Raw genomic sequence first — 67,388 nt, 5'->3', positions numbered from 1 at the left:
CTACTTCAAGCTACTCGATCCTACACCAAGGCGTCGAATTTCACATCTGGGGAGCGACCGCGAAAGACGAAAAGTGTGGTAACTCTGTAATTTAATCATTCACTTATTGTACTTGCATTTTGTACGGATTTTTCGATACACTTGCTGCCGTAAAGGGGCAAGTGCCTTAGTGGATTGCCCAACGTAAACGGTCAAGGACCGTGGGCCTTGGAGTAGCAGCGTTGCGTTGTGAACCAAGTAAAAAACAACCGAGTCTTCTTTTTATTTACTTTACATTTCCGCTGTATTTCTATTAATTACGCTTCTGCATCGTTCGAATATTTATGAAAATTGAAAAAGCGTGTGACGCGCTATTCACCCCCCCCCTAGCGCGTTCTATCGATCCTACAAAACCCTTAACTTAAGTATTCACCACCTCGCTCTTTCGATCTCTACAAGTTGTTTCTCTACTTCAATTCTGAATTCTTTGAACCATTTAAAGACCTTATATTTGTATTTTATTAAATAATATACCCCAATCATGAACGATTATCGATAAAGGGTAATGAAGTAGTTATAACCTCCTCGTGTTTGAGTTAACATTGGACCCGATACATTGGTATGTGTAAGTCCAAATAAATCTCCCACTAGTTTCCCTTTGTGATAAAAGGCAACTTAATTATCTTGCTATTAAAGCATGATTTACATGTATCAAATGAATGTAATTCAAATGATTTCAAACTACTAACCATTTGGTGTTCGGTCATGCGTTTCTTGCTTATATAGTTAAGATGATAATTCAACGAGTAGGAGGTTAATTGATTATCTTTTCGAGCACGCTTGTTGTTTGTTTCGATATTGAATGTCTTATTGAAAATATCTAACACGTAGACACAATTACTTAATGGTTTGGTCTTATAAAAAACTCTATTCCAAATTAGGTAACAACAATTGATGCCTAAAATCAAATAGAACCCGTTTCTATTTAAACAAGAAATAGAAATGGATATTCTTTATTAAAATCAAACATAGTAATAATTTACAAACAAGTCTTTTACTGTTCCTTAGGCCCTATATATCATATATATAAGAGTCACACTCAGTATCCAATACTCGAGTATCTAAAGAAATAGTATGACATTCAATTATGAAACTACCTTAAGCGGAAGAGACATCACATGTCTACTTTCCTTTTATGGACTCAAGATAAAATTTACAATTTTGGATTTGAGAACAATTCTCAAGTTTCTATACCAGTCCTAAAGGTTAGGGCAATCAATTTATTGGTATCCTAAATTATATACAATAAACGACAACGTGCTTAATCAATTAAATCTAAAAATACATTCGAGTAAATAAGAGAGATGATTTTATAATGTAGTTTCATACATTAATTAATCTCATTTATTTTACGAATTCAAAAGCCCTTACTTTGAATTTGGGAGATTGTAGGTATTCTCCAAATGGGTTGATATCCATTAATAGATAAAAACAACCTTGGAGAGAGTCCAATAAGTCATTTTTAGCTATAATGGTAGATATTAAATACCGATTATGTATCACGTATACATAACTATCACATTATGTTATCAACTAATTGAATAGTCGGGTTGTTAACACATTAACACGTATACATCAAATGTATAACACCCAACTTCACCTCTATCCACGTTGACATTGGAGAGAATCCAACAAATCAACGCTTTAAGTTAAAGCCAACCGACGAATCGTGAGATCATATCTCAATGGTTCTAACATGTTTAATTTCAGGACGGGCTTGGAGAGAGTCCAACAACCCAAATAAGAAATTAAACTCTAGTTCTAACCATATTAACGGAAGGTGTTAGATTTAATTATTTATAAGAGATTTTCACACGTCTCATCCTCTTTTCATGCAAACAATAAATTATCTACATGACATGACAATAAATGACATGACATAATTAATGCAACTAATCATGGCAAATGACATGACATGACATAATTAATGCAACTAATCATGGCAAATGACATGACATACATAATTAATGCAACTAATTATGACTATTTCCAACCAAAGTTATCATAAATCTTATTTTAATAAAATATGGTAAAGAATCTGATTTCACAAATCAAAAATCTTTAATTAGATTAGGAGATAAATTTTCATATCTAATCATATATTTTATTTTAAAAAATACAACCTTTAATTAAGAAAATCTAATCAATTAGGAAACAAATTTTCTAATCTAAATTTTCAAACAAATTAAGAAATTCTATAATTAGAAATTCTAAATTAAATCTAAATATTTTCTTTTAGAAATAAATTCTAATTAAAAAAATCTAATTATTTAGGAAATAAATTTCCTAATACGAAATCTCCTAACAAATTAGAAAATTTCTATAGTTAAAAATTCTAAATTAAATCTAAAAATTTCTTAAATTAGATTCATGACTAACTACTACGTGTAAAATTATTTTATGCATAAGCCTTGCACAACCTAGCTCTGATACCACTGTTGGGATCGTCTCGGTGCAATGCGCGTGTTTACACGTTTCAGAAATGTGCACAGCGGAAATAAACAAATAATTACAGCTAATTATTACAACAACATACGCATGCAAAATAGGAAATAACATGTACAAGGCATGGAAGGAAATTAAAATTTGCAGAATAGTAAATTATTCTAAACGCATACCTTACGATGACATTGAGCGGTGTTGGTATCAATCGAGCGGTCCTCGTCAAAGTCCCGCCTCTACTGGTGATCCACGCTAAGCTCTCGTCTGGACGGCTTCGAAAGCCAAGAGTCGCGTCATCATATTCGGTACTAGCCGATGATCGATGACGATCGAATCGAGAGAAGCCTAATTCTGAAAACCACGCAACAACATTTGTTATGATTGTTCCGGAGCTTTTAACTATCACCGAAAATCATATTCTCGATGTAATTTTTAGTGGTCAACCGTTGACTGCCGATTAGGACAAACAATTAGAAATTCTTTCCAATAATGATGGTGGAATAATATTTTGGTAGCGATATCATAAATCACTTCGAGAAAAGAAAACAAAACAGGGTTTCTTCTCTCCTCTCCCATACAATCACAGTCGAAAACAGAGAATACAATCTTCTCTCCTCTCCCATGTGGCCAAAAACTAGAGGAACTAGCAGATCTCTGGTTTCTCAGGCCACCTTCTCCTCCTCTCCCGCATGGCTGAAACAGAGCCTCTCTTCTCCTTTGCAAGAAGCAGAGCCTCTCTTCTCCATCCTACTCTCCCTCTTGTCTGGCACAGAGAATCGGGTAGGAGAAAAGAAGAAACAGGGAATCCTCAGCAGGGAAAATCATGATCGTGCAGGGACGCGCAACCGCCGACGCTCAGAGGCACGGTCGGCCGAAGGCAAGATCGCGGTCGGACAGGCGACGTCACAGCTTGGGGGTGCGTCGCAACTGCGGGTGGTCGGCGTCGCAGATGCGGGTGGTTAGTGTCACCATTGCGGACGGTCGGTGTCGCCATTGCGGGCGATCGGCATCGCAACTGAGGGTGGTCGGCGTCGCGACTGAGGGCGGTTGGCGTCGCGAAGACGATGCAGGGTAGAAGCGGGTGCTCGGCGGGGAGGACAAACTGGAAACACAAAATCACGATCAGCCATCTTCACCATGTGAAGCAGGCGGCGCTAGGGTTTCACCTTCGTTGCGGGTGGTCGGCATCATGGAGATGATGCAGGGCAGAAGCGGGTGCTCGGCGGGGAGGATGAATCGGAAACCTAAAATCGCGATCAGTCGTCTTCACCGTGTGAAGCAGGGTTTCACCTTCACCACCTTTGCCGCCGGCTAGGGTTCCATGCGCCTTCGGAAGCCGCCATCTGCGGCGGTTGGGAAGAAGTAGAGGAAGCACGGCGCTAGGGGTGTGAACAGAACTCGCGATCCTTTTATTTTGAGGAGCTATAGTAACTCCTCAAAAATTAGGTTTAACCGGGCTTTAGGAATAAATCGAAAACCAAAACTTAATTCAAATTAAATTGAACCGGGTTACTGTAGCGAACCGGTTCAGCTTTGGTTTGCTTGGTTCAAAAACCAAATGACCTCCGATTTGATCCAAACCAGTTTTGTTCAATTCGTCTTCGCAAGATGAATCTACTCATCTTTTCCGTTTTACCAAAATCTCTTCCATCATTAACCAAACCAAGTTGGTTCAATTTTGGTTCAAAATCGAATCATTTGGTTCACTAACCAAACGACCTCTGATTTGAATGAAATCAGTTTCATTCATTTCATCTTCGTAAGATGAATTCCATCATATTGTCCTTTGTCCGGTCCAATCGGACTTTATTTCTCTCATTCTGGAGAATCCAATTCTTAAACTCTTTTTAAGTCCTTCGGAGAATTTGTAGTGTGTGACCCAATAGGTTCCTGGTTATGTTGGTCGTTCATAATTAACCATTAATTATGGAACGATCATGAGTGACACCTAGTAGTACATCATGATCCCCAATTGATCGAAAAATCAATGATTGATTCTAGAACATCTTCTAAATCTTTTAGCAGCTCAAATTAAACGTGCCTCGTTTCTTTCACCGTCTTATACCCGCTTGGTTCAGGATATGGTCTATGTGTCAGTCCCCACTAGACTAACTACGTCACACCTAGCCCAAGTTGCTTTTTTATCCTGTGGATTCAAGTTACTTGTACATCTATCCAAGAGTACCGTACTCTTGACATGTAATGCTTTGGCCAAAGACTTTTAGTAACAATCCTGACAAGCGGTCGCAGGGTATACGTCTCCTTTTTCAAGGAGTTGTGAATCCTTTATGGGCTATTCGAACACCTTTGAGCACTTCGACTTATATCCAATCATCCCAGGTCCACACCTCCTCGGAGATGCTTGCTTAAAGATGTCAAAGTATAAGCCTCCATGACCAAGGTGACTTGAATACCTCAAGTCAAAGGAAACTCGCACTTAAGCTACACTGAGATCTTCATTGACATATGTATAAAACCATATGAAGTCTCACGGCAGGTCACTCCAATGAGCTGGTTACTTTTAATGAGCATCCACGTTTAACTCTCAACATCCAATGTCTCCAGCAGTGAGATCAGCTGCTTGGTTAACCAAAGAGTCTAAACGTGCTAGTCTCGACAGAATCGATGACGTTCGTACTCATCAATTCCTCGACTAGTGAAAATTTCAATACATTTATAATTGCACATGTAGAGATGCTCATGAGTTGTAATCCAATCATAAATTCTCTCATGCTATGAATTATATTGCGGATATTCAGTATTTGAGTTTAAGATCCAATCAAACACATATGGAATGTGCACTCAAACAGTGAATTGCTATTTATCCAATAAATAGTATGACCGTAAGGCGATTGCCTTAGGACACCCCTGAAATTAACACTTGACACTCAACCAACTTGACAACTATACACTAAGTCGACTCGACTGACTTGGCACTCAGCACTTGGCTAACTTATCACTTTGTCTCAACACTTGGCTGACTCGGCACTCTACCTCAACACTCGACCTCGAAACTCGACTGACTTGGCACTCGACCGATTCAATAGTCTCCCTCGGCACTTGTCCTCAAAACTCAGCTAACTCAGCCACTTGACATTGGGCCAAGTTAGCTCAGGCCATACAGCCATACAAGGTGGCTTAGTCTTTTAGGCAACGCAACCATCCTAAGTAGCTCATCATTCTCTTCTCAACTTGAGATTATTCGCTCAAGCCATCTCGATAGATAAGCCTGAAATTGATCTTTGAGTAATTTCAATTCAAAAAAATTCTATTCCATCTTTGGCAAAGATTGTCCAACAATCTTAAAACAGAGTCGTTCTATTGAGATTACCACAGAAGCAGTTGAGGTATAACAGACTCAATATGTGACGACCCCCTCCACCTCAATTGGAAATGTTCCAATTAACCATGGGAAAAGTCCAGAGAAGTTCATTGGGTTGAAGTTCAAGCGGTGGTAGAAAAAGATGCTCTTCTACCTGATCACGCTGAATCTGACTCAATTCTTGATTGAGAAACTTCTTGAGCCGACTGAGGATGTGACTGATGTCCAGACCATCAGTGTAGTAGAGGCATGGACTCATTTTGAGTTTCTATACTAAAACTACATCTTCAACTGCCTTGCCGACTCGCTATATGTTGTGTATAGCATGAAGATAATGATTAAGGAGTTGTTGGTGTCCTTGGACAAGAAGTACAAAACGGAGGATGTGGGGGCCTGATGATCAAATTTTGGACATGTTATTTGAGAGTTATATCTTGATATTTTTATCCTCTTTTGTATCCAAAATTATGTTTTTAGTGTATTTCATTAGTTTGAATCTTTTGTGGTCTTCATCTTAATTCCTATGGATTTAAAGGATATCATGACTATTAATTGAATATATTTTATGTTGCAGGAATTTAGGGTGATGATAATAAATTGAGGAGGAGAACATCAATCCTCTTTTGATTAGACCCAAGGATTGAAAGATCAAAAATTAAAAAATTAATTTTATACATATTTGAAAAGCCCAATTACAAGGATCTCCAATCAAGCCAAAGCCCAATTCAAAAAGCCTAATAGAAACATCAAATTCAATTGAACCAACCGGACTAGTTCAATGGTCCGGTTCACTGGTGGTTCGGTTCAATTGATGTTAAAATCAGTTCAGTTCAAAGGATTTAAAAAGGAAATCCAGCCTGAAATCTGGCCAGCTTGCGTTGTTACGGCTCGCGTGATTTTAGGGTTCTTCATCGTGATTCTTCTTCCGCAGCCCCGTCTCTCGATCAAAGCTAATGGAGCGATGATGGCTCTTCGACGGTGGTTCGAGCATCGACGACTTCGAGAGAGCCTTCGCCGGAGTGGTCCAGCTTTGGTGGGTTCTTCCACCTCCCCTTCTGGCTATGATTTGGCCTGTCATCGAGGTTAGGGTAGCAGGTCAGAGGTTCCAAGTGACGATTCCGTTTCTTCCAGGAGCTTCACTGGAGTGGTCCAACTTTAGTGAGCTTCCTTCCTTTTTCGCAATCCACTGGAGCACAACAGCTTGATTCCTTCGCTGAGTTGGTTCGCGAACGCAAGGGCTCCTTACCGGCTCCGACCATCATCATCTCGTCACTGGTGAAGCTCCAAGGTAAGCGATTTCCAATTTTATTTGTCTATTATGTCAGCGTGGTTTGCGGAAGTAGATCTTGTGGCATCTTCGGTTGGTCTTCTCCGAAGTGGTCCAGCTTTGGGGAGGATACCTCCATTCCTTCATTGGCATGAGCATTCCAGCAGAAGCCCGTTCTCGCAATCTCACCGAAGTAGGAGTTTTGTCTCCAGGCCGATGGTGTACTGTTTGGGTTTGATTTGGAGAATGTTTAAACTTAATTTAGTTTTGTGAATTGGGTTAATATTTGGATTAAATTGTGAATATGTTAATGTTTGGATTAATTTGTGAATATGGTAATATTTGGATTAATTTGTGAATATATTAATATTTGGATGAATTTGTGAATATGTTAATGTTTGGATGAATTTATTAACTATGGTTAATATTTGGATTAATTTGTTAATTTGGTTAATGTTTAGGATTAATATGTGAATTTGATTAATGTTGTTATTGAATTATGATTTTGGTTGGTAATAATGTGGATATGTGTAGTTGATAGTTCATAATTGCATCTTCTTTAGCTTTATTATGTTAGAATATTGGATTTGTTTGTATGCGTGGTTGGGTGCTTAGTTTCATTTCTGTATAGTTAAATTATTTCTAGATTGATAGTTGTTGTATAAATATTTCTTCTTGATTGCTCTCTGTTAGAATAAATTTATATCATAAGACCCTAATTGTTGTTAGTCAGGGTTTTTTCTTTGATTGAATAAGGTTAGAGAATAAAACCCCCTTTGTTAATGTTATCTAAGGTAAACTTCCTATCATTGGTTCCACGAGAGAGATGACTTGGACCCTCTACTATACTATTTTAATGTATATTAGGGATTTTGGTTAATTATAAAATATAAAATTTGAATGTTGTGTGTGATAAATAAATAAAATAAAAAATAAAAAGAAAATAAAAATACCATCAAAATTTTAGCGTCGTTGTTTGGGAACTAAAATAATGTTCATTTTTTAAGACTATTTATTGGTTATGTTTGATTCTTGTATGTTTATTTTCTTGATTTATTTATTTATTTATGTATGATTCTTAATTTGTTATTTTGAAAGTGAGATGTATGACTAGGTCTTCTTGTGATAAACTACTTGAGCTCGACCTTGAAATAGATAAAACATTTCATGCTTTGCAGAGGATTCAGAAGAAGTCATCTAGTATTCTAGGTAGTAGCTCTTCAGCTTTGGAATTAAAAATGACAGATAACAATAGCACCTTGAAGGAGCTTGTAGCACCTGATGTGACCTATCAATACTCTTACATTAGCTATCTTGTACTGGAGGGTGATTTTGAGCTTAAGTTTGGATTATACACTTGCTTCCCAAATTTCATGGATCATCCCAACAAACATCTACATGAGTTCCATGTGGTTTGTTCTACGATGAAACCACATGGAATTTCAGAGGAGGATATCAAGTTCCAAGCCTTTCCCTTTTCATTAGTAGGAGTAGCTAAAGATTAGTTATATTCATTTCACTTGGATGTATTATATGTTGGCTTGATATGAAAAGAATATTCTTGGAGAAATTCTTTCCAACTTCCAGAACTACAACTATCAAGAAAAGTATCTGTGGTATTTAGCAGATTGTGGGGGAGACTTTGTTCGATTATTGGGAGAGATTTAAAAAATTATGTCCGAGTTGTCCCCAGCATTAGATCAATGGTCAACTACTTCTATGAGGGATTGCTTCCCATGGATAGGAGTATGATAGATGTATCCAGTGGAGGTGCTTTGGTGAATAAGACTCCAAGTCAAGCTAGAGAGCTCATTGCAAATATGACAGATAATTCACAGCAGTTCGGGAGCAGAACAATTGTGACTTAAGGTGTTAGTAAAGCTTAATTAACGTCTACAAAGCCACAGGGGATGAAGAACACTCTACAAGAGCTGACATCTCTAGTGAGACAAATGGTAGTAAATCAGACAGTCCACTCTTCTACTATTCCTGCGTTAATGATGAAGGTTTATAACATTTATTATAGTTCGGAGCATTACATAGATGTATGCCCATCTCTTCATCAAGACTAAGTATATACGGTGGCAAATCAGTTTCCTTCCTGTTCCTAGTACTAGTAGCAGTACAAGTATGATCCTATGCCAGCTATAAAAAATTCAGGTTGGAGAGATCACCCAAATCTAAGATATGGGAATTCATTTCAGCAACCATATCATCCACCACTTGTATTTCAGCGGCCAAATGTATTTCACAACAACCCAGTTGCAACCAGTTTGCAGCCACAGCAGCTTCCAAATCAAAATTCTGCAGGACCCCAAATTGAAGACCTTATGTAGCAATTGATATCACAACAATAACAACATTAGCAGAGGACACATGCAGCTATATAGAACATAGAGAGATAGATAAGTCAACTCGCTTCCAATATAAATCAGCTGTAGTCACAGGGGTCTAATCAGTTACTTTCACAGTCCATTCCAAACCTGAAGGAAAATGTAAGTGTAGTCATGCTTTGGATTGGAAAATTCACTACTACCCTTTTGCATCAGTTCTAGCCCCAGACCATATCAGCACAAATTAGATCATAGAGATGGATTTACAGTCATGATGATCAGGGTCTGTTGTATCGCTACCCTTCCCTCGGAGGCCAGTGCAACCTAGGAAGAGTGTTGAAGAAGAGAAGGTTAGGGAATTTCAGGAGCTTGTGGATTTATTCAACAAAGTGGAGGTGAATGTTCCTTTGTTAACAATGATCAAGCACATTCCCAAGTATGCCAAGTTTCTCAAGGATATGTGTGTTCACAAGAAGAAGTTGAAAGGGAATGAGTTGGTCAGCATGGGGAAGAATGTATTTGCACTCATTTAGTCACTACCCTGGAAGTGTGAGGATCCAAGAGTTTTCACTGTATAATGTGTCATTGGGAGTTGTATTTTTGAGGATGCTATGCTAGATTTAGGTGCCTCGATTAATGTCATACTAAGATCAGTCTTCCAGTCACTTGGTATTGAACCAACATTGGCTTTTATATTGTTTGATGATTATCTGTGTTTCTAATCCTGGCAAGCTGATTAGACTAGTTCAATCAGTTGAACCAACAACCCTGTAGCCTCGCTGAATCGATCTTTGGTCCAGTTTTCAAGACATTGGCCTCAACTATATTGACGCTGATGTATCTTGTGGTTGGTAAAATTGTATCTTTCTAGATCACCAAATTATTCAAGCTAAAATATTTGATGCTGTAGATCACTAAATCAATTTGATCGGCAAAATCTCCAACTTGTGTTAACTTGTCCTTGAACTGGATCAGCGAAACCTATCTGTAGGTGTAGTATATGATACTAAATTTAAGGTTATAATTAGTGCTACCATGAACACAGAAAACTTATTATCTCCCGTGTGCTGTTGTGTAGGGGAGGAGATTGCGGTTGGACTGTATTTTAGGTGAAGAGCTGGTATAAACCCAGCACAGCTTAGATCCAGGCATTGATGTGTCAGAGTGATCACTGCTGAAACCTTAACTGACATGGAATGATTCTATTTTATCTCAAATCAGAGTAAAAAAATTGTTAGTGTTATATGAAAAACATATAGTTTGTCAGTTATGTAAACCAAAGTATGCAAGTTGAAATTTATATTTTTGTTAAGCTTTTCTAGTGGCTATTGGCTCATTGCTAAATTCTCGCTGGCAATAGTTCTTGATTCTAGACCAAACTTGTAAGTTGTGAGCGTCCATCTCATAGCTTAAACTTTTACTAGTCTAGTATCCTGAAATCAATTACATTATTTTTGCATGATAATTTTTTCCTTCTCCTTCATTACCTAGTCAATCTGCAAGTTGGTTACAACCATATGGAAATGGGAATGATTTCTTTGTAACATGTTTTTTTTTGTTATATGATTAAAATCCCTTCTGTTACTTTGAACAATACAAAAAAGATAAAATGGACTATATGGCCCTAGATCAATTGCATGAATTCCTTCAGATTGCTATATTGCTCCATTTGTTTAATTTAATTGTTTGTCCTGGGTGTCTAATGATGTCCTGCCTTCATATGCTAATTGAATTCTTTTTATTTTTGTTCTCAGGAGATCATTCTGCAAATAAACCTTTATTTGGTCATAATGAGAACAAGGAAGATTTATTCTCTTTTCTTAATGTTGAGATCAAGTGTTGAGGAGCTGTTTTATGAGAAACCAGCAAAGCAGGGCCTTCGTTTCTTTGCTACAGGCCTTATTCTTGGGAATTCTCACTTCCATTCCTTGTCTCCTTCAGATTTTTCCCTATGTAATAGAGCATACAGTGTTCTTGTGAGAGACTTTGTTCTTTGTGGTGGTTCTCAGCATGGCTTACAAGAAACAAAGGCTTTGGATCGATCATTCTACTCGTCAGGTACTTGTGGTGGAGAATTGCCTAAGTGTTGGAACTGTGGTGGCACTGCTCCAACATCTATCCCATTCTTGGCTTGTGAATCGTGTGGAAGTGTGCAGCCCAGGAATCTATCTATTGATTTCTTCAGCATTTTTGGGCTGTAAGTTCTTTAGAAATTGTCATTTGTGTTTTAATGATATTATATTGATGATTTTTTAAGTTTGTGAAAGTATTTAGCCCATACTTTTCACAAATTCAGTAGAAGGATGGGACTATGTTCATGCTTTTTCCCCAACTTTCTCTTTTCAGATTTTAGTCAGTCTTCAATCTTTGCAACTGGTCACTTTGTTGGATGATGTGAGGTCATCATAGCAATCATTTCTTTGATAAAAATATTTTTCTATATCTTCTAATTAAATAGGTTCTTTGAAAACGTTGTAGTTACTCATATTTTTTCTGGATACTAAGTTATTTTAATTAATGTTCTTTTGATTAACTGTCTCACTTCTAAATTAGTGTTTTTGAAGAATAAGCTGTTACTTCTGAATGATTCTGAAATTTTTCTAATATTTGGCACCTTTAATAAGTCTAGATATGACTATCAGGCTGCTAGGATATCAATATGACATGAGTGTTAATAGTTTTCTGTCTGTGTCACATAAACTAGTAAATTGATAAAGTTCCTATAATGTAAGCATCCTTGGTAATGAAATTTATGAATAGTCTGAACTGGAGTCTTAGTTTGTGTTATGGCTCTAATGCTGATCTTTATCTGGGACAGTTTCTTTTTGTTATCCCAAGTTGTATTGCTGAAAATTGGTAATGAGTTCGTGATAATGATTTTTTTCTCTAAAATATTTGGTTTGTCGTGATTTCAAAAGGAGTTCTTTGGCCTATAAGCTAATATAGAAGTGCCCTAAAAATTGTTAAGAAGCTTGTCAAAACTCATCTTGTGCATCCAAGTATTTAAATTCTGTAGTTTCCTTCTCTGTATAGAGAAAGGTCATATGACATAAAGGATGATAATCTGGAAGGGAAGTACAAAGATTGGCAGAAAAAGTTGCACCCTGACTTGGTGCATTCAAAATCCGAGGTTGGAGGACATTTTTTTTTTATATATTCACTTTACTTTTACATTTAGCTCTAAATCCATATCTTTCATGATTTAGAAGGAAAAGATGTTTGCGGCTGAGCAGTCAGCTCTAGTCATTGATGCGTATCAAACTTTAAGGAAGCCATTGCTGAGAGCAATATACCTGGTAAGTTTTGTTGCTTTGTTGTTCATCTTGTATGTCTCTTCAATATTGAACTTGCTGTTGTTGGTTATTTGATGAGCTTTTTAGTATTGTTATTATCATTGATGTGCCTTTTTGTATCCCGTTTTTGGTAACTGCAATTCGATGCTCAAATTTTCTACTAATCCTTCTTACTGTATTATTTCAAGCTAAAAGCAGATTGTGCTCTTCCATTTGGTTGTAATTGGAAGGCACTTCTGATTACATTAATTTTTTTAGTATACTGATTAAATGGAGGGGGGTAGAACTTGAATATATAGTACTGCTATTTGCTAAGGCTGCACTATACTCAGTTTTTGTGAAGCTGGTATTTTGTTCAATCAGTTTGATTTAACATCCTTTTTTTTTCTAAACAAGCTCACAAATATCATATATATGCTAATTTGACAGTTGAAACTGAGGGGAAAGCATGTGGATGAAGAGAAAACTATCACAGATCCAGATATGCTGGCTGAGGTAAATTATCCGAATATCTTGGTTAAGTTTGAATGTCTACAGTAGAGATTGCAGAAATGTGGATGTTGTGAGTAGTTTGATGGCTTGCCCGATTTCAAGTTACTCTCTATTCATAGGGCTTGATTCTTTTTACCTGAAAAATGATGTCATTGAATTTAATCATTATTTCTCTGCTACACTAACTGCAGATGTTGGAAATGCGAGAAGCTGTTGATGAAGCAAATGATTCACCAACACTGAAGAAGATAATGGCCGAGGTTCTTGGTTGCTTTCATTTGTTGATTTGTTCTATGCTTCACAACTTATGAACCACATAAACATATACTTGGTTTCTAATCTAGGTAGAAGAAAATTTTGAGACATATTCACGATCATTCAGCCAAGCTTTCAAGAGTGGAGATTTTGATGATGCTATCGCTTCAATTGAGAGAATGAGATACTATGACCGTGCTCTCGAAGAGATAAGAAAGAAACTTTAAAATTACCACCATCTTGATGACTGCTTGTGATAGCGAATGCTAGAATAGTCATGGAGCAGTTTTCATTTGGCTGTGTTGGAAGCTGATGGTCCCGAAAAGCATTGAGAAATGTAGCGATAGGCCTGTTCTCAGTTTATTGGTGAATCAAGTATCATGAGAGTTTTTAAACCCTTCTGTTTTCTTTTACTCAAGGCATAGAGTTCCACGGACAATGCGTTTAGGTGATAATCTTTGTTAGCATGAAGTTTACCAAGATCGAAGAGCTATTATACCACTGGATTCTAGTTCCTTCATCACAAACTATGATATGAGAATCTATATTTATTATCTTTCAAGAATATGAAATTGCTCCCTGTCAAATATGGAATAATTTTTTTTTGAAATTCATGTTGTTTTGGACGGTACGGTTAAAATGTATCATTCTTATCAGAACTTAATACTGTGTCGATAGGTAATGGCTTATATAACACTTGTGTGATTATATGAATGAGTATTGTGTCATGTTGATATTGGACATCCCTTGATATCTTATATAATATAAGTCAAGATGAATTAAGATAATATTATTTTGTATAATTTTATAATTTTAGATGAAAATTTTAGAAATTAAGGCCTATAATTGTTTTATATATATTTTTTTTCTTCATCTTCTTCTCTTCTATCTCAAATTTACGACTGACATTATACATCAAAACATTAACTTGATTTCAAGTCAAAAATTAGAACTTCTTCACAACTAAAGAATTTGAACCTTGGTCCAGTAAATCTAGCCTATCCAGTTCATATAATCAATTTATCCACTTTGTTAATTCCTCTATTTGGTACACTTCTATTTCTCTATTTTGATCTACTCTGCCAATTTCTCTATCCATATCCTTTTGCTAGATTGGCTCATTCAACTTGCTCAAGTTACTAGATCGGTTCTATTTGTTTAGCCTATATGTAGTTTCGACACTAAATGCCTTCACAAATAGCTCATAACTTACTACTGTTTTTGATAAAGGTCTTAACTTTGATCACTGCAAAATGAATCTAAACTGACCCAGATTCCCATCGAACAAAATGATCTTCAAGTGAATGTCACATGAATCGAGTTCTACCTTCGATAAAATGTACAAGATGCTAGTTGCATCTCAGTTCACTTCATGAAAAAGTATTGTACGGTATGAGAAGCTGTAGATGGCTTCAGTGTACAAATATGAAAAATATGGTCCAAAGAGAGGGCCCAAGTTACATGCGACTAGAGAAAGCTCAAATTTGCATGAACATTGAAAAAAAAAAGATGATCACACAACCAAGATAAGAAATGATGCAATAAATCATATCGCTGCTCTTAAAGCTCCCCGTGCTACCTCCTTCTTCATCTCTGCTTCTTTTCCACTCCCTCGGAAGTACATGTACACTTGCTGCAAAGATGATAACAAGAATGAATCTCAAACTAAAAAGACAGCTAAGTAGGTGAAATTTTTTTAAAAAAAGTGGAAATCTTTTTCAGCTAAAGATTTCATTTATTGGAAAGAAACAGGAATCGGCAATATAACCTCGATATCAGGAACTTTTTATTAGTGCGTGAAGTTCCACATGATGTATGCTAAATGTTATGTGAGCTAACATACAGAATATATGCCGTTGAAACAAACAAATATGGAGAAGATACAGAATGAGTTAGGGAAGGTAACCTGAATAACCCAGACACTGAGCAGTGATTCAAGGCAGAACATGCCAAATCCAATGAAATAGAAGATCTACAAGCAAAGAGTTAGAGATTCAGTTCAGACAAAGCTAGTAAGGCCCACCAGAAGCTAGAAATAAAGAAAGAATTGACTCTCAACATTAATGGAACAAGTTTTCCATTTTTCGCAGCCCAAAACATCACAACCCACTGTCCACTTCTAACAGTAACTGTGAAGCAAATGATTTGTTTTAATCAGAAAATTAGTAGAGATGACACATATCTCCTCATTGTGCCTTTGCTGGTAAGTGTAACTAGTTTGCTGTATAACTTGAGGAAAGTAATTGTAGCAGTGTAGTTCTGCTCATCTCTGTTGGCATGAGAAAACTGGCAGTAATAACACTGAGGGAGGGTGATTCCCATTGTTTATCAATAGTTTGGCCTAACTTGTTATAGGGACAAAGAACCACTAGGTTCAAGGTGCTTCTTAGTCATATATATGATGATACTATGCTTTCTGGTAAATTCTCTAGTGCATGTAGCTATGTAATTGCATTTTCCAAATGAGTCGGAACATACCCCAACTAGGGCGTGCTCGCTGATGATATCCACTGCTGGCAAAATTCCTCTGCCACACCAAAGAGAAGATGACTATTATCACATTAGGAGATTTATTGGAAAAGGGCTTTCCAGAATCACTTACGTCAATGATTTTCCCTTGAAAATAATTGGAGGAGCCACGGCGGCATAGATCACAAAACCAATATGAAGCTGCAGAAGAGGCAATAGAACTTGGATGAGTCACAAGGGACTCTATTCACCAGTAATACTATAGAATGCTGAAGTAGACGAATAAAAAATTTACCAGGTAAAATAGGAAAAACCACCCAAAGTTCAAAGCACTTTCCGTCCTATTACGAATGTTCAAAGTATCATCAATGTAAGTTTCTTAATTTGAGAACAAATAAGATGCTACCATATTGCACTACAAAAGTAGTAATTGGCCATGTCCCAATGGACCGGGCCGCAAAAGCCTAGCACAGGTAGAAACATGCCAGTATGAACCCACTCAACAACAATTTTTTGAAGTGGCTAGTAGATTGTGATTTTGGTATGGAATATGTTACGACATATGAATAATTCATAATTATAAATACAATTATTGGTATATGAAAAATATTCCAGAAACAAGACTGGATAATACCTCATGGCACGATAAAGAGGCTTATACCACAATACATAAGCCCCTGGTACACCTGAAATGAAGTAGATGATGGAAAGGAACCAGATTGTGGCACCTGACCAAAAAAGGAAAATAAATAAATCAATATCAGCTTCATTGTCTTATAATGTGAACCACACACAAATCAGTAATGTCAAACAGAGGATGGAATCAAATTTCATTAGTACCTTCTCCCTTAATCCAAGCTGCAGTAACTGCTAGAATATTCCAAAACAGGCATGCAGTTAATCCTGCAAGATAAAAATACTAATGAGTTCCAGCTTTTTGCAAGGCATTAGTAACAACTAAACTAAATAAGCATTCTACTGAGTTGTACAAGATCAACCCATCAAAATGATTTTGGTTCTTTTAGGAAGCACCTTTCACTAAATATCTGTGCATATTAATTAAAATTTCCCTTAGTTTCATATTTACATCAATTGACGAATCTATTTCCCATGCCACCTTCACTAAGTATCCATGCATGCTAGACATTAGCACCCAAACCACTACAAACATGAAATAACCGTGTATTGCATCAAGAATTGGGTAATTGATGATAGACATGCTAAAATGTGAATCCTTTATCAATCATTACTCTATTGGAGCTTGGTCACACAGCACAATTCTGAGACCAGGAATCAAAGATCATTAAAAGAACAAGAAAAAGGAATACGTAGTGATGCTAAACATCTAGATTATCGTTGTATGATCATAGTTTTGCAGTGCAAATACTTTCATTATTATAGTAACATAGAACAATCAGAGAGCATATACCAAAACATACCTAACAGCGATGCGAACGCAAAGTACTGCAATCTTTGTAAGTGGATTGGTATCTCATTTCCAATATCATGATGAATAATTGGAAAGAAAGGTGGCCAATTTTGTTCCTCTATTACAATACCAGCTGCAAATGGAGAAGACTTCCTCATCTTCATAAAGATGTGGTAATTAACTAAAGTAAACCAAGCAATCAAAAGACGAGGCTAAGAAAGTGTCACCTCGTGCTACAGCATCTTCTCTACGTTTAAGATCCTAGAAGGAAGAAAGAGCAACTTATAACGATAGTTATAGAAAATATAATAGAAAACTGGTAGTCAATGATAGATATTCCAAGCATAGTCTTGAGTCCTTTACATCATTAGTTTCTACAGCTAATAAGATCAACTAATTTAAAATTTGACTGGGTGACTGCTTATCCCATAAGCTTAAGTTGTTGGGAAAGAGCTTAAGATTTAGACTTAAAGTTAAGCTACACTTTCACAGTCAAGGTGGTCTAAACTTGTTATGAAGTGCATCAAGTCCTAGTGAAAACTAGACAAGCTCGTGCACAAACTCATGACGAATGATTAAAGAAATGATATGAAAAAACAAATAGGAGAAAAGTAGCAATTGAACTAATGAGTACGACCATGCTTGATTCTATGTTAAGATTTAGTGCAATATAAGACACAGAGCTGGTGAGTATAAGCCAAGGGATGGAAATCACATAGGAAATAGGTCGCCAACATTTGAAAATATATACTGATAGCAGGGTGGCTAGCAGAAGCATGGAGAAGTATGAGAACATTTATCCAATTTGTGCAAAAACTGCAAACAAAATTAGAGACTGGCTATTGAGGGAGTGGACAGTTGAATGTGAACTCATCCCAAGAAAACAGAATCATGAGACAGATGGGTTAAGCAAAGAATCCCAAAGAATAAAAACTAATAGTGTATTCATGAATGCAACATCTGCCTCAATCCTCCAACTCATTTACAGGAGTAAATGGGAAGTGGATAAAAGTCTATTGTTTCTAGAAGTTAAACAATAATATTCAGACCGACAGGTCTGCTTTCAGACCCCAAAAAAGCTTTTACCCAGATATCAAAAGGTTAAGTTATAAGGAAAGCCATAAATTGTAGACTTAATATTTAAGAAATAGCATATGATCAAAAATTATAGATATCAACAATGTTAGTGAAAATAGAACCGTATCCATCACAAAATAGTGTGGCAACATAAAAGTATATATTAAAAGAAAAAAAAGGATGACCTTTACTTTGAAGAGAGCACAATGGAAGAGGTCAAACTAAGTTTGCTGAACATTTTTAATGCAAGGTAGTAGGCATCGGCATTTAGGTCAAAGAAATACCTTTTCCCTCTTATCGAGCTCAGCTTCCTTGGCCTGTAGTTCCTTCTCCTTTTTCTTAAGATCCTACATAAACAGATGAAAACATGAGAATTACATAAATAGATAATATCCTACCGATTTCAACGCTGTCATAACCAATAGATGTTATGATGCCAATAAAGATGCAATCATTAAAAAATGAGTTTTTTACAATTCAACATAAAAGTATGGATGAAGTAACTCTTTTGCAACACACAGGAGAGTTTACTTAAAATTTTAAATGGTAAGAAGCCTACAACTACAAACATGATAACCTGTCCCTTACAAATAAACCCAACAAGTAACCATGGATTTGTGCCCACCTTTGTTGTATCCATGGGGATATCTATTGTTGCACCAAGGCGGTCATTGTAGAAATCAGCAGGTTCTGGAGGAAGAGGTGATAGCCTCGAGTTTAATGCCGGAGGAACACTTGCTGAGTTCTGAAGAGTTGGAAAATAAATTGGTGGATTAGAATAGCTTGAAAATATGAAATTTTTAGCAAAAACTGAAAAAAAAAAAGATGCCAACAGAAGTAAGTTCATTTAGTTGAGAAGATAGCTACTTCACTGCCAATTCCAATAATTAAACTATCCAAATAGACTATGAAGGATAGCTAGATAATATTACTAATGAAGTAGAATGGGCCTCCACTAAATTACTATATTATGTAAGCTACGGTAACTCAGTGGCTAATAAGGTGAAACACAAAAATATCTCGCTGTTCGGGTAAACTCAAAGAACCTTTTCAAGAACTTTTATGAAACCTGTTAGAATATTTAGGAATAAATATTCTGTTAGGGATAAATATTCTGTTAAGTATAAATATTCTGTTTTTCTTTTTAGAACAATTCTCCTATAATAGGTCCCTATATTCATGTATAAATAGGGGCTTATATCTTGTAATAGAATAAGAGAAATTCATTGTATTATTATTTTACATGGTATCAGAGCCAAGGCTAGGTTTAGGGTTATCCGCCCAAACCAATCCTCTTCCTTCTCTCTCTCTCTCTGTTCGCCACGCGTTTTCCTCGCGTGTGCTCGTGTTTAGGTTTGGATTTTCCTCCCTCCTTAGGTTTAGGGTTATCCGCCCAAACCAATCCTCTTCCTTCTCTCTCTCTGTTCACCACGCATTTTCCTCGCGTGCGTTTCTATTTGTCGTCTTTTCTCGTCGCGTGTTTTCCTCGTCGCGACGCAGCAATCGCAACGGCTTCATTCTCTCTCTGTTCGCCACGCATTTTCCTCGCGTGTGTTTCTGTTCGCCGTCTTTCCTCGTCGCGCTTTTTCCTCGTCGCGACGCAGCAGTCACAAGCGGCTTCCTTCTCTCTCTGTTCGCCACGCGTTTTCCTCACGTGCGTTTCTATTTGCCATCTTTCCTCGTCGCGCGTTTTCCTCGTCGCGACGCAGCAATCGCAGCAGCTTCCTCATCGCCCGTCTTCCTCGACGCGACGAGCAACATGCCTCCTCCGCTGCCCTCCTCGTCGCGCGTTTTTTCTCATCACGACGCAGCAATCACAGCGGCTTCCTCGTCGCGCATCTTCCTCGACGCGACGAGCAACACGTCTTCCTCGTGACACCACTCTTCCCGTGGTCATGCGCTCCTGTTTCTTCCTCGCGACGCCACTCTTCCCGTAGTCGCATGCTCCTGTTTTTTCCTCGCGACGCCACTCTTCCCGTGGTCGCGCGCTTCTGAGCAGCATGTCTTCATCATGCGACTAGGGTCTCGACGCAAGGATCGCGCCGTCTTCTTGTGCTCGTCCGCGTCTCCTCTCTTCTCAACAGAAGCAGCAACATCAACCGCTTCTCTTATCCGCTGCCCTCTTTCAGTAACGGCAACAAGCTAGCAAATTCTAGCTCTCCGAATATCAAGCTCATGCCAAATCAGGGGGAGTCTCTTTCAAATCCTGAACGATACAAGCGATTAGTAGGGAGACTAAGCTACCTTGCTGTTACTCGTCCGGATATCTCATTTACAGTAAGTGTAGTAAGTCAACTCTCCATACAAGGAACATTGGGATGCTATAACAAGCATTATCCGATATATCAGAGGTGCTCCAAGAAAGGGTCTTTTGTATGAAGATAAAGGACATTCTCGAATTGACTACATATGTAACAAGCTGGATACATATGATTTATATCCTCCAGCTTGAGGGGGAGTGTTAGAATATTTAGGAATAAATATTCTATTAGGGATAAATATTCTGTTAAGTATAAATATTCTGTTTTTCTTTTTTAGAATAATTCTCCTAGAATAGGTCCCTATATTCATGTATAAATAGGGGCTTATATCTTGTAATAGAATAAGAGAAATCCATTGTATTATTATTTTACAAAACCAAATCAGAATATTATCAAAGTCAATGATCTACCAAGAATTCAACAATTTGCTAAGTTGTGATTTTGTTAAATTTTTCTTCCCTCTCAACTACTCTTTTTCCCTTTGGTTCACTCTAGCCTACAAAGAAAAAACTTGGCCAAGGATGATGATCTTTAGTTTAATCCATGTGACATGTGAGAGGTGGATGTGTTCCTTGAATTGGAATTTGTAAGGTTTCACTGTCATAAGTTTGTGCCACTTTCTTTTGGTAGTGTTGTATAATTGAATCTCCTTTGGCTATGAATATTGACTTGTCAATTTTCATTAAACTAAGTAAACTTTAAGTTTCGAGTGTTCACTTTGATATCTTTATTTTTGTAGCACTTCTATTCTGCTGTGTTCCTTTCTAACACTTATGCATTTAATGTCACTTTCAGAAGGGAAATTATTGAGTCTAAAAGACAAAACTAATCTCAGAAATGAAGCACACTCTTGAATCTAGCTATAGTGACTATGACCATATGCATTTAGCAATGTATAAGTTACATCAATGACAAATTGCTATAGAACAAAATCATGTTGAAGAGTCTTTCCAAAAAAAGACCAAAGAAGATTTTTTTTAATTATTAGAAATACTTTAAGAATTGCTAGACTTTTTAAACATGCCCTGAATAGGTTTAGTCCCAAATTGAGCATTTAATTATGGTGTAATGATCAAGTCCTATGGTATGATCTTTATCCTTGCAACTTTGTATCCAAGCAGGTGCTCACCTCAACTTATCAATCATATCACAACAGTATGATCTCTCATCACCCATCAATCATATTGCAAATAGATGTGTTAAATGCGTAGAGTTGCCAAAGATCCTGCTCCACAAATCCAGAGGCATAGGCTCATGCTAGGTGAAGCACAATTGGCACATGTGATGTGCTTGACATGACCCAACCAAGTGTGTGTCGTGCACAAAGATTAGCACTAAGCATGACCTACATGCCAAGTCTGGCATAGCTCACATATCAAGTTAAGAGTATTATGGTTTACCCTATATATAAATATGATGTAGCAATTCTTCTTTGAACCACAACACAATATTTATCCCTTTCAACTCTGGTACAGGATATATGGTTCAAGGCAAAATCCAGCATCATTTAACTGCAAACCAAAAGTCCGAAAATGTATAACTGAAACATTTCTAGGATCTTCATTGTATGCCTAATAGATCATGCATTTCGATGTTGACTAATCACTGCATACAGACTGTTAAAGGTTAAAGCTAATAAATAATCGTCTATAATGATTCAGTTTATATAATTGGAATGGCAGATGTTAACCAGCAACATATACAATGTTCTAATCTTCCAGAAACCAATTAAAATATAGCCAACAGCCGCAGCAGAAGGTTTCTAAAACCTAATTTCTCGAAAACTTGACCACGTCCCCTTACCTTTAATTTCAAACAAAGGAAAAAAAAAGGCGACAACCAGACAGAAGGAAAAAGACGCGAGCACGTCTACCAAAAACAACTACATTCTCCGAATCGGAGTCGGCAAACTAAAATCAATCAAATCGTTCATAATGCTTTTCGCTTCATAGAATTAGATATTCACTGTATGAGGGATAAGAAATTCAAAAAAAAAAGCCAGGAATCACATGAGAACGACAAACTCATCAAGAGAGAGCAATGAGGCAAGATCGACGGCGAACTCGACTCACCGAGAAAGGGTTAACCTCCTCCTCCTCTTCGAAGGGATTGCTGTCATAACGCCTCGCCATGAGCTTAAGGGGACTCTGCCGGATCCGGAGAAGAGAAGGAGATGAAATGGAGAAGGATGGAGATCTCGGAAGAAGAGGAGAGGCAAGGCAAGTGGAGAGAAGAGGTTTTGGAATTGAAACCGTAACGGTGACTTGGATCTGATCTGGTTTTATAATTGCCAGAACGCCGTTCTAATTGAAAGAAAGAGGAGGGTAATTGCCGATTTCTTACTCAATTTAGTGGCCTTAATGTAACTAATTACTGGAATAGCAAATCTACTCATGTCTACTAAAAATATCCCAATAGATGATTTTTTTTTTTTTTTTAAGTATGGTGGCCGAGTTGCGACTCGGTGGCTGATGGGATGACTCGGATGGAATTGTGCCTCACTCAGCGTAAATTCTTTAAAAAAACTTTAAAATTTAAGAAAGACACTCTTAATTACTAAATTCTTCATAGGACATAAAAAACAAAAAAAAAAAAAAAATCAAAGGACACTTTATCATATTTTTAATTGGATCGAAAATACTATATAGAGTATATTTATATCAAAAATTTCTAATGATTACTATAATAATTTTAAACATATTAAAATAATTTCAATCAAGTTCATACAAAATCATATAGAAACATTTTGTATATAATTTTTTTAATCAAATTAAATTGATTTATTTTAAAATACCCTCTAAATAATTTTAATAATTAAAGACATCCTTTTCATTTAATTTTTACTCGAGAATAAATTTGTGACTGCTTGCAGTTGAACCCCAAACCCCTAACTAAAAAGACGTCCAGGAGGGGGAAGTCAACTCAAGCATTCACAGGAAGGCCGTGCCAAAACACAAGGCTAATACTTGAGAAAGCTACCTCTCTACTGCCATGAGAGCAACAGGGGCAGCAGCATGCTTCATTGAAGTCCATAAAAACAACTATACACAGTGTGTGACATTACCAAATAGCCAAGGTGGCTCCCTCCCTCCCAAACACAAGAAAGTTCAGATTTGCCAAGTTGAACTCGTGTTCAGTGGATTCTGGGGCTTCAGCGGTCTCTGGTTTTCGGTGAGCTAGCAATGCTCGCGAGAAGGCGGGCAGGGTGCAGGAGCGGGATACGCGATGAAAGTCGGTGTGCTATGGCCGGGCATCAGCACAGATACCTCCTTCGAATACATTGAAATCTGAAAAGGAATGACGAAAAATCACATATAGAAGATTCACTGTCTTAATGGATTAAGATCCTCATATGTGTCATCCTAAATATAACAAGATAGTAAACATGGAGATCTGGGTGACAATGGCGTGCCAAACGTATAGCTTTCTCTACCAAGTGCATTAACTAATAAAAAGGGAAAATGAGACACCATCCACACAACGAAAAACAAACTGCTTAAAAACAATAAAAGGAATCTGCTTGTGAAGTGAGCAATAGGGCATTATTGCTAGTATATAGTGATAGCTATTCTATAGAGACAATATCTGTACTTAAGGATCATTTCCAACTGAATTAATGGACATGTTGAAAACATGAATACTGTCATACCAACAAAAGTAAAATACAATCCATAAAAAAACTTAAGCAGTGTAGCAGAATGAAAAAAAAAACAAATAATTAAAATACCATTTTGAGGATTCCGAAATTATTGAACTAAGTAAATATGATAAATGGGCCATGTCAGTCAACAACATGAACTGGACTATAATGAATCAAAACTATCATCTTTTATCATGTGGACCATGAATTTATGAATCAATAATTTGGTAATTTTCAGCTCATCTTATGTAACTGAATTATGCCATAAGTTGTAGGCTATGCTTGTGTTTTATCTCCCTATTCAACAAATCTTTTTCCTGCGTTGGTGAACTAAATTGTCTTCATTGAATTTGTCATGTAACACAATATTTTGGATACACCCACCTCAGTAGACTTATCAATTAGACTTTTAAGATCCAACCCCCAAAAACATTGGATAGAGTTAATTAGCACTTCTATTATAACAAGTATATGCAGCAATAATATTAATTACAATATATCTAATCTTAACGCCTGAACTTAATCTACAACAATACTACTGTCTGAAAATGGAAATGAAAAAATCAATCATATTGGAAGTTGGTTGGCTAGCACATTTAACTTTCAATTTGAGAGGTAGCAATTGCAAAGGCGTTCAGAATGATGATTTAGTTTATAAATATGTATTTGACATGATTGAATTACTCTTTTGAGAATGGCATCTAGGACCGCCAACACATGTGGTAAAAGGGACAATAAAATGGAGTTATCCTATCGCCTCCAAAGATCACCCTCATCGTTCCAATATCAGATCATAACAAACAATACCTTAGGAAGATATAACAGAATGCATTAGGCAACAAAACTAAAGGAAATAGAACTAGGCACAATCATAGTAGGCAAGATTCACTCAGGAAAAAGCATGGGGAATGATCTTCCTACTATGCAAATTCCCTACATTATTATCCCCATTCTTTTTCCTGTGTTGATGGACTCATATGTATCACTAGTGTATAAAGTAAAGTTTAACAAGTTGAATAATACATACAACAATTATAAAATTGATCTATAGATTTTCGAAGTACCATTTTATATGGGCCATGCAAATGCCTCAGCCATGGAATGATTAGTTTAGGATGGAGACTCCAAACATTATTTGTTAGTGAACTTTGGACCCTACTGGAGGTCATTTCATTTTCTAAATATGCTTTCCCCTTTGTTAGGAAATGGCAAAATGGCGTTCACTGTTTTGTCCTTGACTAGTGCAAAGCCCTCTCTTAATTGAATCTGATATGAAAAACAGCACAGAATGTAGAATTCATGTTGCCCTTCAAACAAGTAGGGATCTTCAACAATGGGTTTTATTGTTGTACATAATACTTGTCAGCAATCTGTTGAGAATCAAGGATAGGACAATAAACATATCTCCTATTCAAGCATTTTCCAGAGTCATTGGGCCAAAAGAAGGGGAAAAAAATGCAAGAAGCCGACGAAGGATCTTAAATGATGGTGTCGACTGTTCAACAATTACATGTTAAAAGTAGAATTTAGAAGTAGTGGAAGAACATTTTGCCTTAGTTTTGTTGTTCTAAAGTACTGTCGATGATAGGGGAAGAAATAAAAAAAGGGCAAGAAGACATTCCGAAGCAGAGATTAAGCTTCATGACCGCTTTGGACAGGAAGAAAAGAAAGAGAGTAGCGATCGGTAAATACCTTGGGCGACGAGTACTCCATCTTGCCGGCATGCGCCTCCAGATCCGGCGACGACCTGATCTGCCTCCCAAAGTCGGCCTCGCCGCCGCCTCCCCTGCCATCTTCCACGAGCGGCGACCTCGAGCGCAGAAAGCGCTCGAAGATGGCCATGACAAGGAACATGGAAATGAGAACGGCAGTGGCCACGAATCCAAACGAGACGGCGTTCACCGAGTTGTCAAAATGCCGCCACCTCTCCTCCCCTCTCACTGCCGCCGCTGCTGCCGCCGCGCTCAGCGGCGCCATCGCCGGCCCCCCGCGTCCCCGCATCGCCGTCGCATAAAAATATCCCTCAGCAGCAACCTAGCTCCCCCATTCCTCTCCCCACCGGCTCAAAAAGACCTCTCCGTGCGCACCACCCCTCTATCCAGCTTCGCTTCGCTGCTGCCTGCCGTGCGAGGCAAAAGGAGGAAGGAGATGAGAGAGAGACTGCGAGTGCGGAGCGACTTTTGAAGCCTCGAAGCGAGAGCGCATCTGAGCGACGATCGACCTGCGACCGCCGCGGTCCCTCGACTGAGGCACGCAGCGAGGCCGAAGGGCCCTCTCTCATCCAGCACTGCTGATTTCTCTTTACTACCCTTCATATTTCGCTTGAATTTCAACTATGCCATCGGCATAGCAAGGTGCGACAGTGATATTGGGAGGAGGGTGTTTTGGGTATTTCGTCGAGAAGTAGGCGTGACAGACAGAGAGGGGGCAGAGAATAGAGTGCTGGATGGGTAGGGACAAAAAAAGGCTGGCTGGCTGTAGGGGCGTCGAAACGAAGCGTGGAGGAACTGATACAAGAAAAGCAAAAGAAAGGGAAAAAGGAAAGGGGCCGAACGACCGGCGAGGCGGAGGAGGGCGAAATTAGCGGGTAATTGGCGGGAATGAGTGCAGTCGATGGTGGCAGGAGATAGAGGATGATCAAGACGTTGTCCTCCGTACTCCACCCGTCCACTCTACCCAAATCTCAAGCCACGTTAATGAAAATAGTTTATTTTTCATCACATAAAAAAACAATTTTAAACCGTCAATAAAAGATACGCCATTAAAAATAGTTTTGACAATATTTTTTTTTTAAAAATGGGGTTATAATATTTTATTTTGTGGTTTTACAATCGGGTCGGATTCTCTTTCGTGGACGTGGATCATCCTCCGCCTCCCAATGTTCGTGGACTACGTAACTAAATTTTCTTCCATAATTTTATTATTCTACGCCAAAGAACCCTTTCTTCTCACCTTGCCGATCGATCGGCCGATTCCGATGGCTGCCGGTGTCATCTCCCAGAGGTTATTCGTCTTCTCCCTCTCACCTTCCTCCTCGTCTTCGTCTTCCTCGTCGAAGCCCCTAGCCAGGGTCTCCATCCCATCGCTGCCTTTGTGCCCCTCCCGCCGCCGATGCATCTCTCTACCCAAGAGATCCAACAGAAGGAGCCGGGGTTCCTGCTTCGCCGCCTCGGTCTTGTCCGAGGACCTCGATGTCATCCCGGTGCAGAGCAGCGACTCGACGGACCAACAGGATGGGGTCATCCCCTCCTCCGTGAGGGAGCAGCAGGAGGAGCAGCCCCTTGAGGAGCTTGGCAGCCAAGTCCGGGCCTTGGCTGTCGATATAGGCGGCAGAGTCGTTGGCGGCGGTGGAAGTGGCGGTGTTGGTTTCTCTTCCTCTTTGGAGGATGAACAAGACATTGGTAAGTCGCTGGACCGGGCTATCAACGCTGCGATTGTTCTTGCCGCTGGGACTTTTGCAATCACGAAGCTGCTCACCATCGACAGCGACTATTGGCATGTGGGTTAAGTTGCTCTGGGACTTGCTCATGTCGAATGGAATTTTGATTTAACTTCCTTAACTATACTCGATGAACATGCTGAGAACCATGAGATTGTTGGTGCTCAGATGGAAACCGCAATTTTAATTAATCTGAATGCTTTCTTAGATAAATTGTTTGCTGAAAATTATGTTTATTCTTTATCTTTCAATAGTCTAGTTATTTAGTGTTGTACACATGCAGTCTGGAAGAAGAAACTAGTAGACTATGATAAAGTGAATGGTAGGAGTAATCTTGGTAAGACAGAAACTTTAGTAAGAAAGCACTAAGAATGGCAATTGAACCTGATGGTTGAATAATTCCTTAACATTACTTTATATTCATAGCAAGTCTTTTATGTTCAAGGGATGGTGCTCTTCGAATTTGTCTGTTCTCTTCCTTGTGCACAGCATCTCTTTTGTAGGAAGAATTTAATTGTTAAATTCACAATCTTTTAAGAAAATTGCTTGTTGCTTAAATTTGGTTACTCATCTTTTTCCAACCAAAATAAAAACAAACCTGTGCACTTGAGTAAATGATTGTGTCTGTAGTTCATAATTTAATTCTCATCAACCATTCCCAACCATTTGATTCATTAATCTCAATTTGTTTTTTTTTTGTTTGTTTTTTTTTTCAAATTCCATTATCAAAACCGTGATCTCTATTAGTACACTTGCATAGCTAATGCTAAAAACTCATTAGCTAGATTTAAGTTGCAATCAGGTGCACATGGTAGAAGACTCAGTTTTTACTGTTCCATTTGGTTGTTCAATATGCATTCTTGTTTTCTCACATCATGTATCATCAACAAGGAATAGATTTGTTTATTTAGTAAAACAATGTCACACAAGTTTCAGAATATATTATGTACTAATACTTATAGCGTTTGTTTTATTTCTGGTTTTGAGCATTAAAATATACCACTTATTTGAAGAAGGTAGTTCACTGTGTTGACATGATTTTTGTTGCACCAATAGTACAGATGAAAAAAAAAAACAAAGTAGGGCTATCTATTGCCATTGGTTTTCCTTGTGCTAAGGTATGTAATTCGTGGCAGTTATGCTCATTGTTGCCTCTTGTCTTCCTGATCCATTTCAGGGTTGGACATTATATGAGATACTTAGGTATGCACCACAGCATAACTGGGCTGCTTATGAACAATCTTTGAAAACACATCCAGTTCTCGCCAAAATGCTGATAAGTGGTATTGTTTATTCTCTAGGCGATTGGATTGCCCAGGTTGATTTCATGCTTCAGTGTTTTACATGTTAAAGGTCATTTCAGATGTATTCCTTTTCTATTATGTAATTCATAAATATTGTTGCAGTGCTATGAAGGAAAACCACTCTTTGAATTTGATCGAGCTCGCATGTTCAGATCCGGAATTGTCGGATTTTCTCTCCATGGGTCACTTTCTCATTATTATTATCACTTCTGTGAGGTTGTTAACTTCTGCTACTATCAAATATTTGTCACCCATACTTCCTCCTTATACCATGAGTATCAATTCTTTGGCTTATGTTGCAACACCAATCTAATGTGGTAATTCTGCATTTCAGGCACTTTTTCCTTTCCAAGACTGGTGGGTTGTACCTGCCAAGGTGGTGTTTGACCAGACTGCATGGTCTGCCTTATGGAATAGTGTCTACTATGTAGTATTGGGATTCTTGCGGCGTGAATCACCAGCAAATATCTTTAGTGAATTGAAGGCTACATTTTGGCCAATGTTAACTGTAAGGGGCTTTCCCCATGTTATCTATGTAACAACCGGTGGCACAAACATCAATGGCTAACTGTTCTGTCTTACAGGCAGGGTGGAAGCTTTGGCCTTTTGCACACTTGATCACTTACGGTGTTGTTCCAGTTGAACAGAGACTTCTTTGGGTGGATTGCGTGGAGCTAGTATGGGTGACTATCCTCTCAACGTAAGCATAAACATGGGTTTTCCAGTCAACACATGTAACATTATTGTCTATCATCTTGTCCAATCCTATCTTTGCTTATATTCTTCTTGATAATCTAGGTACTCGAATGAGAAGTCTGAAGCAAGAAATTCTGAAGTGACTTTGGAATTGAACACAGAACCAGCATCCCATGGCCCTGAGGTAGTGCGACTTATCCTTCGAGTTACTCCAAGTTACATTACACCGATGGTGGCCACACTGTTTTACTTTGACCCACATAATTGTTTGCAGGAATTGACAAATAGTCAAGAAAGGTAGCTGTTGTTGGATGGAATGCTGGCAGAATAACCAGCTTAGGCAACAAGTTATGTAGGCGCATGTATAGATAGTCCCTTCGAATCTAGTTTCGAACTAGTAGTCATAATGCCATATGTTCACATGTTTACAATTCGTGGATCTGTGTTTTTTTTTTGTGTGTTGGGTTGAAGTCCCTTCTTCCTTACCCACAATTTCCCTTTACTTGTAATGACAATTGTGCAAAGTAATGTGTAGACATAAGTATTGATTGAAGAATGTCCAGCAAGCTGATCTGGAAAGTGATTAAGGTCCAGTGACATGAGAATCCAGCTGTTATAATGGAACAATTCAGATATCAATTCCTTGGATTCCACTTAGAAGGCAATAATACTATGATTTTTTTTCTTTCAAATCCTGAGTAATGTTTTTAATGATCATGAATCTCTTCAGATGAGACTTCTGTCTTGTTTTTTAGGTGTTTGTTAGGAGTTTAAGAAATAGTTTTTTTTTTTTTTTTTGTATTTTTCTCCTTGAATACTTATCCTTTTGCATATCATACAGGTATCTTGATTCAGGATTAGGCTTAAGACATAATTAAAATACTATAGAATTAAAAATGTTTATCACTGTGTCAACTATATTTTTTTCATGATTAAACTTTGCTTTGTCCATCCATCATCATTATATTTTGCAAATTAATGACTATTGAACAATTTATACATGGAAGTAACTAAAGGTTGCTCGATCCAATTTTCCAAAAACTAAGAGCTGAGAAAGGAGAGTCAGTAAAAAGATAAATACAATTATAAATGATAAAATTTGAATCTTTTATAATTGCTTCTAAAATGTATCGATCGTGTACTACATTATTGTATTTTTTAAAACATTTGTTTGATATATAAGCTTTATTGAGAGGTAACATCTTCCTTCCATATAACTTTTTTTATGCAAAAGCTCATCTCTTTCCAATTGACACCTTATGTATAAAAATGAAGGTACTCTTCCATACAATACTAGAGAGAAAACTAAATATAACAGCTAAGCCTATGTATCTGAATGATCCTCTCTCCCTATTTATGGGATCAACTTTAGGAGGGTCATTAAGGTAACAGATATATTTTTTTTATGAGAGAAAAATGAAGAATAGTCTAACTATCAAACCAAATACACTATATATATATTTTTAAATTTATCTTTATCCAATGGCGTAATCAAAATCAACAACTACCCTGGACTAATCAATGGACAGAATTAGAATATTTTAATTTTTTAAAATTTAATTTAATAAATTAAATTAGAAATGGTTGGATTGCACTGGGCTATAGCTCAGTACACCACCCCTGGCTATGCCATTGTCTCTATTTTCCTTTTTATATTTTAATTTGTCTCTAATACACATATATAACCTCCCCCCCCCCCCCCCCCCCCCCCCCCCCCCCCCCCCAAGAGGAGTCCTACAAAAGATTATACAATGTTTAATTAGACAAGTGCCATCAAATACCAACTATATTTTTAAAACTACTCTCACATCATAGAATGTATGAGCATATTACATACTAAAATAATCATTGACACTATACTAGGAAGTAGGCAATGCATGTGCTATCACTTTAAATACATATCAAGGAAAAATTCTTAGAGATAGATTTAAGAGGGTACGAATATATATTTAGATGATTAATAAATACTCTACTTAGATAATATGAAAGTATGATAAATATTTATATTAAAAAGAGGAAGATAAAACTTAATTATTATTGTTGTTGATACTCTCACATCACCACAGAATGTATGTAGTATATTATAGATTAAAATAATCATTGATACTTATTTAGGAAGTAGAATGCATGTGCTATCACTTCAAGTACATATATGACACAGATCATCTATGCTAAAGCACAAAGAGCCATAGTTCTTTAGAAGATTGCGATCTCTAGTTGGTAAGCAGTACTAAGACCTTTATGAGAGGAAAAAAAATACAAGTAAAAGTTGATCAAACTTGATCATGGACACTGATAGAATCCTCAGCCAACCTGTTATGATCTTAATACTTAATGAACAAATGACAAGTTGCTAGTTGATTAGCCATTTGAAATATAAAAAGGGAGTTGCTAAGCTACACATACATGCATGCACACATCTCACTTCATGGAACAAGTCATAAAGGTTGTTTAACTTTGTTGTTTTCCTCAAAATTAATAAGAAGAATGTTTCATGATAAGAAGTCATAAAGTGCATTAACTCAACATATTTTGAGCTAAACAAAACAAGATTTTAGCTTCCTCACAATATCCTTCACAGTCATTGAGAACTCCACTTCCATCTGTACATCAAAAATGGAATTGTCATAGTTATATTGATAGAGGTGAGAATTAGGGTTTGGCTTTTGATAGATAGTATGACTTACTTGTGCAGTCACGATTATATTGATAGAGGAACCAAGAAAAGGCATAACGTTGGTGTTGGTTATGGTGAGGTTCATGCTCTCGATCTCGGACAAGACCTTCACAAGGATACCTTTACGGTTCTCGCAATGGATTCTTACGAGCACTGTCTTCGCGGACACCTTCACTTCGATCTCGGGGAAAGGTTGAAGTTGTGACGATCGTGATTCATCAAGATTGTTCTCGTCCGATGATGAACCGCCGTCATCGGTGACGGAGACGTGGGACTTCTTGATGAGGACCACGGATTCGATGGTCCTCTCCATGTTTTGCTCTTCTAGGGCTTTCACTTTTTCTTGTAGGTCTTTCACATGTCTCACTGCATCTCCAAGAACAGAAGCTTTGTCGGCCTAAAAGATGTACATTAATTTCCATATGAACTGAATGCTTTTCTTGGATTAGAAATGTATAAAAGATAAAAACAAGATGATGATCTCTCACTCTTAGATTGTACGTATGTATTTGATGCTTCAAAACTACAACAAATCAATAAATATTTCTATGTTTCCACACACCTTAGCTACTATTTCATGTAATCTCACAAGAAACACAACAAAACCTGAGAAAGAGAAACCAATGTTTGCCACTAAACATCTGCTTACTTACCTTTTTAAGGCCAGGGATCAACGCAGAGAGTGCAATGAACTTCTGGTTGAGCTTCTCGCGCCGGCTCCTCTCTGCGATGATATGCTCTTGTGCCTGCGACAGCACGGTTGCGGCCGCCGCCGCCCCCCTTACCTCGCGCTTCTGCTCCTCCTTCGGCTTCTTCGCGAAAGCAACACCTTGACTCGGATTAGGCTGCAAGTCAAGAGACACCATCCCTGACGATGAGCAAGATCCATGATCAAGCTCCATCTGGTTGTGGCTGCTGCCCAAATTAAAGTTCCAGTTGATGCTCTCCTGAACCCTAACTCCCGATCCATAATCTGATGATGACTGACCCACAACACCATGCAAAGACTGAGGAATCATATTATTCATGTTCTCCTGTCCCTCACGGTTGCTCGATCCTATTTCCCACTGCTGAAGAAACCCTTGCTCACTCATGTCCTGCAATATTCTTTCAGTGTACATGTATATATATGTGATGCATCTACAACAAAATTATATATAATTAACTAGCAATACTCTTACACTATCAGAGAACCAGTTGTTCCAGGGAGTCTCCATTAATTAAGCTTCTCCTTCTCTTTCGCTTCGCTTGAGAATCAAAAGATTAGAGCTTGAAAGAAATGAGCTAGGTTATATCAAGCACCTGCAAAACCCACCCTAATTACTACAGATGAACGGCACTGTGAAAGGAATTGTGAAGATCTGATCGCCTAGGAAAGTAGAGTGTGAACCGAGGGAGGCCTTCACATTACTGTCCAGTTGGAGGCCAAACTCCATGAATAAAATGTGAAGAAAGTGGAGTCAAAGTTTGAGGCTGAAGATACGCAAGCTCTCGCCACTGTGTAAATGGTTGTGTTACACATGGCGTTTGAGTTTTTGACTGAAACAATGGTAGAGAGCTTCCTGGTCAATAGCATATATACAAGGCTAAATATTTGATAATTAGTTTCACCATCATCCGATTAAACTCATGAAATGGCTGTTGCTTAATTAATTAGCAACAATAATGATGATGATGATAATGATAATAATAATAATAATAATTAGGGTGGGATCCTCATTGCTTTTCAGGGCTATTAGTTTAGTGGGGAGATGATGCGTATGATAATATTTGGTGAGGATATCTTGTTAAAATAATTATAGTCGTGTTAGTGGAGGACATAGAATAATTATATTATTTAGGATGATCAATAATATGAGTTAATGGAAGACCTCTTGGGGCTCATAACTTTTGGGGGATGAGTCATATACTATTTGCATTATTAAAGAAGATTTAATCGAGAAATAATAATATGCTACTCGATGATTCGGTATTAACCATCCACCCCTTGAAAACCTGCTCGTCATTATGTTCATCGCCTTTTCTTTTAACTATATATAGATAGAGAGCATGTTAGGATACAATCAAAGTTTTATATTACAAATACATAAAAAAAAAGATCCTGAGATTATGAGATGGAGATATCTATATTGAGTATGAGACCTTTTGGATAAAGTCTAAAAACAAAACTATGAAGATGTGAGTTCAAAGTGGATAATATCATACCGTTTTAGATATATATATATATATAGATTCCATCGGATTTAATAGTGGTATAAGAACATGTCTATGTGGTGCCATATGGGGACCTTCACAAAGGAATGATTGGAGGGCTCTTAGTAAGGGGTCCGTTGGGACCGTTAAGGGAGCGGATCCGTTGGGACCTGGATCAATAAGGGATCCGTTGGGGCCATTAAGGAGAAGCTCTCAATGATCCTTTATTTGAGGGGTAGATTGTTGGGATACAATTAAAGTCCTACATTAAAAATATATGGAAAAGATGCTGAGGTTATGAAATGGAGATATCTATATTGGTATGAGGTCTTTTGGTTAAAGTCCAAAAATAACACCATGAGGATGCGGGCCCAAAGTGGACAATATCATACCATTTTGAAAATATATATGGATTCCATCTGATTTAATAGAGAATAGACATGGACTAGCTATTTTGGATACAAGTTGTTCTTGTAGATATATACCTTTGGTCAATCAAGTAATGGCTTGTAAGTTTTTCAAAACTTCTTGATATGTGGACCTCACTTTCATAATTAACTTACTAATTAACTTAATTGACATATTAATGATGGTTGTTTTTATGGCTTTTATTTATGTAACAATTTAAACAAAAGTAGATGTAAATGGTCACCAAAGAAATTTCAAACATCTTCCTAATGGATGTTTTCGTGTGACACGAGCTAAATTATTAATCATGGGACTCCACTATAATACCTTTTATTAATTCCAATTTTATACCAAGATTAATATTATTAATAGTCTTAAGGAGTTCTTCAAAAAAAAAAAAATCTCTTTGATGGATATTTTCACCTGATAAGGGTGGGATTATTGATCTTATGAATCTCATTGACCCCCAATTCTATATCAAATTACCTATCAATAACCATTAAAGATTTTAAAGAAACTTTGCGAGAGATAATTGATCTCTCGAAGATAGACTCCACGTGACATGCCCTTGACTCGGTCAACATAGCTTTGAATCACTTAGAGTTCCAATTGTGTCTAGATTAAGAATACTTAGATTAGCTTTGCCGAATTAAGACCAAGTAAGTAGAAGGTTTTATTCAGTAAATTAACAAGGTTGAATTGGAATGGATTAAAGAAAGATATGTGTAAGTTGTAGAAGGGCATCAAGTGAAAAGTTTCAACGGATATCTTATCAACAGTAATGAGTGTCGATTACAAATACAGGAAAGCATATGTTGGTTACAAGTGAAGGAAAACTACAACAGTTACCAACATTGATTATGCAACCTCCGGAAAATTTTATAGTCATGTGGAATAAACAGGTTGAGTGAAGAAGGGGCACTGCCATTACATAAGAAACACTTTTCTTATTTTTCCTTATACATACATTTTGACTATCATTTTATTCATGTGGTGATATGGCACCATTGACTACACAAGAGGGAACCAAAGAGTTCCTCAAAAACTAAGGGCTCAAGATCCAATTTGACAAGTTTGGGGAAGGCATACCTATTCTTCTTCAACTCCAAGGCTTCTCACAAAATATGACTGCAACAACAAGAAGGCTATGCAATCGAAAGAGAAAAGCTCAAGTTTTAGGGTAGAGCACACAATTGCTTAGGCATATATAACTAAATTAAGTAGAGTGCACGGTTTGAGAAACTTGCCATTATCTTTAAAGCTTAGAGCTTTCCCTTTCAAACCACTCGAAGCAAATATTGCATCGATAACGATTGATCACCTGCAACTAATCTGCCATGGATATGATACTTAATTCATCGAGGATTAAACAGCCAAATGAATCCATGTATTACTCAGATTGATGGCCACATGTGACTGATCGATCGAGAGTATCCAATAAGATTGTGTGCTGATATATCCGAGAGATGCATCAACTAGTCGTATATAAATATTGCAGTAGCTGTACATGCATTGGAAGCATATCATTGCCAACAAACATGTACAATAATATTAATTATGAGTTTCATATTGAAAGAGACATGTGATCTGTATTAGGACAATTAAGGCTCCCAGCTATCCATATCCATAAGCATATCCAACCACTTCATAAACAATATGAATGTGGGGATCGATGTTAGTGTTAATTCATTGTTAATTATTAATGTAATAAGAAAAGAGAAAAGGTTTGCATGCATTTGTTCAAGAAGACATGGAGGAATTAAAGTTCGAAGATGATCATAAAGTAGGATTGGAAAGTAGTGTTGGAATTTGGTGGGTCATGGATGAGGAAACAAGAATGTAAGAGCTAGAGAGAGTATGAAGAGAGAAATGAAAGAGAGACTTTATGAAGAGGAATATTTACTTCTTGTTATATATTTTGATCATCATACAAGGTCCTTATTTATACACTTAGATTGATGCTTCATATCCTTCTATAATTAATACATCACATTATTATACACAAGACAATTAAATTTTATTCTTTCTAGACTAATGACTCTTGTCATAAAGAGTTTCATTGAACTTAGTAAGATAATTGAACTTTACATAGTGGATGAAGAGTCACATGGAATCAAATTGATTTTGACTACGTCCTTATATGGCTGCAAAAGTCAATTTATATTTGGAATAAGTTTACATGTTAACATCTACCCCCCTTAAACTTGTTTTTCCTTGAACTCCCAACAAATTCTTTAAGTATTGAAAAGCTTCCGCTTTTAGAGATTTTGTAAATATATCAGTTACTTGATCACTTAACTTCACATGGAGCAATTCTATTTCTTTTGACTTAATATACTCCTTTATAAAATGAAAGCGAGTATTGATATGCTTGGATCTGGGTTTTTGGCTAAAGCAATTGTTGATTTGTTGTTCACATAGATCTTGGTTGTAGCTTCTTGTTGCAATTTAAGATCCCGAAATCCCTTTAGCCAAATAGCATGACAAACATAAGAGGCTGCAACAATATACTTCGCTTCACAAGTTAACAGAGCAACAATTGATTGTTTCTTTGAAGACCAAGTGAAAACAACATTACCAAGATAAAACACGTATCCAGTAATGCTTTTGCAATTATCATAACTTCCAGCCCAATCGCTATCATTGAAACTAAAAAACTTCATATCTTTAGTTGATGAATAGAGAAGTCCATAATCAATTGTCCCTTTTACATATATATTTAAGAATTCTCTTAGAGCATATAAGGATGAACCAATAGATACTCGGTCTTCTGGGGGTACTTGATTTACTGAGGTTTGATTATTATTCGAAGTAGAACCAAACCCTGATGTTCCTCGTCTTGTATCTGGTAACTGGGGTACTTGCATCATTGTTGGAGTAGAAATTTTTGTAAAGATTATCTGTGCAATAGCTTCACCTCTTTTAAATTGAACAGGTTCATATGTCAAATTAAAAACCAGAATTTTGATTTCTCCTCGATAATCACTATCAATTACTCCAGCTCCAATGTGGATACCCTTTTTCCATGCAACGCCTGATCTTGGCGCAATTCGTCCATAATACCCTTCGGGAATAGCCATAGCTAATCCTGTGCCAAGAAGATCCCTACCTCCTGCATTAATTTCAACATTAGAAATTATATGAAGATCATACCCTGCGGCTCCATAAGTAGCTCTGGTTGGTATAGTTGAATTCGGGCTTAATCTTTTGAATTCCACTATTGGCAAGACTTCTTCAATTGTTAATACTGCTAATATCTCTTGTTCAGGGGAATGAATTTCCTCATCATTTTCATTAACTTGATATGGATGTTGCTCAGGCACTGCAGTATAGCCTTCAAATTGCAAAGAAACGCTTCCATCCATAAGAGCTCGAGACTGAACTCTTGTTGGAGCCATAGGATTTCTTCGTAGGGTTGGTCTCAGAACCCAACGTTGATTTTGTAATTCTTCAGTGGAAAACCGATTCCCTGGTAGAGCAATTACTCCTCTGCTGGCTAAATAGTCTGCAACATGCTGAACATTATAAGAGAAATTTGTAAAACTTGTATTTGTCAGCCTGCCAAGCATCATTCGAGTAATTAATAAATTACTCGTGCCGCCTTGCCAATCATTATAGCCATGAGTTTGTATTGATAATTCTAAATGATTTGAAAAATCATCAATACTTATCATTAAATCTGGAATGACATAAGTCATTTGAGTTCCTCTGGAAAGATCCATTTCCATGGTTGCAATGATTGCACGATCTCCACGCCATCGTGTATCCCGTAGAACAATTAACGCCATAGTTCCTGCATCACGACGATGAAGAGTATAAACCCTTACCATTAAGAGGCCCACATGTATGTGGTGAAATCCAGCCTCTCTTAGAGCTCTATGGCTCTGTGTAGTGACAAGTGGCAGATCCACCTGTCCATCTGTTGGTGCAATCTTTGCCCCAAGTGCATTGAGTTTCAATGTTTGGCTAAACCATGTTTAAAGTTAGGCAATACTTGTGATCTAACATGTGTGATGCAAGTTTGCAGGAAAGTCCAAGCGTGGTCTTGGCAAAAGAAAAGTCCAAGTGGGAAGTCTTGGCAAAGGAAAGTCCAAGTGGGAAGTCTTGGCAAAGGAAAGTCCAAGTGGGAAGTCTTGGCAAAGGAAAGTCCAAGGTTGGTCTTGGCAAAAGAAAAGTCCAAGTGGGAAGTCTTGGCAAAGAAAAAGTCCAAGTGGGAAGTCTTGGCAAAGGAAAAGTCCAAGTGGGTAGTCTTGGCAAGGAAAAGTCCAAGTGGGTAGTCTTGGCAAGAAAAAGTCCAAGGTTGGTCTTGGCAAGGACTTGACATGACGAAGCTGATGGAAGCATCTCAAGCTAGTGCGAGGATGATGGAGCATCCAAGGGAGGCACGAGGCTATAGGAGGTGTTTGAAGGCCGAGGTCTAGGTCAAGAGAAGCTGAAATGGGATTTTTCAGCTTCACCAGTCGACTGGCCCTGCCAGCAGTCGACTGCTCATAAATCAGACGCACACAGAAAAATCAGTCGAGCCAGAGGAAGACAGGAGTCGACTGGGCAGTCGACTGGCCCTGCCAGCAGTCGACTGAGACCAGTCGACTGGTCTTGGATCAGTCGACTGCTATTTGAACGTTGGAGAAAGATGGCAAGCATTTAATGCGCTTTAATGCAAGATTTTATTGCCGATTGAAGCCATCAGTCGACTGGCCCTGCCAGCAGTCGACTGATGTCGAAGAATTATAAAAGAAGCCTGCTCGAGATCAACTCAAGAATTCTGTCATTCTTTTATTCTTTAGTGCTTCTTTTGAGAACTTGTTGTTCTCTGATTCTTTGCTTTCTTCCTCTCCTCCTAAACATTATTTCATATCATTTTGAGGAGAACGAAAAGGTTGTAAAGGTTTCTCCGCCTTCGAGGTTTTCGAGAAGGAGACGATTCATAGTGCAGCGGGTGTGTGCGTGCGTGTGGATCCTTGGATTAGTCACCTCTGCGGAGGTGGATACCAAGTAAACAAACCGGGTTAGCGTTGATCTATTGTTTTCTCTATTATATTTTGCTTCCGCTAACACTCTTGCAGAGAAACAATCGAAGAAGATTCGAAAAACGCTATTCACCCCCCTCTAGCGAACCAACCGATCCTAACAATTATAAAGACATGTACTTAAGCAGAAACTACCTGAACATGAAAATACTTGTATTACATAGAAAATTTCTAAGTTTCTTTATATTTGAAAATTCATACATTTGGAAATAACTTAAACATACTTATGGGCCCTGGCGGAGTATCAATGCGCGCATCTCTGATAGAACTCGGGGTAGCTAGCCACCGAATGCTACCAGAGGACTTATCTTATCAGGCGACCTTTGGCCTGGAATTCCTTTCCTTATGGGCGAACCTTTGGCCGGAATTCGGGCGAATTTGGCCCTGGAATTCCTTTCCTTATGGGCGAACCTTTGAACCTTTTTGGCCCGATACCCGCCTCTTAAAAGTAAAATACATTTCTTCATATATCATAAAGTTCTTATACTTTCACTTATTACATCCTTGTCCTTTCACTTATTACATCCTTGTCCTTTCATCATTCATTCATCATGCTTTACTTCCATCCTAAGTAGGAAGAATAATTTACCTATTCATGATTAAATCCTAAATCATACTATGGAAAGAACGTATATATATTCCTATTTAACATGAATTATACTAGGGGAAGAACACATAAATACATTCATGTCGAACATAAATCATGTCATGGAAAGAGCATACTTATAAATACCTTCATGTTTAACAGAAATCATGTCATGGAAAGCTTAACATAAGTGGACAACGGCGCGATCGCGAGGGGCGGCGCCAGCTAAATTTCGATGGCGCTGAGCAGTGGCGTCGAACAGAGGAAGGGACGCGGCCGGTCTGTGGAGAGGGGAAAACGGATAGGAGGCGACGGCGACGGCTCCGCTTCTCTTCATGTAGCGTCGGTGACGACGCGGGTCTTCTCCATACGAGCAGGCGACGGTCAGAGACGGCGTCTGCTCTGCTTCTCCACGCGGCGGCGGCAAAGGCCGCGGCGGAGGTTGGCTAGGGTTTGGGATCTCGGCCTCCTCTTATCGCCCTCTTCCTCAGTCCGTTCCGAGTTCCTCGCCGGCAGAATCGGGCGGCGGGCGGGCGGACGTGGCTCGCTTGGGCGCGGGTCGTGCGGAGAGGAAGCGGCGGGCGAAATTCTTTTATAAAGAGGAGTGCACAGTACTCCTAAATTCGGGATTAAGAATTCCCGTTTAAACCGGGTCTAATTTCTTAAATCGAACCAGATTAAATTTTGGTTTGCTTGGTTCGGCCATCAAACGACTTCCGAACTGACCCAAACTAATTTTGTTAGATTCGTCTTTGCAAGACGAATCTTTTCACCTATTTTATTTTATCAAACTCCCTTCTATCATTTAACTAAAGGACTTTTATTGAAATTTTAAATCTAATTAAAAATCCTAAAAATAGGGAAAAATAATATGGGTGTTACACATAATAGATTTTAAATAATAATTTTAAAATAATTATTCCATAAAAAGTTTTCCAAAGAAATTTTCAAAATAAATTTTGAAAGGATTTTTAAAATAATTTTTTTCAAAGGATTTTTAAAATAAGCTTCAAAATTGTTTGTCAAAACGGGAAATGAAATGTATTTTTTAGATATTTTAAAGTAGATAAACTTAAAAAAATTATTTATTATCCTTTTAATCGAGATCTCCTCCTAAACTTGACATATCCTTAGAGCTCTTTGTTACTACAAAGTAACCTCCTTGTGTGTCTTAGGGTTTGACCCAAATCAAGAGAATAATTTTAAAATAATTTTAAAACAAGATTTTGAAATGGGTTTCCAAATATTTTTCAATGGTCTTTCAAAGATTTATAAAAGATAATTTTGAAATAGTTTTGCTCTATTGATTTGGATCTCCTCCTCAATTTGACACTTCCTTAGGGCTCCTTGTTATCCACAAGGCAAGCTCTCTATATGTCTAAGAGGTTAATTTAAGTAATAGAACAAATAACTTATAATTTTTTAAAAGATTTTCAAAATATGATTTTTGATTGAACTTTTAATTTGGACTTCCCCTAAATCTGACACTCCCTTAGGGCTCCTTATTAACCACAAAGCAATCTCCCTATGTGTCTTAAGGGTTGTTCCAAGTCAAAAGATCAATTTGCAAAATATTTTGCAAAACATGACTTTTCAAAAGATATTTTCAAAAAAATTTCAAATAAGCTTTAAACGATCTTTTGAAAATAAGGACTTTTAAGAATAATCTCCTCTCAACTAGACACTCTCTTAGGACATCTTTATTAACCACAAGGAATTTCTGCCTATGTATCTTAGGGTGTCAGACATCATGTTGACCTAAATGTTTTGTGTCTAAGTGTTGGTCAACCAATTTTCAAAGATATACAACTTTTGAAATTATAATATAAGTGCACACTGTAGACATGAATCTCAAATAATTATCAAATTTTTTAAAAATAATTTAATAGTTTTTGAAAAGGTTTTCCAAAATTTTATGATTTAATAGTCCTTAACATCTCACTTATTCTAAGTACCTCAGTACATGACATACAATAGTTTTTTTATGAGTTGTGTTAGATGATTTGTCAATTTTATTTTATTAATTTATATTAAGTTCTAATGAATGTTTGACCTTGTGTTAGATTTAAATTTAACCGTCAGTTAGTTAAGTCTATATTTTAAAATTTGGCTTCCAGGTCATGGCGAGACAAGGGCCTTCTTGGTTATTGGAACAACGACCACTTTCTTAGACAAAACCTTTTTAAGAAATCATGTCCTTAACCAACTTCTTGAGAAACCCTGGTTTAACTAGTCTAAAGACCTTTCCAGACGCTTGGATCCCTTTCCGGGCCCTCAAACCAATCCGATCCGATTCAGTTTTGTGAGTCTTTATCGGGGTCAATTCCACCTGATTTGGGTGCCTGGAACATAGAGGGGGGGCACTGGACCATCCGAGCGCCTGGATCAGATTCAGGTGTTTGGATCTGTCCTAGTCCAGGCGCCTGGACCTCACTGGGCCGCCTAGACAATTCTGAGCGGTTGGATTCAATAGGGGCGTTCAAAACCAATCAACCAGATTTGACCTAAGTTAACTTTCGAGCTTGGTTCGATTGCTTCTATTTGCTCCTCTTATGCTTCCTCAATTTTACTTCTAGCTCCTGGTTCTTGCAAGATTAGCATATAAACAAACAAACAATTTAAGTCTACCTGTAATCTGTCTGACTTACTAGGCTTACCTAAGCCTTATCCTGTAGGTCTAACTTACTAGACTTACCTGTGCCTAACTTTTAGTTAGGACTTGTCACTTCCGTACGTAGACTTCTCACCTGTCAAACATCCAATCACCCTTGACCTATTTGAACTTTTCTTTATCTAACCTCCAGTTAGGACTAGTCACTTCCATTGATAGACTTCTCACCTGCCAAATATTTAATCACGCTTGACCTGCTTGGACTTTCCTTTACCTAACTTTCAGTTAGGATTTCCTTGCTCAACTTTACTCACCCACCAAGTCTTCCTTGCCCAGCCTCCAACTAGGATTTCTTCTACCTAGCCTCCAGTTAGAATTTTTCCTACCTAGCCTCCAATTAGAATTTCTCCTGCCTAGTCTCAATTAAGATTTTTCCTTGCCCAATCTAACTAATTATGACTTTTTACTAGTTTTCTGGTCAACCTTGACCTGACTAGATTTCACTTACATTCAAACATCAAGTTTTGTTTAGATCAACCCTTGGTCAAACAGACCAGACCTAGATATATTGTCAAACATCGAAATCCTGAGGACAAACTAGTACTTCTTGCACTAACATACATGTCCATAAGTCAGTTTCAGTCAAAATTGACTGATGGAATTAGAAAATTTCGATTCACTTCAAATTTTCATACCTAAATTCAATAACATAAATTGATAGTAGTACTTTTTGAAAACTTATAAAGACTTGAGAATATTTATCACAAACTCATTCTAAGGCGTAGAAAAATGATACTCACTAATCAACATCATCAATGGTTTCTAGGGCTCCCTTGATTTGGAAAATATTAATATTTTGAATTTATGTAAGTCCATTTACCAATTTTGACTAAAACTGACATGGACATAGAAAACTTTAAATCAATTCAAACCAAAACTAATATACTCTGAAAACCTCTTTAATGTATCCATATCCTCAAACTTGGATTTCATAATATAGATTGAGAGCAATAAATTTTTAAAATTTACAAGCTTAAGAAATTTTATGACATGCTCGTTATAAGGTTTAGGACAATGATACTTAGCCAGGCAATACCCTCCTGCGTCGTAACCAACTGCACTTTCTCGATTTACCTCCTCACAGATGGTCGTGGGACCGACCGTGTGGGGCCGCTAAGATGGCGGATCCACCTTTTGCAGAAGAGAACAATGATACTCATTAATCAACACTATTAACAAGTTCCTAAAAGTCCCTTAGTTAAGAAAATATTAATATTTTAAATTTTTGAAGGGTATAAATCTATCAATCAATTTCGATCGAAATTGACTGATAGACCTAAAGAACTCTGAATCATTTTAAATTAAAACTAATGTATCCTTGTCTTGAGATTGGAATCTGAATTTCATAGCATAAATTGAAAGTAATGAATTTTTAAAAACTTACAAAGATTTGAGAAAACTTATCACGAACTCATTATAAAACTTAAGACAATAATACTCACTAACAAACATCATCATTATGAGTTCCTAAGACCTCTCTTGGTTCAAAAAAAATATCAAATTTTTAAATTTTTGAATGGTAAATCCATCGGTTAATTTCGTCTGAACTTCATTGATAGATTTAAAAAATTTTAAATTAATTTAAATCAAAATCAATATCAAAAAAATCTTTTTAATACATTCATGCTCTCTTATCTAAACGCGATAACATAAATCGAGAGCAATGATTTTTAAAAGTATACATTAGCTTATGCAACGATTTGAAAACACACCCACACATAAGCACGTGATTGCTTCGTGCGAAGGAGAAATGGTATGACAGGAATGTTGCTTTTTTTTTTAATTTACAAAAATTAATACATTATATGGATAATACTAATCTGCGTAATACTGAAAACTCTTGCAAGTAGCCGAAGCAAGGCCTTACGCTAAAGGTAAATAATGCATCATGTGGTCAACAGCCCATAACACCCTCTCTGCACAGATATAGAAGGTATTTTAACCGTGTTAAAATTATGTTTAAAGTAGCTAAACGTCCAAGCATTTTAAAATATGCTCTAATTTATATAGCTTCGCAAACTTGATACATTTACCATTTGTAATAATAACAAGCAAAAACACTGGTCACGTAAAAAAGAAATCAAACTGGTTTAATGTTTCACGTCCAAACTGTCCACAAAATACTAATGAAGGAAACGAGTTTACAAGAGTCGATACAGGGAAAAACCAGAACCCAAACAGTTCGATTAATGGAGCAAGCCCAAACACCCCAGTTTGTTTGCAACATAAAGATTACGATCGAACAACCTAATAAGCCTTGGAAGGTACACGCACGTTGCTGGATAGGAGGAAAGACGGGAGTCGAGATCAATTCATGATGCATCATTGTAGTGAATGCAACAGAACCTACAAAATGTTCACAAATTTAAAGGGGCACTGTCAACAGAAAGGAAACCTTAACTTATATCATAGTAAGGAAAAGAAGTAAAGCTTACTCATCAAATCCAGTATTAAGCTTGTCGCTCCCTGGACAGGGACCTTTCGGAACGATGGTATGCATAATCATCTCCTACTGCCTCACCCTCCTCGCGTTGATCTGCATCTGCATACCCATATTGATTCTGATAATAATCAGGCTGACGCTGATCATAGGACCCATGTTCATAATAATCCATTGCATGTCGCTTTGACCGCTCAATGTGTTCCGCAGGGTTTACTGGTGGAGGATGTTCATAGTGCTTCTGACCCTGGGACTCATCATACTGATTGTAGTCGCGTTCATGCTCGGGATTTCTTAGTCCGTCATACCATTCTTGCCCATTGCCATGGTCAATATTTCTGTCCCTTGCGCCAGACCTCTCCCTACCATGCTTTGACTCACTACCATATTCAGAATCCTTGTCATGAAAATAACCACGTTCTCTTTCATAACCAGCTTGATCATAGTCTCTTTCTCGCTCCCGGTCTCTATCACGTGGACGATCACGTTCTCGCTCACGGTCATAATCACGACCACGGTCCCTTTCCCTTTCTTTGCCACGAGCTCGATCACGATCACGGTCTCGACCACGATCTCTCTCCCTCTCTCTCTCTCTATCCTTTTCCTTGTCTCTCTCTCTTTCTCTGTTCCTATCTCGATCCTTTTGATGGTGGTGCCTGTCCTCTCTAGGCTCCCGGACCCTTTCATGGGATCGTTCATGAGGTCTCTCATCTCTCTCCCGATCCCGTCCCCGATCTCGAGATTTCTCCCTGCCAAGGCAAGTTAAAATAGTGATGATGTTCTACAAAATTAATTCATTTAAAATTGCACCAACTTTTCTGGAAAATGAAAAAGGTTGTCATACCGATCCAGATGACGATCATCCCTTGCCCTTGGCTCCTCTGATCTAGAATGATCTGAAGTAAGTTGTTGCTGCTCCCTGTTTGAAGTGTAAATCCATTTATAGGGAGGAGACTGATTATTAATAATGCAAGATAACATATTTGACATGAAGGAAAGTGCATCAAGTTGTCATCTAACTATGGAGATACAGTCAACAGAACTGGTCAATTATATCCAATGCATGAGCAACGGAACTGCCTTCAAGAAATTCATAGTTGCAAGACTCAAACATCACCAATTGTAGGTTCCCAAGTAAAAGAAAACCAGAATGTATACATTGTTACTGACTTTCTAGCCATATGCACAAAAAAAAACCTTGTCTAGTTAGTCAACCTTTGATCATTAAACTTTTCTAGTCCCGCCTGTTAAAGACAGATCCTAGTAAGATTATGTGGTTTAAAGAAAATCCAAAAGAAAATAACCACAACTTTCCCTTAAAAAAAAGCTCCGAGATGTGGGATAGAGTTTCAAAGGTTCAAGAAGTTGAGCTCCCAAACATTCCACGACAGCTGTAATGCTCAAGCAGCTCTAGCAGAGTGTGTATAATATATGTTCGCTAATTGTTCTTTACAAAGACAATAATCAATCAATTTACAGGATCAGGAAAAAATCAACCAGCATATTTTGCCAATTAAGGGGACTGTATTTATTGAGAAAATCTATGAATGTACGAAAATAAGAAATTACTTCATTACCTGCTGGAATGCTTCTGAGCCAATTCTTCACCTCCAGTCCTGGTTGTACCAAGTCCACCACCCAACCTTCGAGGCCTCCAATTTGGCACAGTTCTTCCACGCTCAACATCAACAAGAACTCGTCTATTATCAAGTTTCCTTCCATCAGCTTGCTTGTATGCAGCTGAATGATGCACAAACAATGTCACAAACATAAGTTGCAAATCTGAATTTTAAATGGACAATATTTATTTCAGCACATACTTTTCATGTCACGTGTATGCACAAATTCAATGAAGGCGTATCCTCTTGGTTTATTTGTTTCCTTATCTGTGACCAAACGTACCTGACAAAGCAACATTATCATAAAGCAAAATATCCTCATGCGGCAGGGAAAGATCTGATCATTTTCTAATATTTTCATATTATAAATGGCACGACAAATAGGCACCCATGCCCTCAATAGCCGTGCTCACCTTAACAGGTGTACAGGTTCACCATGCCAGATGCATCAACACCATACCAATTGAGTTGACAGAGCAGAAAACCGATGTATGTTCCAGAAGAATTAAATAGTTTACCACCCCCTTACCAGGGTATATTAAGAATAACAACAAAATTGGAATTGTGAAAGTAGGGTATACCAGAAACCTTCTGAAACCAAAAACCCTCTGAAAGGATGAAAACAATTTCCAATTATCCATTTAAATTTGTTGAGAATGCATTCTTCATTAGAATTTGATTGCTAGCACCACCAATGCTCAGTTGTATTGCATTAAAAAATCCAAGGGAAAATTAGAAAAGTTTTAATCCCTTCACGAGGTACCTTGATTTATTACCTGATTACCTTTGTCGACCCAAGGATAAGGCAGAATGACTGTAGTGAGTAGCGACTATATTGAGTTATTGACCAAAAAGGAAAAATTACGAAGGCCCATTGTAAACATTCTGAATTGAAGAATCTGGATCTTTCTCACCGCAAGTATTTATTCTTTTGAAACCAACCAAATACACCACAAACCTATACACAACTAAAGAATTACCTGTGCTACTCACAAAGTCTTCACAAAGCAAGATCTTCTGGCTTCTCTAAAAGGCAGTAATCAAAAATTCAATATATCAAATAACTCAGTGTGCCTCCTATGGCTAGTATACCTGTCGTTAGCCCCTATACTTGGCTGTGCACAAAGCTTCTAACTTTGTCTCGTTCTTAAGAGATTTTCAACTGGCAATAAAGTTTGGAGCAAGAGCAGAGTGCTAGCATGGCATGAATATATCGTAGAAAATAACTTAAATATAGTACCTGATGTCCAAGCAAAGTTAATGCGAAAGAATTTTTCATGGCTACCTTTTTGTAGCTAGGGCAGTAGGAGTGTCAAAACACCCAATATATATAATATCCATGCCATCCAACCACCCAACTTACCCAAGCTTCACCAAAGTAATAAAGAAAAAACTCCCCAGGCCCAACCCCTCCCTTTGTTTGGATGCAAGCAAACAAAATTGGAAATTGTTTTGTTATCATTTTGTTCAAAAAAGAAAAACATAAAAACTGGTCAGGTTGCAGGAAAAGCAAAATAGTTGCATGACCAGCCTCCAGATAATACACTCTTTGTGAAAAAAATATGATTCTAAAAAATCCTTGGCACCTATCCTAATAAAACGAAAAACCAACTGTGAGTTGCAAAAGTATATGTTTCTCTTGGTTACCTAGGACTAATGGAAATTTGGATAAACATGAAGTGGATTGATATTTGTATGATGATTTACGAAAAACAGCTGTGCTAGAACATCCTTTTAGTGCCTGATTTGAAATAAAACCTTACCCATGTTAAGAGCAATAGCACAAGCTCCCAACAATAGAAGTCATGCATACTTACCCTCTTAATTGGTCCATAAGTTTCAAACTCCCTCTTGATCCGGTGTTCAGTTGTTTCATAGTTCTGCACAAGAATATCAGGCATTGTCAGGTGAAGAAATATCTCTAAAAAAACAGAACAACCCTAAAATGCAGCAATCATACAAGCCTGGCAACAAAAAGTGTCTTGTATGGATCACCCGTAGCATTTGGATCTTTAGATGGATCATCTGTAAGAAAATATAAATGAGTTTCAGCACATTTAATGCTCGATGAGATCAAGCCAGAGTTTTTCAGCACATTATTATACATCCAAATCAATTACATTTTTCCAATCTTTCAGCAACCTGTTTTGCACCCTCTTCAAGGCGTACTTGTCGAATTCTAGCTCTTCTTTGGACCTAAAACAAAATAAATAGAATGCAGAATGATATACATAAGAAACACTAGGTGACAGAAAAGACAATGTATTTTGTTGAATATGGAAGCAGGTGAAATCCATAAAATGGTTAACATAAAGGACCGACATTTAAAGATCATGGCAACCTAAGAATAGTGGGTATTGCAAGACCATAACAATATGTGCTGGTAAACAGTGTGTAGACTAAATGATTTCATTGGCAACCTAGAGCAGAAAACAAACAAGCAAATACAGACAACATACAATGCATATTGCAACTAATGTTTGAAAAAAGCACGGTCAAGTGACACAATGTAGCATATGAATCTGTATAGAGAACAAGATTTAGAATATTATTCTATGTTGAGTACCCATCTCTATTGAGAGAGTACATTTAGGTTAGAAACCACACCATGCTAACACTCAACAAACATTGAAGCATGCCAACATGAACGTGAATGAATTTTATTCTTTGCAGTTCTCTCCAGTTTGTTTCTTTACTCCAAACTAGATTATAGCAGTTAGACATTCAATTTTATCAAAATCTCAGAGAAATATTTTATAATCAATACTATTTTATATTTAAGTTATGATAGATAGATATATTAAGATTAATCTCTTTAATTAATATACATTTATAACTAATAGTAATATAACTAATTAATATAGGTATATATAAATATGATTGAAATAATCAATATCAACATAAAGCATTATAATTACACTAATATCAATTAACTAAAATTAGATGTTAGCTTAATTTAATATTAAAGATTACTGATAAAAAATTAATTAATAATTTATATATCAATATTAATCTGTTTAATAAATATAAAATTATTAAGTTATAAGCTTTATTATAAATTATGTTAACAATTAATGAAAATTTATTAACAAATTATAAACTATTAACAATTTATAAGTAAATGCTATTAACTAACATTACATTATTAACTTATTCCAAACTGTTTAACAAAAAGCTTTTAAAAAATATTATTAGCTGTTAACAATTTGTCCTTACATTATAGTTATTAACTTATAATAAATTGACAAGTTAAAAAAAAAACACTAACTTAATATCCCAGTGGCCTGCTTGACTGCTCGACCTGGACACTATTGGACCCCCTCCCCCTGTGTCTTGAGATATCCACACAGACCAACTCTCCTAGGAGCAGTATGAAGGTGAAGAATTGCATCTCAACCTCTCTACTCCTCATCCAAACCTCTCTAAATATCATGTACGGGTCTCTCTCTTTATCTCAGTTGGTATCAAACGAAACGGGTCCGTCCTCCTGACTTGTATCACCATGTTTAAGGCAGCACTGTTATTGCTCACAGTGCTGGTACTAAGTTGACCAATGGAAAAAGAAGTTTTGTCCATGCCAATTGAAACAGCATGGTATTAATCAACAGCAAAGACACAGTTAAAAAAAAATCCCATGGATTGGTAATTTAAATCAGTTTTCAAGAGAACAAGCAATACAAGTAAAGATGATTTCCATCTACTGTTGATCATGAAGAAAAATGGAAAAAGACGCAAATTTCTTAACACATACCAATAAGCATAACATCCTATTGAAAAAGCTTCAAAACTGATATAGAAAATTATTTATCTAAATTAAGAATCTTAATATAACAAAAGAACATCTATCATAATCATAATCTAATTCCTCATTATCACACTTGATACTCTTATAATCTGAATCAGATTATACTTCATGAATTTCTATTGATACAAAGGTATAAGTGAATTTATAATTCGTCCTCAATTAACGTTCCATAAGCTCTAAAAATTACATTATGATGCAGAAACTCAACCCAACCAAGCAGTTAAACCAGGAAAACCATCAGATAGACCGCTAGTAGCAGCCATTTGTTCAAGTTATTAAATTGTTTCTATCTAAAACAGATATGACCTGATTAACCTTCCAAACTGATCAATCCGACCACAGGTGACTTAGTTTGTCCTGTTAAAATTTTCATATACAAATTCATTTATTTTAATACTCTAAATTTTGGTTTTGTTGTGATACTTGTATTGAACAGGATCCTAAGATACTGCATAGTCAAGAATTAATTTTTCCCAAAATTATGAAACTACTATAAAAATTAACAAAATGTATATCTAACCCGAGTTTCACCCTCAACGATTGGTGGAGCATATTCAGGATCAGTTGGTTCAGCGAAATGACTAACAAATTGTGCCATACCTTCAGAAAAAACAGAAGATTAATTTCAGTGAATTATATTGGTCAAAACCATACTAAGAGTAAACCAAAACTAATAAAATACAATACCAGTGTAGGGAGGGCATTTCCTTTTCTCTGGAGGAGGTTTAAACTCCAACGGCTGACGTGGCTCAAAAAGCTTCAATAGATTAGCTGTAAGACCAGTTGGATGGCTTTGCCCAATCTGTATAGAGGAAAAGGTATAAAATAAGCCTATTAAACCTGAAAAAACAAACGTATTTTACAGAAACAAGTAAACCAGATTAAATGAGATAAACAGTAGGTGTTTATCAGGAAGAAAAACAAGAGCAAGCATAGTGTATGAAGGTAAACACCAGAAAATGAAGATGTAAAATATTTTCATTGAAAATACATATGAAGAATGTACACTGAAATAAAAGAAATCCTACATAAAAAACACTTTCGTACAGCAATCACCAAGATAGCATGAACGGAAAACAGATAGCATCTTGATCAGAAGACCCAACCAACAGGAGTATTGAAAATATTCATTTCATGCAAATTTACTTAGAATGATTAGTTAAAAACTGCATTATGCTATCTGGTGGCCCTTACTTCACATGACGAACACAAATAAATGCAATTATCATTTGGACAGAAATAATTTTTACATTAGTTTGAACACAATCAGTATGCAATTATTTTGTACAAGCACAAACCAATTGTATATTTTCAGCATATTAATTTTTTTCCTCTTGATACAAAGTTTCTCCTTCTCGTAAGGTAGACCTACACAGGACCAAATTGCCTTTTTCTATGATTGGATCTAAACCTACTAGCAAACCATACAGCAGATCCACCCTCGAAAAATCATGCATAATAAAACAGATTTACACATGAGAAAACAGCTAGCACCCGGAATCGAAGAAGGATAGACTAAACCCTAAAAGGATCGTGAGCGATCAACCTAAAACGACCAAATCGAAAGCAGTGCAGGATCGATCAAAGTAAGACAACGGAAAGAGGGTAATCGGGAATTACAAGCTTCAACTGGAGGACGTTGGCTCGATTCTGAGCTTTGGTGCGGGCCTGGGGGTTGTTGCGATTCAGAGCGTCGTTGTAGTCTCCCATCCTCCTCGAGTACGGAAGCCAACACACAAAGAAGAGGAATCGATCGCTTTGCCTAGAAGACGGAGGAGGACGAAGAAGACAAGATCAAGCGTCTCCCCTCGCCGCAGCGGCGGCCCTTCCTTGTGGCGTGCGAGGGTCGAAATGAAGAATAAATAGTCGGGGTTCTGTTGCGCCGGTGTGGACTCGGATGGCCTTTTTTTCAAATATATCCAAATCTTTTATTTTTTACAAATTGATTCCCAAATTTTAAAGGGTTTTTTCTCAAAATTTGTCAAATTTTTAATATGATTTATTTTAAGGCAATAGATTAAACTAGTTATTTTTTAAATTAATATATTATTTAATTAATTCAATTAATAAATTTTAAAGTGAATTTTGACTTGCAATCCAACTAAATTTAAGATCTTTTGTATTGAGCGGTGGTGCGGGGAGTAGTCTATCATCAATCCCAAATTAAGCAGTCACTTAACTAATTTAGTTCATCTTTTCTTTTCTCCCTCCCCATTCTTCTCTCCTTTTCTCTTCATTATTAGGATGTAGATTTGTCTGGCTTTCTTCTTTCTTCCTTTATTTCATCTCGCCTCAATCTATTGAATATTTATAGCGTTCTAGAGATAGAAGAGGTGGTGCTTGTCGCACCATCTCTTCCATGTCCCCTTCTACTTAGTCTAAGAGGAAATTTAATTGTATAAGATTGTAGCATTTTACAGTAAGTTTCTTTCTTGATAGAACTTTCTTAATTACATTCGGATAAGAAGTTTTAATAGAGTTTTGAATCATATATATATATTGCATGGAGGTTTTTGCAGGGATTTCTTCACGTACGTATGTATATATACACAACATTAATATCCAAAGGAGAAGTTATAGAAGGGTGTTGACGTACAATTTTTGGATTTTGAATTTGATCGATCTCTAGGAGTTAAAATTAAAATGTCTTCAGCTCCCTCGCCGGAGAACAATTTGACTTCCTCATCCTCGTCTCCTTCACCGAAGTCCTCAGTAGCGATGGTGCCTGCAGCTCCAAATGATACTGATCATTCCCCTCCATTAAAAGTCGATAGCTCACCACCTCATGAATCCTCCTCCTCATTAGAACACGATCCTTCTTCGATTTCGTCGCCGTCGTCATTATTGTTTCATTTCCCATCAGGGTCAGCTCCTACCTTCTCAAAGCAGGAATCAGAAGAGACAGCCCCAGTATTGAAGCCGTTAACCAAGTCCACTACTACTCCAGTTTCTAATGCGAATTTGCCGACGATCATAGGAGTTGTGGCTGGCGTCGGACTAGTTTTCATGTTCTTGGTCTTGGTGTGCATTTGTTGTGTTAAGAGGAGGAAGAAGAAGAAGAGGCTCCATGATTCTATGAAATACTACGCGGATGGTTCGTTCAAAGGTGATGTTATCGAATTCTAGTCTTCATATATATATTCTAATTATCTATATATATATATATGATGCTTGATTGTACGTACGTAGATAGTGGGTTTTATACTACTTCATCACTTCCCAAGTGGCACACCGCCGGAGACCATGCCGGCGCCAGGCATGGAGGAGGGTGGCATCCTCGTGAATTGCCTGATCCGATTAATGAGGATGATATGAGTGCGGGGGGATTTTCTGGACCTAATGGGCCTCCGCCGTTACCACCTCCTTCTCCGGTGGTCGTCGCCGGGGCTGGGCAGCTTTCTTTCAACGATAGCACCTTCACATACGAGGAGCTTGTAGCGGCCACGAGCGGCTTCTCCCCTTCCAATCTGTTAGGACAAGGAGGGTTTGGGTACGTCCACAAAGGGGTGCTGCCGAATGGGAAGGAGATTGCCGTGAAGCAACTCAAGGCAGGGAGCGGACAAGGGGAGAGGGAGTTCCACGCCGAGGTCGACATCATTAGTCGGGTTCACCATCGCCACCTCGTGTCTCTTGTCGGCTATTGCATTTCCGGAGCACAAAGAATGTTGGTCTATGAATTCGTTCCTAACAAAACTCTCGAATACCATCTTCATGGTAATGTAATTAACACACTAGCTAGCTCTTTTTGTTTTTGTTTGTTTTTGATGCTAAGCTAGCCTTTATATATATAAAAATATTGATGCATGTAGGGAAAGGACTTCCGGTGATGGATTGGTCAAGAAGGCTCAAAATTGCAATAGGATCAGCTAAAGGCCTTGCCTACTTGCACGAGGACTGTGAGTATATATGAAAAATATACACGAAATCATCGATCGTTCGTCATATGATCTAACTTGTCTAAGTCAATGATCGTCGTGAAATGAAGGCCATCCTAGGATAATTCATCGGGATATCAAGTCGGCAAACATTCTTATCGACCTCAAATTTGAAGCAATGGTATGGAAGTTCAATGAACGGCATGCATCTTTAATTTCAATATCACTCTCTCTCTGTCTTTTTTTCTACTTGATTGTATATATATTTAGTAGACAAGTCGATCGAGCAAATCATGCATGATTATATATATATATATATACATACACACACAAGAAGAAGATTGATCGAAAAAGAACTCTATTAAATTTTTTTTAAAAAAAAAGCACTTGTGTTTAATTAGGTGGCGGATTTTGGATTGGCTAAGCTCTCGTCGGATAATCACACTCATGTTTCGACAAGAGTGATGGGAACCTTCGGGTAATTAATTAATTAAGCAAGATGGTGCACAATATTAATTTGTTTAGCTTGAAATTAATTACTTTCCTTAATGATTAATTAGGTATTTGGCTCCCGAATATGCATCGAGCGGGAAGTTAACAGAGAAATCTGATGTGTTCTCGTATGGGGTGATGCTACTTGAGATCATAACAGGAAGAAGACCCGTCGACACTCATTCATTCATGGACGATAGCCTAGTAGATTGGGTACGTAATTAATTAAGTTTAATTATATTTGTTTATATATATATATAAATTAATTTAATTAATTAATTAGGCAAGGCCAATTTTGTCACGGGCTTTGGCCGATGGAGACTACGATGAATTAGCAGATCCACGCTTGAATGGCAACTACGATCCTGTGGAAATGGCACGCATGGTGGCGTGTGCCGCCGCTAGCATTCGCCATTCAGCCAAGAAGCGTCCCAAAATGAGTCTGGTACTGCCATTTTCACTATATATATATATATATTATTGGTCTTGTGCTTTGCTTGGAATCTTAACTCTTGTATCGTAAATGATTATATATGTATATATATATAGATCGTGAAAGCACTAGAAGGTGTTGTATCACTTGAAGACTTGAATGAGGGAGTGAGGCCAGGCCAAAGCATGATGTTCAGCTCGGGCTCAGACTATGAGACGACTAGCTCATACAACTCGAGCATGAACCGCATTCGGAAAGTTGTATTGATTCCTGAGTACACTGATGAATACAGTGGACCAATTTCAGAGTACGAACCTTCCCTTCCTTCTCCATCGAACAATGATGACTACTCCGATGACGACGATGATTTGGATCACATTGGAAACCAAAGGCACAGATCTCATTCACCGCTATGACAGAGAATGCTTCCCTGTGCTCGCGAGCACGGTCTTTGAGCTAGGCAAGCATATGCCAAGTTTTCGATCCATCAGTCATCTGCTTGCTTGTCGATCCACATCTATATTATTTACTTGCAAAAAGCAGGAACAAACGGATTGGAGATTGACAACATTTTTTTTTTTCATTTTTTCCCCTCCGGATCGAGAATTGACTATATAATATGCTATGATTACATTCATGGATAAGATTTTGATGAATCCATTTATCCTATATACATGTTGTTGTCTCCTACTTGCACATCATTCTTCACTTTGAAAAACCTAACAAGAGCATTACGACAGTTGATATAATATAAGCCACACATCAAAAATTAGGCAACACAATAAGAAAGAGTTTGTACCATAGCAACAAATTCTTGGCATAATCAGCTTACATTGGATTCATTCATCATTATCTGAGGCATGGAGAAGATAAAACCATAAGAATACAAAGAATTTCGGCACCGATCGATTTAGAATTCTACACTATGTTCGGTTCGACTTAGAAGCTAAGTTGTAGGAATTGTTAAGACCCTTGTCTAAAAGCATGATAGGGACTTAAAATAAAGGTCTATGCAAGCATTGAATTTCATTGATTAGTCGTCCTTATCTGAAATCCCTATCAATGAAATATAAGAAGTAGAGTCCCAATTAAATTTGCACACCAAGATAAGACATTTACTTTTTAATAGAAAAAAAAACTAATATAGATTTGTGCATTGTTAATGAAAATAAATTGGATTGAGAGCTTAATGGCATGTGTTTTGCAATGATCGATAAGATAAAATGTGATATGGCGCCCTCAAGTATATGAGCTTCGGACCTAATTCTTCTCGATTTGAAATTGATCTCACTTTAGACCTCGTAAAAGTACCTCCAAAAAAAACACTAGTGTCCAAGGCTAAAACTATTTTACAATCCCAAGTCGAATTAAAAATATTTGAATATTTTAAAAAACATAAAACTTTAAAAATCACTGAAATTCAAATCACAAAACCTTGAAATTGTTTAAAATCCCCCCCCCCCCCCCCCCCCCCCCCCCCCCCCCCCCCCCCCCAAAAAAAATAAAGAAACTCATTAGAATTCTTTCAAAAATTCAGCAAAAATCAAAACCTAAACTTCCTTAAAAAACTAAACATGATTTTCCAAAACCATTTTTTAAAAAAATATTCTTCCAATATTGTAATATTATTTTAAAAATATTATAAGGTGACAAGAAGAAAAAAAAAATCTCAAAAATGCCTATCGCCTGGATGGCACCCAGACCCATCTGTGTCAGCTCATTTAAAAGCAGAAAGAAGTCTGCTGCCAATTTTAATGGCCATAAAGCAAGAAAAAGAGTTGCCAGCCAACAGGCAAATGCAACCCCATCCAATCAATGAAAGCAATCCTAAAACAGCGAGAAAAAGAGGAAAAACTAGACAATTAATGTGATTTGACTACAAAAAGACTTGATTAGCTGATGCTTCCTGCCCACTAGAATCAATGCACCAATCCACATGCTGCACCCGTTTAATTGATTTTGAGTGGTGATGTTTCATTAAGTCAGCATCAGTCCTCCAGACCATTGAATTTATTTATTTACCTTCACGATGGGAATCGTATGACCTGTAGATTCTTCATTATTCAAGTATCAGTCAAAGAATGATGCATAAAAAAGATGGAGAATGATTTAATGAAGAACAAGAAGTTTGACAAGCGATCAGATGAAATAGTTGGAACAGCAAAAGATAGGAAGTGAATTAAAAAGGCTGCTCTGCTTGCTTTTTTGTTTATTTAAAGAAAATTAGAGTCGGGAGTGTAATAAGTGAAAGCTAGAGGGTGGTAAGCGAAAAATTGAGGTCGATACGTGGTTTCTTCTTGGGCGGCGGGGCCACCGTCAGCGGCGATGCGACGCGCGCATCGCATCGCGGGCACCGTGGGTTCCCCTTTGGAATCAGAACGTAGGAGAGGCATCCGGAGCACCCGGCCACCACGAGGCTCCCGCCGCTGCCTGCGGCGGTGGCGGTGGCGGTGGCGGTGGCGGCGGAGTCTCCGCGGTCCGGCGCCAACCCCTCGTCGCCCCGGTCTGCAAACCGCTTGACCGCGACCGTGGTGACCGACGACGAGGACGAGGAGGAGGGAGAAGCCGAAGTCGAAAGAGATCCCTCTCCGCCGTCAGACGCCGCTCCCTTCCGCCGCTCTGTCTCCCGCTCCAGCGCCTGCCTCACCTTCTCGATGGTGCACACGCTCCGCCCCCCCTGGAGCGCCTCCTCCGCCGCCGCCGCCGGCTCCACTTTCCTCCGCGGACCCACGTCGTCGTCGGGGCCTGGTTGAGGTCCTGCGATGCGAACGCCGCCACCGATCAACACACAATTCAAAACGAGAAAATAAAAACGACAACAAGAAGAACAGATCGATTGCGCAGAACGCACCAGGGGAGGCACATCGTCGCCATCGGAAGAGATCCGGAGCGGTGGATCGAGGCCTCCGGATGAGGGATCGGGGCCGAGGAGATCGAGCGTGACTAGATCCCTCTTCGCGGAGATGGAACTGACCACAATCTCCATCTCATTCAAATTTTGATTCGACCTGCAGAAATTTCTCGAAGGAAGAAGAAGAGGAAGAGGAAGAGGAAGAGGAAGCGGAAGAAGAAGAAGAGAGGGCGGAGGAGGAGTATGAGAGAGAAGCAAAGATAAAGCTGTGGGTTTTAATGGCGTCTCGCCATCACAAATTCATTCAGTTTTTTCTTTTTTGTTAAAATAATAATAATAATTTTCAATTTGCCTCTAGTTTTCAATTTATGTTTTAAAAATAACCTTTACATTTCAAACTTACATTTTTACCCCTTAACACTTTAAATTCCTAATATAATTAATTCTGGTCATGTTTGACAAAATATAAAGGAGTAAGAAAATTGTTGACACTTAAAAATTCAATAAAGTCATAACATTTCTTTAATAATAAAAAGAAGATTTTAATTTTGATTAAATTGATTAAAAAATAATTTAATATAATAGTATTTTATAAAAGAAAATACTCTTGTGAGAAAAAGATGATAAGGGGCAGATTTTTAATTTTTGACAAACAAAACCTTTAAAAAAAATCAAAAAGTGGAGAAAAGTAATTAAGAAAAAGGAATGGAGTTGGGAGAAAGAGAAAAAGGGGCAATAAATGCAGGATTTGACCAAATGCAACGTCGTGACGTGGAATTGGGAGACCATCTCCATGCCATGCTTTATTTAAATTAGTCTTTACTTGTGAATTATTAATTTAATTATTTAAATTAATTGACTGATTAATCTTAATTAAATTCGAATTAATTATTTTTTAATATTTACATTTAAATTAATTAACGTATCATTCGCTCTAACCTTCATTTTATCAAAAATATAATTTTCATGAATATTAAACTTACTTATCTCGAACGCTCCCTTTAATTCATGATTTTTTTAATGAATATTAATTTCCACAGATCGTGTGCATATTTTAAATACCACAAAGTATCAGAAATAAGGATAATTTTGAAAACTAAAATATATAATAATAAAATAAAAAATATTTTTGATAATAAATTAAAAAGAGATATTTTTTAATAATTCCAATAAAAAAGATATCCTTTTAATTTTTGTCTTTTTAAAAGTACTCTTTACTCAACCTCCTTCACTAATATACTTTTGAATTGTTAAATGAAATTGGAAAGTACAATAGTGTCAATTTTTGATGTAACACTACAATAATTTCTTCAAAAGCATAAATATATACACATATTTTTATAAGCATCAATAATCTCAGATAAAGTTTAGAAAAAGTATGCAATAAATATATGCACATATATATATATATATATATATATATATATATATATATATATTCAATTTTATCTTGCAATCATTTTTCCTAATTAATTGACTAATGAGATATATTTGGTTGCATTAATTAATCAAATAATCATGCCTTTCCTTACACTTTATTGGGAAGACAGTAAACTAATGAAGGGAAGGGAGAATTAACTCATCTCCCAATAGTTTTAATTGCATGGCTCAACTCCATAATTAAGTATCATCTCCATCATCATTAAATGCGACAGTTAATTACACTTCTAATCTTTCTCTTAATTAAGAGGGCATGAATTATGGCTTGTTTACTTAAAAAAATGGATCAGAAAAAGGATAGACTTTATACTATATATTTTGTAAAATTCTTTTTATATAATAATTTATTTTTAATAAATATTATTATAAAAATGATTTGAAAAATGTAGTATTTATTTGTATATTTCATTAATGTTGCTTTCTAGTTTGATTGGATTTGAAGCATATCAAAAATTTAGTGATTGGGTCATTGTAGGGCAATAAATGAGTCAAGTCCCTATCACTGACTGCCTCATTTAATGCTCGCACAAGTGGGAGGAAAAAAATAAATTAATTTTACATATTTATAAAATATCTTTTTATTTAATTTTTTTAAATAAAAAACATGTTTTCTTGATATTTTTTGTTGTTTAATGTGATAAACTTTTAATAAATGTATGCATTCATTTTAATAAATGTATGCATTCATTAAACTTTCAATAGTTTAATGTGATAAACTATTGAATTATCTTTTGTTTTTTGTTTGAGGTTATCAAAATATTTTTAGCATATTCTAAGAATATTCCTAAGTGACCATTGATCATCGTAACTAAATAATTACAATAAATCATGTCCTAAATAATTATACTATAAATTTAATTGAGTTTTAAACCCTAATGCAACCCTTCTCCTATGCTCAGGTTTAAGACCGACTACAACGAAGCTTATTCACCACTGATGGAATTAATTGAGTTTCAAAATGTATTATATAAATATGAAAAAGAGAAATATTAGTTGTAAATAATAATATCACACAATTAACAAATCAAAGTTAATTGAATTCATAAACTTACTATAAATGCATATAATTAACGCTTAATTAAGTTTTGTGAAAACTTGGTTGAGTGCCAAAATAGAGTTATAACTCAATAGTGAAAACTACATACCATGTTCAAATTCACAAAAGATCGAAGAAATCATTTGGCGTAGAATTCAAGTAAGTCAAGGTTGATTAGACGTTTGAAAGTGAGAAGTTCAAATGGACCAAATACTTGACAATGGAGTAAAAGTTCTAATGCATGATTAGATAGTGGAAGTCTTAGTTGAGAACTGACGATGAAAGATCTAATGAGACTAAGCAGTGGAATACTTGTTTGGGAACTAGGTAGTGAAATTCATAGCAGGGCTAAACAAGAAAGACCTAATTGGGAACTAAGCAAACCTAATTTGGAAACTCGGTTAAGTCGAAGAGGATTAATTGGGAGCTGAATACTTAGCAATAAAAGTCTCGATGGGTCAATTTGGAACTAAATACTTGGCAAAGGGAGAAGTCTTAGAGGAGTGAGTGTAGGATCGATGGGCGTGCTAGAGGGGGGTGAATAACGCTCACGTTCGTTCATTTTATTACAGAGACTAGTAGCGGAATTAAATAAAGAAACAAGGACTTGCGGATTTTACTTGATTCCTAACCTCCCAAGGTTAGTACGTTCAAACCCTATGCATGGGAAGACGCCCGTCCACTATTAGTCTTCTTTTCAAAATTTTTTCGGAGGCGGAGAAACTCATCTTACAGTCTAATAATATAATGAAATACAAGTGCAAATAATAAAACTTTACAAAGAAACCTCCCATGTAGCCGATCCAAAAGTCCTTGAGCGCAACCTACCCTTCTTGGAACTTCCCCAGTCGCACGAGTTGGAAGACGTTCGCATTCAACAGCACTGCAGGATAAAGAATGAGGAGAATTAGATGTCTTCCTTGCGGTGCACATTCAGGCCCTTATATAGAATCTTCCAGCGTCTGGATTCTTATCCAGGCGCTTAGATCCAATCCGATCCAATCCAATCTCGTTGGTCTTTATCGAGGCTGATTCTTCTTGATCCGGGCGCTTGGACCATCTAGGGGCCCCTAGACCGTCCCGGTGCCTGGAGTAACATCCAGGCGCCTGGATCTAGTCAACTCGGATTTAACCTGAGTTGGCCCCGAATTTGGTTCAGCTGCTTCTATTTGCTCCTCTTATGCTTCTTTTATCTTGCTTTCAGCTCTTGATTCCTATAAGATCATCATACAAACAAACAAGTAACCTAAGCATATCTGTAGTTCGTCTGATTTACTAGACTTACCTAAACCTTACCTTGTAGGTCTAACATACTAACTTATTCATGCCTAACTTTCAGTTATGACTAGTCACTTCCATATAGGGATGACAACGGGTTCGGGGGTTCGCGGGGAAGCCTTCTCCATCCCCGTCCCCGAAACCCAAACCCATATACCATCCCCGTCCCCATCTCCGTCAGGTATCATAATTTAAATACCATCCCCATCCCCGTCGGGTTTCGGGTATCCAGCGGGTTTCGGGGATCCCCGCGGATTTTGGGGTTGGTTTTCCCCGCGAATATTTTCATGGGTATCCCCATACCCATACCCATCTCCATCCCCGTCTTATTTTTTTAAAACATTAATTTAAATATATATATATTATAAAATCCTTACAAAATAACATTATAAAACCAAATATTAAACTCTAAAACAAAACATTATCTCTAAAATAATATCCAACTAATGCATAATCGATACAATAAGTTTGAAGTTCTTCCATTCTTCAATTTTTCAAAATTTTGACACCACTTATCCTACAAAAGAAAAAAAAATAAAAAGAGTTAACTATAAGATGAGTCAGGTTCGGGGATGGGGACGGGGAATATTTGGAATACCATCCCCGACCCATCCCTGTTTTCCGAGATTCGGGGATTCCCCATCCCCATCCCCGCTTTCTCGGATTCGGGGATTCCCCGGTCAAAATGGGTTCGGGGAACGGATTCCCCATCGGGTCCGGGTCTAATTGCCATCCCTACTTCCATATGTAGACTTCCCACCTGCCAAGCATCCTGTTTGGACTTTCTCTTGCCTAATCTCCAGTTAGGACTAGTTACTTCTATAGGTAGACTTCTCACCTGCCAAACATTCGATCACCCTTGACCTGCTTGGATTTTGCCTTGCCTAACCTCCAGTTAGAACTTCCTTGCCCAGCCTCCAACCAGAACTTCCTGCCCAACTTCACTCACCAGGTTTTCCTTGCCCAACCTCCAACCAGAACTTCCTTGCCCAATCCTCCAAATCAGGATTTCCTTTGTCTAGCCGTAACTAAGACTTTCCCTGCCTGGCCTCAACTAGGACTACCTCTTGCCCAGTCTAATCGATTAGGACTTTTTGCCATGTCTAATCGACTAGGACTTTTTGTCCTGTCCAATTGACTAGGATTTCTTGCTAGTCTTCTGGTCAAACTGACCTGACTAGATTTCACTCACATCTAAACATTAGGTCTTGTTTAGATCAACCATTGGTCAAACTGATCAGACCTAGGTGTATTGTTAAACATCGAAACTCTGAGAACAGACTAGTACTCCTTACACCAATAATCTTTTCTTTTTTGATATTTAATAATATTTTAAGTTTAAAATTAGGTCAGAGTTTAATAATCTAGGAGAAATCTAGATTTTTAACTTAAATCTCTTCTATCCCTTTTCATATATCAAAAACTTATTAAATTGCACCAACAATCATAATATATATGTCCTATGGTCATAACTTAGTATTGACAGTTCTTGAAAGACCATAGTAGATTTTTAAAATAATTTTATAAAATAATTTTTTAAAAATATTTTTCAAAAGAGTTCTCAAAATAAATTTTAAAATTATCTTTTGAAAGAGTTTTGCAAGGCTTTCAATAGAATTTTTCAAAAGTATTTTCAAAAATAATTTTGAAAGTATTGTAAAATATGAATTTTTAAAAATTATTTATTATTTTGTTAAACAGAATCTTCCCTTAATCTGACATGTCCTTAGAGCTCTTTGTTAACCACAAAGCAATCTCCCTATGTGTTTGAAGGTTTGACCCAAATTAAAAAAATAATTCTAAAATAATTTTGAAATATGATTTTAAAATAGTTTTCAAAGATTTTTTAAATATTTATAAAAAATAATTTTTAAAATAGTTTTGCTCTATTGATTTGGACCTCCCCTCAATCTGATATTTCCTTAGGGCTCCTTATTACCCACAAGACATGCTCCCTAAGTGTCTAAGAGATTAATCCAAGTCACCAGAATAAATAACTTTTGATTTTCAAAAATAATTTTTTAGAATATAAATTTTAATTGAACTTTCAAGTTGGACTTCCCCTTATCCCTGACACTTCCTTAGGGTTCCTTGTTGACCACAAGACAATCTCCCTATGTGTCTCAAGGGTTGTTCCAAGTCACAAGACTAAATTTAAAAAATATTTTACAAAATATGAGTTTTCAAAAGAGATATTTTCAATAAGTTAATTTTTTTTGAAATTAAATTTTAAGGTCTTTTAAAAGTAAGATCTTCAAGAAGTAACTCTGCTCAACTAGATACTCTCTTAAGACATCCTTATTAACCACAATAATTTTCTGCCTATGTGTATTAGAGTTCTAGACCTAGTATTTACTTAAAGGTTTTGTGTTTAAGTGTTGGTTAACCAATTTTCAAATATATAGAGTTTTAAAAATTTTAGTATATAATTATGCATAGCAAACATGAATTTCAAATAATTATCAAAATTATAAAAATAATTTTTTAAAAAATAGTTTAATAATTTTTAAAAATATTTTTTAAAACTGTATGATTTGATAGTCCTTAACATCTCACTCATTCTAAGTGCTTCAGTACATGACATACAATGGTTGTCTTATGAGTTTCGTGAGATGTTTTGTCAATTTTATCTTTGTTAAATTAAGTTGAGTTCTAATGAGTATTTAACCTTGTATTAAATTTAGGTTTAACCATCAGTTGGTTAAGTCTACATTTCAAAAATCAACTTTCAGGTTGTGGCAAGGTAGGGGCCTTCTTGGTTATCGGAATAATGACCACTTCTTTAGATAAAGCTTTTTAAAGAAATTATGACCTTAACCAACTTCTTGAAAAATCCTAGTCTAACTAGTGTATGATGTAGCAAGGTAGCTTCAGTTATGTTGACTTAGGTAAGTCGATCAAGCAAGGTACTCTTTACCCCACTTGACTACCTAGACTAAGTTTCTCTGATATATTATCATCTCATCCCACCCTGGTACTATATTGGACAAGTGTCAATCAGTCATTTGTCCTTAACTAATCATTCTAAATTAAGCACGTATTAAATATGATGGTATGACATTTATGTGCATAATAAATAAGCATATACATGTACATGATAAGTACGCATGATTCAATCAAGATAAATAATTTTTAATTTTAATAATATATCAAATCAAGGATTTGATATATTTTGTATGGACCCACGAATGTATCAACCCATTTTGAATTTTATTTTATTAGAAAATATTTTAAGTTAGTTTCATACTTATAAGTATTTTATTATGATTCAGTTCATGACTTTTAATTTTTTTTTGAATTATTAAGTTATTAATTTAATTTTTGATTTGAATTAAGTTATATTTAAATTATTAATTTATTTTTTGAATTTTTATTTTTATTTTTAATTTATTTTTGAATTATTAGTCGTGGATTATTAGTTTGTTTATGTTCTATAATTAAATGAAACTTAATGATAATTTAAATTTGAGTTTTTAAAAATTTAAATTTAATTTATTAAAATTTATAGAATTATTTTCTTGAATTTTGAGATTTAATTTTAAAATTATTCATTATTTCATAATTAAAGGATACACGATTGTAGTTAATTTTATTATTTAATTTTAAAATTTTAGTATTTAAATTTAAATTAATATTTTTAAACTTTGAAAATTTATTGTAAGAATTTTTAAGATTTAATTTTGAATTTTTTATAATTAAATTATTAAATTAAATATTTTTTTCATTATTAAGATTATCTTGATTATTTAATTCTTAATTTTTTATTAAAATTAAATTATTTAATTTATTTTTATAATTATTAATTTTATCTTATTTGATTGAATTATTATTAATTTTTAAATTTATTAAATTAATTAAATTTGAATTATCTAATTTATAATTATCTTTATTGAATAAGTTAATGAATTGGTCTAATATCTTATTTATTTAAATTATATCTTAATTAATTAAATTTTAAGAAGTAATTAAATTATTAATGTTATTTAAATTAATTAAATTTGAATTTGTCAGATTGGATAATTTTGAATTAGTCAAATTAGATGAGTTTTCATTATTGATAAAATCTAAATTTAATTTTTTTAATTAATTAATTTATTTTTATTTAATAAAATTTCAAATTTATTTATTTTTTCAGATTTATTAATTTTAATTTTTTAAAATATTTTTAAATTATTTAAATTGATCAAATTATTTAAATTAGATAATTATGAATTTTCTAAATTATTGGAATTATTCAAAATAATTAAATATTTAAATTAATTAAATTTAAATTTTCTATGATTTTCAAACTATCTAAATTTGAATTTTTTCAACTAGTTAAATTAATAATTTTATTAATTAAAATTTTAAATTATCTAAATTTTTAGAAAAAATAATTCTATCATGCGAAACCCTAGGAGCATTTTTGTAATTAAACATACTTACTGAAATCACATCCTTTAATTTCGATTTCTTCTCCGCCTTCTTTGTTTTTCTTTTTGGGCATCATTTTTTGTAGTGTCCGCTTTTTTGGCATTTGAAGTATGTGATGTGCTCTTTGGTCCTCCGACCTCTTGACATCGGTTGCTCCTTTGCCACGAGTGATGTCGTCTGAGTCTTATGAGTAGAACACTAGTTTTTATAGTGTCTTCACTCCTTGCACTTAAAATAGATTATATGTAATTTAAAACGAACTGTAAAATTTTTACATCGCTCCTCTATCTTTGCCTTTTTGCTCCCGTGGTGGTTAGTTCAATCAAGAACAGATTTACTCTAATACTAATTGTAGGACCGGTGGGCGCGCTAGAGGGGAGGTG

The 67,388-nt window shown here is 36.5% G+C and overlaps 8 protein-coding genes and 1 pseudogene across 8 annotated transcripts; 3 read left to right on the top strand and 6 right to left on the bottom strand.

Annotated features, from left to right (window-relative positions):
* The first annotated feature begins 6,693 nt into the window (after positions 1–6,693).
* Positions 6,694–14,141, top strand: LOC141824297 (iron-sulfur cluster co-chaperone protein HscB homolog). The gene is made up of 8 exons (XM_074711560.1): positions 6,694–6,836; positions 6,935–7,091; positions 11,158–11,600; positions 12,437–12,533; positions 12,610–12,699; positions 13,126–13,191; positions 13,380–13,448; positions 13,533–14,141. Exons 3-8 carry the CDS (start codon positions 11,194–11,196, stop codon positions 13,668–13,670), a joined length of 867 nt encoding a protein of 288 aa, XP_074567661.1. The 5' UTR covers positions 6,694–6,836; positions 6,935–7,091; positions 11,158–11,193; the 3' UTR covers positions 13,671–14,141.
* Positions 14,142–14,849: 708 nt separating this feature from the next.
* LOC141822853 (secretory carrier-associated membrane protein 3-like) lies at positions 14,850–22,887 on the bottom strand. The gene is made up of 12 exons (XM_074710162.1): positions 22,752–22,887; positions 19,044–19,163; positions 18,703–18,765; positions 17,569–17,602; positions 17,352–17,474; positions 16,753–16,815; positions 16,547–16,640; positions 16,208–16,253; positions 16,046–16,113; positions 15,922–15,970; positions 15,350–15,415; positions 14,850–15,076 (listed from the first exon to the last, which is right to left on the bottom strand). The coding sequence occupies exons 1-12, from the start codon at positions 22,809–22,811 to the stop codon at positions 14,990–14,992; spliced, it is 873 nt and encodes a 290-aa protein (XP_074566263.1). The 5' UTR covers positions 22,812–22,887; the 3' UTR covers positions 14,850–14,989.
* Positions 22,888–23,760: 873 nt separating this feature from the next.
* On the bottom strand, positions 23,761–26,320 carry LOC141822854 (uncharacterized). The gene is made up of 2 exons (XM_074710163.1): positions 26,012–26,320; positions 23,761–23,966 (listed from the first exon to the last, which is right to left on the bottom strand). Exons 1-2 carry the CDS (start codon positions 26,318–26,320, stop codon positions 23,856–23,858), a joined length of 420 nt encoding a protein of 139 aa, XP_074566264.1. The 3' UTR covers positions 23,761–23,855.
* Positions 26,321–27,259: 939 nt separating this feature from the next.
* On the top strand, positions 27,260–30,324 carry LOC141822852 (uncharacterized). Its single transcript, XM_074710161.1, has 7 exons — positions 27,260–27,818; positions 28,936–29,076; positions 29,165–29,278; positions 29,397–29,570; positions 29,647–29,762; positions 29,861–29,942; positions 30,033–30,324. Exons 1-7 carry the CDS (start codon positions 27,297–27,299, stop codon positions 30,057–30,059), a joined length of 1,176 nt encoding a protein of 391 aa, XP_074566262.1. The 5' UTR covers positions 27,260–27,296; the 3' UTR covers positions 30,060–30,324.
* Positions 30,325–32,066: 1,742 nt separating this feature from the next.
* Positions 32,067–33,715, bottom strand: LOC141825284 (transcription factor bHLH18-like). Its single transcript, XM_074712671.1, has 4 exons — positions 33,617–33,715; positions 33,089–33,532; positions 32,446–32,832; positions 32,067–32,361 (listed from the first exon to the last, which is right to left on the bottom strand). The coding sequence occupies exons 1-4, from the start codon at positions 33,650–33,652 to the stop codon at positions 32,296–32,298; spliced, it is 933 nt and encodes a 310-aa protein (XP_074568772.1). The 5' UTR covers positions 33,653–33,715; the 3' UTR covers positions 32,067–32,295.
* A 3,663-nt stretch (positions 33,716–37,378) lies between these two features.
* LOC141823861 (uncharacterized) lies at positions 37,379–38,866 on the bottom strand. The gene has a single exon (XM_074711071.1). It carries the CDS (start codon positions 38,864–38,866, stop codon positions 37,379–37,381), a length of 1,488 nt encoding a protein of 495 aa, XP_074567172.1.
* Positions 38,867–45,392: 6,526 nt separating this feature from the next.
* On the bottom strand, positions 45,393–53,016 carry LOC141822840 (U1 small nuclear ribonucleoprotein 70 kDa-like). Its single transcript, XM_074710151.1, has 11 exons — positions 52,808–53,016; positions 51,875–51,989; positions 51,708–51,787; positions 49,503–49,578; positions 49,343–49,407; positions 49,200–49,262; positions 47,584–47,665; positions 47,341–47,503; positions 46,608–46,682; positions 45,759–46,512; positions 45,393–45,669 (listed from the first exon to the last, which is right to left on the bottom strand). The coding sequence occupies exons 1-10, from the start codon at positions 52,895–52,897 to the stop codon at positions 45,774–45,776; spliced, it is 1,548 nt and encodes a 515-aa protein (XP_074566252.1). The 5' UTR covers positions 52,898–53,016; the 3' UTR covers positions 45,393–45,669; positions 45,759–45,773.
* Positions 53,017–53,905: 889 nt separating this feature from the next.
* On the top strand, positions 53,906–56,403 carry LOC141823860 (proline-rich receptor-like protein kinase PERK5). Its single transcript, XM_074711070.1, has 8 exons — positions 53,906–54,293; positions 54,377–54,901; positions 54,997–55,083; positions 55,173–55,243; positions 55,464–55,540; positions 55,623–55,767; positions 55,838–55,999; positions 56,104–56,403. The coding sequence occupies exons 1-8, from the start codon at positions 53,906–53,908 to the stop codon at positions 56,401–56,403; spliced, it is 1,755 nt and encodes a 584-aa protein (XP_074567171.1).
* Positions 56,404–57,677: 1,274 nt separating this feature from the next.
* Positions 57,678–59,064, bottom strand: LOC141822841 (uncharacterized; annotated as a pseudogene).
* Positions 59,065–67,388: the final 8,324 nt, after the last annotated feature.

The sequence above is a fragment of the Curcuma longa genome, chromosome 3 (genome assembly GCF_044706935.1).
Source record: "Curcuma longa cultivar G26 ecotype Majalengka, Jawa Barat chromosome 3, ITB_CL_G26_1.1, whole genome shotgun sequence".
NCBI classification, from domain to species: domain Eukaryota; kingdom Viridiplantae; phylum Streptophyta; class Magnoliopsida; order Zingiberales; family Zingiberaceae; genus Curcuma; species Curcuma longa.
The sequence above is the reverse complement of the archived record's forward strand: the minus strand, read 5'-3'. Positions and strand labels throughout refer to the sequence as shown.

Coding starts and splice junctions, on each gene's coding strand:
- LOC141823860 (XM_074711070.1), top strand. CDS start 53,906: ATGGTGCCTGCAGCTCCAAATGATACTGATCATTCCCCTCCATTAAAA. Junction 54,902..54,996: donor TCTCGAATACCATCTTCATG/GTAATGTAATTA, acceptor TGATGCATGTAG/GGAAAGGACTTCCGGTGATG. Junction 55,541..55,622: donor AGAGTGATGGGAACCTTCGG/GTAATTAATTAA, acceptor ATGATTAATTAG/GTATTTGGCTCCCGAATATG.
- LOC141825284 (XM_074712671.1), bottom strand. CDS start 33,652: ATGGAGACTCCCTGGAACAACTGGTTCTCTGATAGT. Junction 32,833..33,088: donor TGATCCCTGGCCTTAAAAAG/GTAAGTAAGCAG, acceptor TACATCTTTTAG/GCCGACAAAGCTTCTGTTCT. Junction 32,362..32,445: donor ATATAATCGTGACTGCACAA/GTAAGTCATACT, acceptor TTTGATGTACAG/ATGGAAGTGGAGTTCTCAAT.
- LOC141822854 (XM_074710163.1), bottom strand. CDS start 26,320: ATGCGGGGACGCGGGGGGCCGGCGATGGCGCCGCTGAGCGCGGCGGCA. Junction 23,967..26,011: donor TGGAGTACTCGTCGCCCAAG/GTATTTACCGAT, acceptor ATTCCTTTTCAG/ATTTCAATGTATTCGAAGGA.
- LOC141822853 (XM_074710162.1), bottom strand. CDS start 22,811: ATGGCGAGGCGTTATGACAGCAATCCCTTCGAAGAGGAGGAGGAGGTT. Junction 19,164..22,751: donor AGGAGGTTAACCCTTTCTCG/GTGAGTCGAGTT, acceptor CCAACTCTTCAG/AACTCAGCAAGTGTTCCTCC. Junction 16,641..16,752: donor AGCTTGGATTAAGGGAGAAG/GTACTAATGAAA, acceptor TTTTTTGGTCAG/GTGCCACAATCTGGTTCCTT.
- LOC141824297 (XM_074711560.1), top strand. CDS start 11,194: ATGAGAACAAGGAAGATTTATTCTCTTTTCTTAATGTTGAGATCAAGT. Junction 13,192..13,379: donor ATCCAGATATGCTGGCTGAG/GTAAATTATCCG, acceptor CACTAACTGCAG/ATGTTGGAAATGCGAGAAGC. Junction 13,449..13,532: donor TGAAGAAGATAATGGCCGAG/GTTCTTGGTTGC, acceptor TTTCTAATCTAG/GTAGAAGAAAATTTTGAGAC.
- LOC141823861 (XM_074711071.1), bottom strand. CDS start 38,866: ATGGTAAGGGTTTATACTCTTCATCGTCGTGATGCAGGAACTATGGCG.
- LOC141822852 (XM_074710161.1), top strand. CDS start 27,297: ATGGCTGCCGGTGTCATCTCCCAGAGGTTATTCGTCTTCTCCCTCTCA. Junction 29,279..29,396: donor ATTATTATCACTTCTGTGAG/GTTGTTAACTTC, acceptor TCTGCATTTCAG/GCACTTTTTCCTTTCCAAGA. Junction 29,571..29,646: donor CATTTTGGCCAATGTTAACT/GTAAGGGGCTTT, acceptor TCTGTCTTACAG/GCAGGGTGGAAGCTTTGGCC.
- LOC141822840 (XM_074710151.1), bottom strand. CDS start 52,897: ATGGGAGACTACAACGACGCTCTGAATCGCAACAACCCCCAGGCCCGC. Junction 51,990..52,807: donor ACGTCCTCCAGTTGAAGCTT/GTAATTCCCGAT, acceptor TCCTCTATACAG/ATTGGGCAAAGCCATCCAAC. Junction 51,788..51,874: donor GAAATGCCCTCCCTACACTG/GTATTGTATTTT, acceptor TTTTTTCTGAAG/GTATGGCACAATTTGTTAGT.